The sequence below is a fragment of the Erpetoichthys calabaricus genome, chromosome 12 (assembly GCF_900747795.2).
Source record: "Erpetoichthys calabaricus chromosome 12, fErpCal1.3, whole genome shotgun sequence".
Lineage (NCBI taxonomy): Eukaryota > Metazoa > Chordata > Cladistia > Polypteriformes > Polypteridae > Erpetoichthys > Erpetoichthys calabaricus.
The window spans coordinates 78,584,423-78,656,511 of record NC_041405.2 but is presented as its reverse complement, the minus strand read 5'-3'; the positions used below and the strand labels follow the sequence as shown (position 1 = coordinate 78,656,511).

Here is a 72,089-nt window from a genome sequence, read left to right as displayed (position 1 = left end):
AGTTAAAACATAAGGAAAATGACTGAAGGTAACTAAAGGATTAACTAAATGTTGTTTCAAGACCGGACACGTGAGGCTTTTGCCTCATCTTAGAGGAGCTGCTAAGGTAGCTGTTAATGTTAAAATGAAGAAAATGAGTAATGAGCCCCCCTTTAAACAATCAAAGACAAACTAGTGAGAAAGTCCAAACACCCCTATTGTGAAGCAGTGATGAGATCAATGGGAAAACCCCTAGGACAGCCCAATAAATGTAGCGATGTTTAGAATAATGAAAGAATCAACATATATACAAAGCTTCTGGTGGTTGTAGTTGATTGGCTAAGATGACAGAATTCTGCATATTAAGAGTCAGATGACATGATGTGTTTGATAAGGTAATGGTAACAAAAAAGTATAAAAGGGAATGAATTGTTTTATTGATTGCTCACTCCATGGACTGAGACATTTGTGCATATCTATGTGCAAATAAAGAAATTTCCTGCATTTTTAACTGGTTTCTGAGAATGACATCTTTGAAAACAGAGGAAAGTTTTTTCACAACATGGCCTACCGTATATTGTGTGCTATTCTTGTCCCTGAGAATGTTTTAAAATATGATGTTAGGAAACAAAAATGTAAAATATAATATTTATTGTAGAATACTAGCAATACTTTTTGAAGATAGATGCTATTAATATGTACAGTTTCACATTTGGGAAGAAAATATATTCATACAAATTTAAAACTGTATTTAAATGAATGGAAATAAATTCAAAGAGAATGCATTCAAATATATTCAAATAACCAAAGGAGATGTTTTAGATTTCTGCAAAGGCTTTACAAAGATCATCTGCATTCTAATTTTACCTTTCCTAATCCAATTTGCCCCACAGTTCTTCAATGATAATTGAGATTTAGGTTTTTGGATATCATTTCATACTTTAATCATTTATGTTTAACACTCATTTAATTATTCCAGATGCATTTATTAGATTAGAATGGCACAGTTAAGTAGTTATTAGCACTGTTATCTTACAGCTCCAGAGACCTGATACAAATGCAAGACTGGTCACTGTCTATACAGAGTTTAAACATTTTCCCAATATGTGTACGTTTCCTTCCACATCCCAGATTCATAAAGGTTACCTTAAGTAGCAGCTCTAATTTGTTGATTGTTTTTGCTTTGTACCAGGTGATGGCAGGATAGCCTCCACCTATTTATCATCACAAACTGAAATAAGCATATTCAGAAACTGGATTGTTGAATTGATGTCTGGGATCATTAACTTAAGATGCAATTAAACTTTAATAAAGATATATTATCAAAATGCATATTTAAAGTTTAAGTGGATCTGCATTCAGTGCCATCAACTTTCAGCAGTTTTCTAATGTGTGCACTTGAATTGAAGCATAACTAAAATAATCTTTCAAGAATCTATGTAGAATTCACTTGTTAGTTGTATCAGGACTCTCGTCAATAAAAAATCAAACATCAGTATACAGTTCATGTTCACAGCATGTTTGAGCATTATTCAGTAGACTAATTTATCAGGTTTTGCATATGCTTCGTTTTTTTATTCTTGTGTACTCTTCTTGATGTCTGCACCTCCTCTAAATATTGAATTTAAACTAACCAAAGTAATTTAAAAACTTGTCTTTGAGTTGGTCTCGTCCGTTATAGGAGATGGGCGTCTGAAGCAGAGCTCCACTAGCAGCGGCTTTATTTTCCCATGTATTTCATATTATTTAGAGGTATCCTGTATTTAACCCGACCAAGGAACTTCCACTACAATATACAAGCATGAGTAACAAGAAGAAAAGTCAAAAAGAACCGGAAAAGAAACTTAAAGCTGCATCAAAGTCTGGACAGACATCTGGCCTGAGTGCAAGGTATGGTCTCTCGGAGACTGACCTGGAACAGGCAGACGAATGCGCAGATATCCTGGGACCCCGCTCCATTGTATCATCTCCAGTCGAGAGTGAAAATTGGAGTGAAGGTGCAAGTGATACAAGTCGCGCTGGATCGCCGATTTCTGAGGATCATTCGAGACTAGAAAAGGCCCTGCTGGATGTGCTCTCATCGACTCATTGTGAGCCCGCAGCACCTGCTGTAACAGGAGCTGCATTTCCACTCGCGGAGCATGAAATCCGAAACGAACTGTCCAAACTGAAAACTGAACTGAAAGAGATGATCGCTACACTGGCCACTGCCAGGGCTATGGCCATAAATGAGCTTAAAAAGGATAACAAGAATGAGCTTAAGAAATCTAACATTGAGCTTAAGAAGGATAACAAAGACCGGGAATCACGTCTATTTCAACGTTTTGACGTGAACTTTAAAGGCATGTTGGAGAAATTAGAGGAACACATCAAAGAAAATAGATCCAAACTGAAAATGCTTGCCGACCAAATTAATAACATTACAGATCAGCTGGAGGACGTTAAGCAGGCATTCACGGCTCGAGTTGAAACAGCAGAACAATTGGCGTCTAACGCTGATGAAAAAGCTACAGCTGCGAATTCCGAATGCAAAAAACTTGGAGATAGACTTGTGCCCCTGGAAGATGGGTACAGAAGAAACAATATAAGAATTGAGGGTATACCTGAGAAACGAGTAAGCTCAAACCCAGTGAAATTTGCAGTAGAATTACTCTCTAAAATAATTGGAGATGATTTTAAACTCGACATTGAGATAGCAGCTGCTTATCGCACATACAGATCAAGCACCTTTAAACCTGGGTCTTTTATTGTCCGCTTCGAGCGATTACGATGTAATCTTGATGTGATGGCACTTCTCAGACACAAGCAAGAGATTATATTTGAAAATAATCTTATTCGTATTTTCCCCGACTTCTCACCATTAACAGCTGCAAAACGCGCAGCCTACTTTAACATTAAAAAACTGCTACAGAAAGCCGATATCAAATACAGCCTCTTGTATCCCGCCAAACATAAAGTGGAAGTTCAAGACCAATATTATGTATTTCCAAGCAAGGAAGAAGCTGAAAAGGAACTAAAGAAGCTGTTTCTGACACTTTTTTGAAAGTTAATAAGGAGCCGTATTCTGTCAAGACATGGGAAGGACCTATCATCTGCTTTTGGATCCACTTTTAAAGAGACTGGTATTATAATTATACATCCTTTTCTTTACTTGGACATTATATGTTTATGTCTTAATTGCAGTTATAGACGATGAGTGTGTGGAAGTGTGGAAGAAATGAAAGTAGGGTTTTTTGTTTTTTTTTTTTACTACCTTAAAGTAGACTGTTTAACATCATACCCTTGGTTTATTGGTATTTCTACTATTTCTACTATTGCATTATACTATCACATTAGGATTTACTATGTTTATCCTAGACTACGTTTTAAAATCATTCCCAGGGTTCTTTCTTTTATTATCTTAATCTATATATATAAAGGAGAGTTGGGATCCGAGAGACTGTGTTTGTGTATTTGTGGAGGGATGGAGAGTTAAGGCGGGTGTTGGAGTCATGTGCTCATCTCCCCTCCCATTCACCTCATTTCATTCACTTCATTTCGCTCCGAGCTGAGCTCTGCAGCTGATGCGGTCTTGCCGTTCTTTTCCCATAGTGTTTAGTCCTTTCTCCTTTATTGATTTACTGTTTAGTAGACGCAGTTCTTACTGAATAGTATTTTTTCCTTTAGTGTTTCTACTTAGTGTTTCTTAGTGTTTAGTAGACACGGTGTGCGAAAGGAGAGTTGGGATCCGAGAGACTGTGTTTGTGGAGGGATGGAGAGTTAAGGCAGGTGGGGGAGTCACGTGATCATCTACCCTTCCATTCACCTGATTTCATTCACTTCATTTCGCTCCGAGCTGAGCTTCGCAGCTGACACAGTCTTGCCATTCTTTTTCCATAGTGTTTAGTCGTTTCTCCTTTACTGATTTACTGTTTAGTAGACGTGCTACTTACTGAATAGTATTTTTTCCTTTAGTGTTTTTACTTAGTGTTTCTTAGTGTTTAGTAGACGCGGTGTGCCGGTGTTCCCGGCGGTGTTGCGGTTAACTGTTACTTTCTACTTCGTTTTTGTACTTTAGTGTTTAGTAGACTTTTACTTTATCTCATTTATTGTTGTTCCTAGTGGTGTTGCCGTTTTTTACTGTTAGTGACTACTTAGTGTTTGTGTTTAGTGTTATGGAAGGAGTGATCTTACCACTGTCAGATTTTGCAATGAATGAGTTGGTAAATAATGATTATTTATCAACAGATCACATGAGCAAATTCAACAAAATTTTAGCTGCGCATACAATTTTCCAACCTCAAGAGGTTTTGCTAATGTGGACTCCTGACATACCTATAATGCCCATTCCACAAAATGCAAAACAAATTCAAATATTACCTTCTGCAGCTACTGAACGAGTGACTCACTGGGTGTGTACCTATTATGATGGTGCTGTAATTCATGGCTATGACAGTTTAAACGCTGATAAAAAATTCAACCTCACCGAAGAGCAGCTTCGTTTCCTTCATGCTTTGTTTCCTTACAAACCTCCCATAGTTTATGAAGACGCACAGCAACAATTAAATCATACAGATTCTGGTGTATTCTCAATTGCATTTGCTGTGTGTATTTCTTTAGGTATTGACCCAAGTTATCAAGTTTTTACTATTTCTTCAATGCAAAATCACTCACAAATAATTTTTGTTACTCGACAATTGCTTCCATTCCCTGTCAAACGTAGCCGATGGGCAACACCAGTTACAAGTATTCAGTGCGTTCAAAGACCTGTACGAAGTACGGCCACTCACACAGTCACTCATAAAAGGGGAGATGACTTGGTGCAGGAAATTGATATTGAAACTACCTTGGAAGACATGCAATCAACGAGGCGATTAAACGGATCTCAAGAGAGGTCTTCTAGGTTGGAAAAAAAGCGCTTGGCTGCCAAAACCATATATATATATATATATATATATATATATATATATATATATATATATAATATACATACACACACACACACACACACACACACACACACACACACACACACACACACATATATATATATATATACACACATACACACACATATACATACACATATACATCTACTAGCAAAATACCCACGCTTCGCAGCGGAGAAGTAGTGTGTTAAAGAGGTTATGTAAACATATATATACATATACATATATACATATATATACATATCTAACATATACACATATCTACATATACATATATATACATATATACATCCACATATATACATATCTACATATACATATATATACATATATACATATATATATACATATACACATCCACATATACAGTATATATATATATTATATATATATATATATATATATATACACACACATATCAACATATATATACACATACATATACACATATACATACACACACACATACACATATATACATATACACATACATACATAATGCATTGTAACACGGGCTGTGATTGTTACATGGGAGGGAGACGACAAATCACAGCTTCCCGGTTTCTAATCGGGCCTGTGATTGGTGCTTTGACTGATGCCCAGATCCCACAGTATCTCCCCTTAGGAGAGGCGTTAGGCAAGTGTAATTGAATAGCGGTGCTGCAAGTTTAGCTTTACACCTGTTTTTAAGGCTTATTGACTGAAAGGGGCTTTCATGAAAAAAGTTAGGGCTTTGCTACAGGATACACCCTCCACAAGTTAAGGAAGTAAAAACAAAGGTATATATTTCTGTTTGGGCGGCACGGTGGCGCAGTGGGTAGCGCTGCTGCCTCGCAGTTGGGAGATCTGGGGACCTGGGTTCGATTCCCGGGTTCTCCCTGCGTGGAGTTTGCATGTTCTCCCCGTGTCTGCGTGGGTTTCCTCCGGGCGCTCTGGTTTCCTCCCGCATTCCAAAGACATGCAGGTTAGGTGGATTGGCGATTCTAAATTGGCCCTAGTGTGTGCTTGGTTGGTGGGTGTTTTTGTGTGTGTCCTGCGGTGGGTTGGCACCCTGCCCAGGATTGTTTCCTGCCTTGTGCCCTGTGTTGGCTGGGATTGGCTCCAGCAGACCCCCATGACCCTGTGTTCGGATTCAGCGGGTTGGCAAATGGATGGATGGATGGATGGATATTTCTGTTTTACTTAAACCTTTTAAGTTTGTATGCGGGCGGTATGGTGGCGCAGTGAAAGGTGCCTGTTAGGAGACCCGGTTTCGCTTCGCTGTGTGGAGTTTGAATGTTCTCCCCGTGTCTGTCTGGGTTTCCTCCGGGTACTCCGGTTTCCTCCCACAGTCCAAAGACATGCAGGTTAGGTGCATTGGCGATTCTAAATTGTCCGTGGTGTGTGGGTGTGTGCGCCCTGCGGTGGGCTGGCACCTTGCCCGGGGTTTGTCTCCTTCCTTGTGCCCTGTGTTGGCAGGGATTGGCTCCTGTATTTAGGATATAGCGGGTTGGATAATGGATGGATGGACATTTGTATGCATAGCCCCATTTGCCCATTGTTGTTTTTTTTTCTTTCTTCAGTAATATTTCAGCAAACCCGGAGCTTGTCAGTTCAAATCCTGGTACTGACACCACTGTGTGACCCTGAGGAAGTCACTTCACCTGCCTGTGCTGCAAAAAACAAAAGTAATGTAACAAATTGTACCTCAGATGTTGCAAGTTGCTGGAATAAAGGCATAAGTCAAATAGATAAATATGTATTATACACATAGGAACCATTCATTTATTTTCAGTTAAGCCATCTGCAGCAAACCTTTATAAATGAGGGTTTCTCCTTTTTAGATAGTGCAAACTGTTTCTTCTTCATTGAGGTTTTCTCTTGGAGAGCTTTTTTCATTTCATTGAAAATTAAAGCAGCAGCTGCCAAAATATGTAGCTTTCTTAATAATTTTTCAACATTGTGTAAAATAACTTTATAAAGTAACATAAAAGGTTTAAATACTGGTTATCCTTTTACACTAAAATATTACTAAAGAGATACAAAAAAAGTAAAATGCATATGTTGTTTTTCTTTAAGGAGATTAAATATTACTGAAGAAAGGAGAAAAAAAAAACTAAAACAGCCAAATGGGGCTATGCATACGAACTTAAAAGGTTTAAATAAAACAGAAATATATACCTTTATTTTTACTTCCTTAACTTGTGGAGGGTGTATCCTGTAACAAAGCCCTAACTTTTTCCGTGAAAGCCCGTTTCAGTCAATAAGTCTTAAAAAGAGGTGTAAAGATATTGACAATAAGCTACGCAAACCCACCAAGACATGCAATCGTTTAAATCAAGGCGCGAGATCGAAAAACACCATCCCATACTATTAGAAAACGACTAAAACATTTCTATATGTATTGTAAGCATACAATACAACTGATAATATGTTGCGTTTATTTATCTGGTGTACCGACATTTTTGTGCGTTTAACGGCTGAAATCCAACGTGGTTTGTGCCCTTCAGAATGAAAACAGTTTGCATTTACCTTTTTAATAAAAGGCGAGCTTTTAAGCCTGAGAAATCACCCCGTAAATGCACACGTTTAATTGCACATGTGTTAATATGTATGCTTACACTCATCACTAACTCTCCAACTTCCTGTGTAGGTAGAAGGCTGAAATTTGCCAGGCTCATTCCTTACAGCTTACTTACAAAAGTTAAGCAGGTTTCATTTCGAAATTCTACACGGAACGGTCATAACGGTCGACAACGTCTGCCATGTTAAACTTTCTTATTTATGGCCCCATCTTCACGAAATTTGGTAGGTGGCTTCCCTGCGTTAACCGAAACTGATGTACGTACTTATTTCGGTGGTATGACACCACCGTCAGCCATCATATTGAACTTTCCAACGGTCTTTGTTACTTAATGGACCCATCTTCAAGAAATTTGGTACTCGGGTTCCCAACGCTAACTGAATCCTACTTACGTACATATATACGTCCATAGCCTGCAGCTCAGTCCACACTCTGAATCCTCCAGGCACTCCTGAGTATAATCTAATTTTGAAGGTTGAGGCACCAATAATGTTACTGAGAAACTTACAGCCACCGAAACTTTGCAACGGCACGAGACTTCGGGTCACATGACTGCAACAGAACCTAATTGAGGCAACTATTTTTACTGGCGGTGGCTCAGGGGAGAGAGTTTTTATTCCTCACATCCCCGTTATACCCTCTGATCTCCCATTTCAATTCAAATGCCTACAATTTCCAGTAAGGCTCTGCTTTGCAATGACAATTAATAAGTCTCAGAGACAGACCCTACAAAAGGTTGGCATTGATTTGAGGCAAGATTGCTTTTCACATGGCCAACTATACGTTGCATGCTCAAGAGTAAGCTCAGCGCACAGCTTGGTCATATTACAACCAGAGGGGTGAACTGACAACATGGTATACAAAGAGATCCTTAACAAATAATTATTGGTATATTTTCCCTCAGTTTATTATTTAAAATTTTAAAGCAGTACTTTGCCGCTGCAAAGCACGGGTATTTTGCTAGTATCTTAATATCTTAAAATTGCTGAAGATTATTTTAGGCTTAAAGACTGTTAATGATTATATTTTCCGCAGATAGTATTTAGAATTCAGCTGCAATAGATATCTCTTTGTTTTAATTCTCTAATGCCACTGCGGGGTGGGGTTTGTTTTGTTTTGGACGTGCTCCGTCTCTTTGTATGTCAGAGGACCAGGACATCGCGAAGTGGGATCAAGCCTCAAGTGGTGAGGCAAAATGGGGGGGGTGGGGGGATAAAGGGGGGGAGAGAAGGAGAGCAGGCTATATCTAATCTATTCTTTTAATCCTTATAACTATAAATATCAATGCAACAATAGGCTAAAATGCAGTAACTCATGAGGAATTTTGAAATTAAGATTAAAACTGCCTCACTACCAGTTAGGACTATAAAGTGACATTAAAAACTCAGAATCAATGTCTCCATGATGGGATAGTTAACTTTGTGAGCTGGAATGTTAAAGGCCTGAATCACGGATTAAAGAGAAAGAAAATATACTCTCTTCTAACAGGCTTAAACGCTAAAATAGTATTTTTACAGGAGACCCGCTTACTAAGCAAGGATCAGTTCAGATTACAAAAAGACTGGACTGGCCAAATGTTCTATTCTAGCTTTACAAAGAAAACTAGAGGTGTGGGAATTCTCATACACAGAACAGTCCCAGTTGTAGCATCAGATGTAGTTTTGGATCCTCAAGGGAGATATGTGATGGTCATGGGCAACTTATTTAACAGTAAAATGATTTTGATAAATGTTTATGCACCCAATGTCGATGATAAGGAATTCATGCAAAATCTATTTGCATCCATTCCCAATGTGAACAATCATAAAATTATAATGGCTGGGGACTTTAATTGTGTTTTAAATCCACTTTTAGATAGGACTCCTGTGACAGGAGGGACGACATCTAACACTGCAAAGACAATTACACAATTTTAAAATGACCACAACTTATCAGACCCCTGGAGGTTTCTTAACCCAAACTCAAGAACATATTTGTTCTACTCACCAGTGCATTATAGCTACTCAAGAATTGATTATTTTTTTATAGATACTAATTTCCTGCCTACGATTAAATCGTGCAAATACGACACAATTGTTATCTCCGACCATGCCCCTATTGTCTTGGAGCTAAAATCATTAATCCCCTCACACTCACCTCGCAGATGGCATCTTAACCCTCTTCTATTGGCAGACGAGAACTGCACAGAATTTATATCCAAACAAATCGGATTCTTCCTAGAGACAAACACGCCCAGAGAGGTTTCTGCAGGAACACTCTGGGAAACTCTAAAGGCCTTCTTAAGAGGATAGATTATTTCATATCTTTCCCACAGAAATAAATTAGAAACCAAGAAAGTGTCAGAGCTAAGAAGCGAAATTACTAGAATAAATGAAGAACAAGCCAGGCATCCAAGTGAAGCTCTTCATAGGAAAAGACAGGCCCTGCATACAGAACTTAACATCTTAACAACTAAAGAAACTGAACAACTTTTTATAAGTCAAGACATAATTACTATGAACACGGAGAAAAAGCTAATAAGCTTTTAGCACAACAAATTCACAAACAAGAAGTTCGCAATGCAATTCCAGTAATCACCAATACGAACGGAGAAGAAATCATTGACCATAAAAATATAATGCACACATTTAGAGATTATTATAAATCCTTGTATTCTACTGAGTTCAAAGAAGACAACACACAATCTAATGCATTTCTGGATACATTACAGACACCACAAATAGATGCTTTAAGTGCTGAGGAACTGGATAAACCTCTGACGCTATCAGAATTACTAGATGCTATAAAGTCACTTCAAAGCGGGAAATCAGCAGGCCCTGATGGTTACCCCATAGAATTTTATAAGAAATTCTCCACTCAGCTAGCTCCCCTCTTATTGGCAACATTTACAGAAGCTAGAGACAACCAAATACTACCTCAAACATTTCGTCAAGCATTAATCACTGTCTTTCCTAATCAAAATAAGGACTTGTTACAATGTGCATCATACAGACCAATTTCACTCCTGAATAATGATGTTAAGATACTCTCAAAAATTCTAGCTAGAAGGATGGAGAAAGTGCTGCCCTTGGTAATATCACAGGATCAAACTGGATTTATTAAAGGCCGACATCTATCTTCCAATCTCCGACACTTGTTTAATGTTATATATTCACCAGCAAAATCAAACACCCCAGAGATATTACTATCATTAGATGCAGAAAAAGCATTTGATATGATTGAATGGAACTACCTTTTCACTGCATTGGAGAAATTTGGGTTTGGCCTGAATATTTGTGCATGGATCAAACTACTGTATACCAATCCAGAAGCTTCAGTTTGTATTAACAACATTTGTTCAGACTACTTTAAGCTAGAATGAAGGATGCCCCTTGTCACCACTGCTGTTTGCAATCGCCATTGAACCACTGGCAGTTCACTGTCGAAATTCTTATCAGATAAAGGGGATTATCAGAGAAGGACTGGAACAGAAAATTTCTCTATATGCAGATGATATGGTTTTATATATATCAGACCCAGAAAGCACTGTGCCTGCAGTTCTAACAGCACTAACAGAATTTCAAAAGATATCCGGTCTCAGAATTAATCTGAATAAAAGTATACTCTTTCCAGTGAGTTCACAAGCATATAATATTAGATTGGACACCCTACCTTTTACCATAGCAGGTCAGTTTAAATACCTAGGGGTAAATATCACAAGTACACATAAAGCTCTTTATCAACAAAATTTTGCCGTCTGTATGGAAAAAATTAAGCAAGACTTGCATAGATGGTCAACCCTTCATCTCGCTCTAGCCGGAAGAATTAACGTTGTTAAGATGAATATCCTTCCTAAACTTCTTTTTTTATTTCAAAACATTCCAATATATATCAAAAAATCATTTTTTAAGCAATTAGATTCAACAATAACCTTATTCATTTTATTCATTTGGAACTCAAAACACCCACATATCCGAAGAGCGACCCTACAAAGACCTCAAGCAGAAGGTGCATGGCTTTACCTAATTTTCAGTTTTATTACTGGGCAGCAAACATACAAGCCATAAAAACCTGGACACAAAAAAACAAACATACACAGGCTTGGCTTGCAATAGAAGTAAAATCCTGTAGTACTTCTTTATATTACCTGCTCTGCTCTCCAATAAATGCAAGTTATCGCAAATATACTAATAACCCAATTGTGCTTTACTCACTTAGAACATGGAACCAACTTAGAAAGCATTTTAAGATGGAAAATCTTTTATCCATGGCACCTCTGCAAGAGAACCACCTCTTTCAACTCTCGCAAACATATCCAGTTTTTAATACCTGGAAAAGTTTTGGGATTAAAATGCTCAGAGATCTATATATAGACAACATATTTGCACCTTTTGAACAATTACATTCCAAATTCAACCTCCCAGCTACACATTTCTTTCACTATCTTCAAATTAGAAATTTTGTTAAACAGAAACTGCCAGATTTTCCTCACCTCATACCCTCCACCATGCTGGAAAAAATACTGCTCAATTTCGAGGAATTAAACACCATTTCCTCATTATATAAAATCTTATTAGAGTCCCTACCTTTCAAAGACCCAAGAGGACATTGGGAAGAAGATCTCTTAATTAATATTTCAGAAAAGGAGTGGAAGGTAGCAAAGCAGAGAATTCACTCGAGCTCCATATGTGCAAAGCATAGAATTATTCATCTAAAAATTATATATCATTGCTCATCTGGCTCACTTAAAACTGTCAAAAATGTTTCCAGGGCAAGATCCAACCTGCGAACGCTGCAACCAAGCTCCTGCCTCACTGGGTCATATGTTTTGGGCCTGCACCAAACTCACATCATTTTGGACCAAAATCTTTAAGTGCCTTTCAGACAGCCTTGGGGTCACAATCCCTCCTAACCCGTTAACAGCTGTGTTTGGTGTTCTTCCAGACGGACTTGAAGTGGAGAAGGACAAGCAAACGGTGATTGCATTCACTACACTTTTGGCATGCAGACTTATTTTGTTAAATTGGAAGAATCCTAACTCTCCTCTGATAAGTCAGTGGGAAACCGATATCTTATATTATTTGAAATTGGAAAAAATCAAATTCTCAGTTAGAGGATCTGTACAGAATTTTTTCAAAACCTGGCAGGATCTAATCAATATTATTTTAGAATAAGAGAAATAACTATTACCACATTTATTTTCCTTCTCCATTTTTTTTTATTTACCTATATATATTTCTTCCTTTCTTTTGTTTATTGTTGCCTTATTAAAAAGCCCTAAGCAATTCTCCTTTGGCTAAGCTCTCCTTCTCATGGGTGGGGTTTGATTTGTCTTCAATTTTTTTTTTCTTTTTGTTATAAATTGATCTATTTGTATGGAATGATTACAATAAAATTAATAAATAAAATAAAAAAAAGAAACTTGTCTTCATTCTCTTCTACAAAATATTATCTTAAATATTTTCTAAATGGTATTAGACAGGGCTTTGGCTAATCAATCCTTGTTAATTTATGTGATGTTAAAATAAGAAAATAAAGAATCAATATTTATTAAGACCCCCTGTATTTTCCAGAGTTCATGACTACTGCTGTTTTGATGAATACTAACTTTTTTGATTTTTTTTTTCAACTCAGTCACGTAAAACCAACTATAGATAAATGAAGACTGAACATGATGAAGAATTAATGATAAATGTATTATGTGTCCTCCTGGAGGGTTATTGTTGGTGTCAGCAATGACAATGAAGAAAGTTACTTGACATTAGAAAAAATTAGTAGAAAGATACACCTTAATAAAACATTTTTCTAGCTTTACATAAGGTTATTACAATGTCTTATAGGTAGTGCACAGATATTCTGAAGAAACCAAATATTGTAGGAGGTATTTTTTCAGTTTAATTGGTAACCAGGAAGACAATCTGAACATACATTTTACCCAATTGAGCCTGTTTCATGCTGATTTGTGCTTCTTATCTATTTCTGTTCTGTTTGCATTATTTGACAAAACTATCTTACTGCATGTTGTTTATGGATTCAAGATAGCCATTCACAGGTCTACGTGAGTCTGTATGTGATCCACATTACTAACCGAGAATGCTAAACCGGATGGACGCAGGGACATCCGGCAATGGGCCGTGGACGCAAAAGACGTACTGCGTAGGCGCCCCACAAATCCCCCCCCCCCCCCTGCAAGCAACGGGAACCGGATGGAATGCAACGTAAAATAAGAAATGAGGCGTTGCGCACAGAAAAAAGGAGTCAGACCACAGAAAAAAGGAGCACGAAACCCATTGCACACGAAACCGGACACACACAAAGAGGAGGATTCAACAAGCCCCTAGCATACAAAAAAAAAGAAGCCGCGAGCACCACACAAAGCCCATTGGACACGAAACGGGACAGACTACGGACATAACACAAGAAACGTACACAAAAACGACAATTCAGACCCACGACCACTGTAACATAAATAACAAATGACACACAAAGCCCCATTTCTAAATGAACCGTCCGTATTAAACATACGTCATCTCAACACGTTCACACTATGCAGCATAGGTAGATCTCATTACAATGAGGCACTATTAACCGTTCAACCGCAGAAAAGGCTCCATGTTAACAGTGAGTGCGATCCTCCTTATTACTTATCCATATTTCTCACGCTCAAGAACAAACAAGTCATGAATTCACGATCACGGGTACAAAACGATACCGCTCGGATAACGGGACCAAACATAATTCACACTATGCAGCATAGGTGGATCTCATTACAATCAGGCACTATTAACCATTCAACCGCAGAAAAGGCTCCATATTAACAGTGAGTGCGATCCTCCTTATTACTTATCCATATTTCTAGAAGAAAAAATGTCTCGGCTCCAAAAATGCAAAGCTCAACTAACACAGTTACAGAAACGAAACCAAATGGACAGACACACTGAACGTAGACGCATGCAGGGCGCGTCTCACAGTGCTGCATCGAAACAGGCACGGCTTCAAAACGAAACACCTCCCGTCTCAGACATACAGAAACGGCAGCGAGGGGACAAAATAAATAAACGCAGACGTCTACACCGCGCATCTCAAATGCCGGAAAACAAGCAGGCTAGGCTCCAAAAAGAGAAAGCTCAACTGACCGACATACAAAAACGGGCAAGGCTCAATACAAACAATGCACGCCGTAAACTACAACGGGCTTCTCACACAACACAGGCAAATCGATTACAGCTCCAAAACAACACATCCCAAATACTGGACATACAACGATGCGCCTCTCAAACGGCACAAGCAAAACATACACGTCACGGACATCAACGACAGACACCTGCTAAACGCTTGCGTTAGCTGACAACGCGTTCAATAATGAGTCCACTATTCAGGAAAATTCATTGGGATTAATGAATGTCATTTGCAATCATTGTCATTCACTTAACTTCCCTGAAGAAACAACTAGCAATACAAGTAATGAATTTACACGTTGTTCTCAAATGGGTCAAATTAGACTGCCTCCATTACATTCATATCCTGAATATCCACAGAACCTTCTAACTAACGATGTACCTGAAAGTAAAAACTTTATGAACTGCATTAGATCCTACAAATCGCTATCCACTATGAACATAAACAGTAGCACTGCACGTGACATCCGTCTTGCAAAACTGTTAATTATTGATGAATGTACAATGTCATCCAGTCACTTACTCAACACCATTCATAAATTTCTACAAACGTTGATGAATAATAATATTCCCTTTGGAGGAAAGGTACTTTTATTAGGAGGAGATTTTAGACAGTGCTTAGCTATTGTTCCACATGCCATGCGCTCAGCTATTGTTCAGTGCACCTTAAAATACGCAGACAATTGGCATTGCTTTCAAAAGATACAGTTAGTACAAAACATGCGATGTCCAGATCCAGATCATAACAATTGGTTATTACAACTGGGAGATGGTACACTAACCAATACAGATAGACTTCACCCAGATATTATTACAATTCCTCAAGCCTTTATCTGCGACGACTTAGTTACAGAGAAGCAATCTCATTAGACCAAATGCCCCTTTTAACACAACGCACTATATTATGTCCAAAAAATATTAATGTGGAAAACATAAATACCCAAGTCATTGCATTACTTCCTGGAGAGACACAACTCTTTCTAAGCTCTAACAAAGTTGACTCTGATCACGACAATGACCATCTTCATTGACCTTACAAGTTCTGACCTGGAATTACCTTTTACACTTAAACAGCGTGTACAAAGAAATTTTCCAATAAACCTTTACACTATGCCACACACTTTATTGTTTGCTTTCTATATGCATCATCTACACCTTCACACTATTCTATATCTCATTCATACATCACGCTCTTTGTCATTTCCCAACACCAGGGGTTGGCGAGCGAAGCGAGCAGGGGGCGGAGCCCCCTAGTATCACAGAATCCATTTTTCTCCATTATAAAGGCAGGCCTACAAAATGGTAACTACTATCTCCTCTTATATCCTTGGAATGACCAGACTTACTTTTAAGCACTTTATTCAACAGAAGCAGTGCATTTTGCATTTCAAAATATGGTATGGATGACCATTCTTGGGTCACTACTAGAGATCTACATACTTCATTTTGTTAATCAAATTTCATCTACATTATCTTGATAAGCCCAATTAATGTGTTCAAAGGTAACAGGAAGATCTGATAGCATCTTAATCAATTTCATGGTTTATTTGAAATGTATTTATTTATATTATGTAATGCTGATTATTTTAAATATTTGCTTAAAATGAAGATACTTGTGAGTCACACCACTTCTGTGTAGACAGGTGCAGTTGCCAATATACTATATATATATATATATATATATATATATATATATATATATATATATATATATATATATATATATATATATATATAAATATATATATATATATACTAATAAAAGGCAAAGCCCTCACTCACTCACTCACTCATCACTAATTCTCCAACTTCCCGTGTAGGCATCATCACGCCGCCTACGTAATCACGTGAACTGAAAACAAGGAGGAGCCCCAAAGAGCGCTGAAGAAAACATTCTCCGTCAACCCCCACACTCCCCCCGCCCTTCCGCACATCACGGCATTTTCGTTAATGAAGTGAGGTAATACTCCAGCTCCACCTTCTTCACAAGTTCGTTCACTAAATTATTTGTCAATTATATTTCACAGTAAGAATTTACAGCACGACTCAAACGCGGGGACGAAGGTAAATGACATTAATTGTTGAGTGTCTTTTAATACTGTGTAAGCATACATATTAACACATGTGCAATTAAACCTGTGCATTTCCGGGGTGATTTCTCAGGCTTAAAAGCTCGCCTTTTATTAAAAAGGTAAATGCAAACTGTTTTCATTCTGAAGGGCACAAACCACGTTGGATTTCAGCCGTTAAACGCGCAAAAATGTCGGTACACCAGATAAATAAGCGCAACATATTATCAGTTGTATTGTATGCTTACAATACATATAGAAATGTGTTAATCGTTAACTAATAGTATGGGATGGTGTTTTTCGACTCAGCTACAGATGCCGATGGAGACCAAAGCTGCTTTGGAAAAATATGAACGCCTTGGGGCCGATCTGGAAGAAGGTAGCGCAGCTCCTTGATTTAAACGATTCCATGTCTTGGTGGGTTTGCGTAGCTTATTGTCAATATCTTTACACCTGTTTTTAAGACTTATTGACTGAAATGGGTTTTCATGAAAAAAGTTAGGGGTTTGCTACAGGATACACCCTCCACAAGTTAAGGAAGTAAAAATAAAAGGTATATATTTCTGTTTTATTTAAACCTTTTAAGTTCGTATGCATAGCCCCATTTGGCTGTTTTAGTTTTTTTTTTTTTTCCTTTCTTCAGTAATATTTAATCTCCTTAAAGAAAAACAACATATGCATTTTACTTTTTTTGTATCTCTTTAGTAATATTTTAGTGTAAAAGGATAACCAGTATTTAAACCTTTTATGTTACTTTATAAAGTTATTTTACACGATGTTGAAAAATTAATAAGAAAGCTACATATTTTGGCAGCTGCTGCTTTAATTTTCAATGAAATGAAAAAAGCTCTCCAAGAGAAAACCTCAATGAAGAAGAAACAGTTTGCACTATCTAAAAAGGAGAAACCCTCATTTATAAAGGTTTGCTGCAGATGACTTAACTGAAAATAAATGAATGGTTCCTATGTGTATAATACATATTTATCTATGTGACTTATGCCTTTATTCCAGCAACTTGCAACATCTGAGGTACAATTTGTTACATTACTTTTGTTTTTTGCAGCACAGGCAGGTGAAGTGACTTCCTCAGGGTCACACAGTGGTGTCAGTACCAGGATTTGAACTGACAAGCTCCGGGTTTGCTGAAATATTACTGAAAAAAGAAAAAAAACGAAAACGGGCAAATCGGGCTATGTATACAAATGTCCATTCATCCATTATCCATCCCGCTATATCCTAAATACAGGAGCCAATCCCTGCCAACACAAGGCACAAGGCAGGAAACAAACCCTGGGCAAGGTGCCAGCCCACCGCAGGGCGCACACACCCACACACCAGGGACAATTTAGAATCGCCAATGCACCTAACCTGCATGTCTTTGGACTGTGGAAGGAAACCGGAGTACCCGGAGGAAACCCAGACAGACACGAGGAGAACATTCAAACTCCACGCAGGGAAGCGAACCCGGGTCTCCTAACTGGCACCTTTCACTGCGCCACCATACCGCCCGCATACAAACTTAAAAGGTTTAAATAAAATAGAAATATATACCTTTATTTTTACTTCCTTAACTTGTGGAGGGTGTATCCTGTAGCAAAGCCCTAACTTTTTTCATGAAAGCCCCTTTCAGTCAGTAAGCCTTAAAAACAGGTGTAAAGCTAAACTTGCAGCACCGCTATTCAATTACACTTGCCTAACGCCTCTCCTAAGGGGAGATACTGTGGGATCTGGGCATCAGTCAAAGCACCAATCACAGGCCCGATTAGAAAGCGGGAAGCTGTGATTTGTCGTCTCCCTCCCATGTAACAATCACAGCCCGTGTTACAACGCACTATGTATGTATGTGTATATGTATATATGTATATGTGTGTGTGTGTATGTATGTGTGTATATGTATGTGTATATATATGTTGATATGTATATATATGTATATGTGTATATATATATATATATGAATATATGTATATATATATATATATATATATATATATATATGTGTATATGTAGATATGTATATATATGTATATATGTATATGTATATATATGTTTAAATAACCTCTTTAACACACTACTTCTCCGCTGCAAAGCGCGGGTATTTTGCTAGTATATATTGTGAAAGATTGAGGTCTCCGTGACCCCTTGAACCCTCAGACTAGATGTCAGACACCAGGTAAAAGTCCAAATAATGGTTTATTAATAATAATAATAATAATAATTGTGCACAAAGTCTCCACAATACTCAATAATAAATCAATAATAATAACCAATACACATTCCTCCTCACTCCCAGACGCGTTGCCCTCCTTCCACCCAGCTCAGCTCAACGTCTGGGATTTCCCATCGTCCTTTTATATTCCCTGACCCGGAAGTGTTTCCCATCCTACAGTCCATGTGATTTCTTATCACTTCCGGGTCAGATAAAAAGTCCTTTTCTTCAACCCGGAACTTGCCTACGACGAACTTCCGGGTTATAGGGCACAAACAACTGTCTGGGCCTCCCTGCAGCGTCATCTGTTGGCCCCTGTGATATCCAGCAGGGCTGTAAAGGAAAACTCCATCGTCCATGATTCCCTGCTGGTATTCGGGGCACTTCCATGCAGCAGGGACAGCTCCATCTGGCGGCCTGGGGGTGTTAGCCAGGGTGACAGGCCAGCCATATCCCACAATATATATATTGTGAGCTGCGAAGCTAATCCTACCCCCAAAAAGATACAGACGCCCCTGGAAAAAGCCCTAGGAAACCCCTAGGAAACTTAAACAGACTACCTTCACATTTCTCCTTTTCCTTCTGGCCGGCTCTGTCGCGTAATCTGCCTCCCGCGCGCTACTCCTCCTTGTCAAAAAGCCTGTGCCGACTTCTCTCTGTGGTTATAAAATTGATTTTTCTGCTTCTTTCTCTCTCTGACTTCTGGTGCTCCTGGCATGTATTCCTCCGAAGAAGACGAAATCCTTGGTTGCTTTTAAATGACAAGCGGAGGTATAAACTCTTTCAAGGAGCATGTTTGAAACAGTTTTAAAAGATAAATGTTTGTTTGCAGTGTTTGAATAAAAATTCGAGTTTCTTCAACTTCCATTGGTCTTCTGTGCAATCTTGTAACCCAAGCGTGACAATATATATATATATATATATATCAGTCAAAGTAAAAAGTATGTGAACACTTTGGAATTATCTGGTTTACTGAATGAATTGGTCATAAAAAGTGGTCTGATCTTCATCTAAGTCACAGGTACTGATATACACAATGAGCTTAAGCCAATTACACACAAAAAATTCCTTTCTTTCATGTCTTTATTTTACAAACGCATTCAATGTTCACAGTGGTAGTGGAAAAAGTAAGTGAACCTTGGAATTTAATAACTGGTTGACCCTCCTTTGGCAGCAATGGCCTCAACCAGGCACTTCCTGTAACTTCAGATCAGACCTGCACATCGTGCGGGGGGAATTTTAGCCCATTCTTCCCGGCAGAACTGCCTTAACTCTTCCATATTCTTTGGTTGTCTTCTGTGTATGGCTCTCTTCAAGTCATTCCACAGCATCTCAATAGGATTGAGATATGGACTCTGACTGGGCCACTCCAAAAGGCAGAGTTTGTTCTTCTGAAGCCATTGTGCTGTGATTTGCTGTGATGTTTGGGGTCATTGTTCTGTTGCACCACCCAATCTCTTCTGACCTTAAGTTGACAGACAGACACCCTCACATTATCCTGTAGAATTTGTTGATAAACTTGCAAATTAATGTTCCCCTCTGTGGTGATGTGGGTCCACAACTCTCCCAGCAAAGGCCAGTTGTTTTAAATAAATAATCACCACACTCGCGGCATTGTGAGGGGGCGTGGTAGTGTGGCTGAAGTGGTTTCCGGGTGGATTCGTGCTGTGGGCCTTTCTCACCTAAGTGCACAGGTGAGGGACAGTCCGCAGCGTAATTGTACCCGGGAACTGTTGATTGCCACAGCTGCCACGTCCGTTATATAGAGAAGCCCGAGACGGTTAGGGAGGAATGAAAAAAGGACAAAAGAACGAAAGACGGAGGTTGCTGGAGTGCACGGGGCAGGAGAAAGCCAGTGAGAGAGAGAGAGAGAGGGAGCGCATAGGCGAACAAGCATGAGCAAGAGCAGGCTTGATTGCAGCTGGACTGTGGGCCCTAGTGAGGTGTGTAGTTAACACCTAGGGAAGTTGATGGTAGTCGCTCCCACTGCACATTTGGAGAAGAGCGGGAGTGACTAGTGAGGACGGAGACTTGCCGTAGAAGACGGCGGGAGTCGGGAGACTTAGGTTTTTAATCTCCAGCGTGGGAGTCCTGGCCGCTGGAGCGAAGCTAAGTCCTGGTCTGGGATGAGAGCGAGACCGAAGCTAGGATCGGGAAACCTCCAGACCAGAGTGAATGAGAGAAGGTCAGCTGCAGAGAAAGCGTCTTGCTTGCTGCAGGGCCCTAACGGGAGAAGTACGTGAGATGCTAATGGAAAAGAAGCACTGGGCTTTTACTTGTTTTAAAAGACTGTTTCCAGCAACGTTTTAACCTCAGCTTTTATAGGATTATTTGTTTTGTTTTAAATCTCCAAGTTCTGTTTTTATGGATTATTTATTTATTGAATGAAGATTTTGGACACTGCACTGTTACACTTATTTGAACATTGTTTTGATTTTTATTGTTTAATAAAAGCACTTTTTGCACTTTGTACCATCCTCTTTGCTGTGTTGTTGCCTCACTGTCTAGCTCATCTCGATTATATCTATCAGTGGTGTTGGGTTCAAGGGCTCCCGAACAGAAGATGGGAGCATGGAGCAGAACCCGCATCGTCACACCCTCAATGATGACAAGCTTTGCAGGTCCTGATGCAGCAAAGCAGGCCCAAATCATGATGTTCCCTCCACCATACTTTAACCGTAGGGATGATGTTTTGATGCTGATATGCAGTGCCCTTTTTATGCCAAATGAAGTTCTGCTTGTTCCTCCCAAATAGTTCAATTTTGGTTTCATTACTCCACAAAACATTTTCCCAGTACCGTTGTGGAGTGTCCAAGTGCTCTTTCGCAAACTTCAGGCATTCAGAATTTTTCTTTTTTGATAGCAGTGGCTTCCTTCTTGGTGTCCTGCCATGGACTCCTTTCTTGTTCAATGTTTTGCATATAGTTGACTCATGAACAGAGATGTTAGCCACTTCTAATGGCTTCTTCAAGTCCTTTGCTGTCACTCTAGGGTTCTTCTTTACCTCATTGCTGACTTTGCATTGTGCTCTTGGGGTCAACTTGGCAGGGCGCCCACTTCTAGGCAGAGTAGCCACAATACCAAATTGTCTCCATTTATAGACAACTTGCCTAACAGTAGACTGATGAATATCTAAAATCTTTGAGATGATTTTGTAATCCTTTCCAGCCTTATGTAGATTAACAATTCCAGATCGTAGCTCTTCAGACAGCTCTTTTGTGCAAGTCATGATTCTCATCTGGATATGCTTCTTGTCAAAAGCTCAAACTCAAACTTTATAGTGTTTGTTATTAATCAAAGTAATTCTAGGCCACACCTCTGAACTTGTTTCATTAAATGGACTCCAGGTGTGCTAAATTCTGACTGCAATGAACTTTTTAAAAAGTTATTAGCTAAGAGTTCACTTACTTTTTCCAACATTCAGTTTCACAGTTTGAATGATTTATTCAATATGGTGAAAAATCCTCTGAAAATCTGTGTATCTTTAGTTTTAGGAGACTGTGTTTGTTCATTATTGTGACTGACATGAAGATACAACTATGTTTTATATGGGAATTAGACAAAAATATAGATAATTCCTAGGGGTTCACATACTTTTTACTTTGACTATATATATATATACTAGCCATGTACGCCCAACTACGTTGCGCGTGTTAAAGTTGTCTGTGAACGGCTCCCTGTTTAAACGCGGCTGCTAGTTGTGAACTGGGCCCTTTGTCGCACAGCATTATGATTTTTTATAAGGGAAACAAAATTACAAAAGAAAACCAATCGATAGGAACGGCCTACTCGGAATCACTGTCCGAATAGTAATTATGTGGTGGTGTAGGAGCATTTCTGCTTCTCTCCGTTCACACTCCGTGTCGTTTTCACAACGCTGTCATTTCCTCTCACGATCTGTTCTCAACCTTTCTCCAATCTCGCAGGTTGCTTTGTGGCAATCCAAAAAGTAAGGCAATATACACGGAGCAATGGTTATAAAGGGGGGACACATAGGTATCCAGGTTCTTTAAAGCATAAATAGGGATCACTTCACTGACATGTGAGCAAGCCAAGATACAACTGTGAGACGCGCAGCACTCGCCGGCTACAATGTAACAATAATAATTTCCGGAACGTGCTGTTACGTTGTCATTCATTTTACCCACTGTCTTTCTTTCATTCATATGTTATGTAGGCACGTACCTTTTATCTTCGGCAATCTCATTCTCTAACCTCTCTCATTCTCAGGCCTCAGGAGCTAACCAGCGTAACACTGTCTACCACCCCTTTCATTATTCCGGCACATTGTTGACATCCGTGAGTAATAACAACGTACTAAACTGGAAGGTGGTCTATGAATGCGTGGAATTCGCGGACAAACAAAGATCAAGATCCAAATGAAGATTATATATAAAGATTAGTTAATTTAAAGCACAACAATTTGTTTAGTTTGAATGTCTGTGTTTTGAGGTGTGACTGGAGTACTACAGTCTTCAGTAGTATAAGCCTGGAGGAGATTCTTAATGCAATGCCTATGTTTTAGCTGTCTCTCTACTGCCATCTAGTGCTTCTTCTTCTAATTCATTCGCGGACAAACAAAGATCAAGATCCAAATGAAGATTTTATATATATATTATATATATATATATATATATATATATATATATATATATATATATATATATATATATATATATACAGTCAAATATATATGACACATATATATATATGTGTCAAACACGTGCGCTTAGGAGGCAGAAAACAAGCCCTAAGATAAGTGATATTACAAGGGATGAAGGGTTGCTTGTATGTACTAATGCCTCTCTCTCTCCATCTACAGAATCAAAGAAGACAAATCATAACTCACCCGCAATACTTCTGATCACCCAAAATGGCTTCCATCCAACAATCCCATCACTGAAATCAATCGATGACATCAGTTCCAGCTCTCCTGAGACAATGTCACTGCTGGCTTCTTTTTATGATGTCAGTTCCCGAGATAACGTCACTTCTGGCCCTCCATAATGACGTCATTTCCGGCCCTCAATGATGACATCATTTGTGTCTCTCTGCATTTGATGTCATTTCCTGTATAGATCATTTCCTGCCACCATTTTCTATAAAAATTCCCTGTATTCATTACTCCATTGTCAAATGTTCTTGTTTTCGATCACTTTTTTTGCTGTTTTTTCATTGTATCTGATGGACATTATACGGGGTCATTCCCCAACTCTTTACAGAGGTTTCCTGAGTTTTTATTTCATTACATATATAAATAAATAAATAAATTACATATTTCATTCATTATATATATAAAGAGAGAGAGAGAGTAAAGGTGCTATCAGGCCTGTGATATCAGATGTGTGCAATGTATGATGACACAAACTTCAAAATAAGAACAAAACAAACAACAGAAATTAAATGTAAGAACAAAACAAAGAGAATATGCAGCAGAAATGTGTGAAAGCATGTCTGTAATACCCAGAACCATTACCTACACATAAAAGCCTGGCAGCCCAGTCTGAAAAATGGCCTACGTGTAATATATATTAGCTTTCTCTCAATTACGTGTTTCTTTTTAATATAGGCAACAGTAAAACAAAATTGTTTGAAGAATGAAATATGAATAAAATAATGATGGCAGTTTGCTAATCAGTCTTTCATGGCAACATTTGTAAAGTAACAAAAAATACATTATTTTTCCTTTTTCAATGTTTAAACATTTCTAATATTACTTTTTAAAAACATTGATTTATTTATTTTAGTGCAATTATATGTTTAATAGCTTTATGTCATGTTATGGGCACATTTTTACTTGAACTGTTTTGAGTGGGCGTTGATCTTGCGTTGGATGTGTCATTACAATTAAATGAATTCTCACATTTGTGTTGGCTGTAGGATGGGGACAATGTAGTTATATATAGGATAGATAAACCATCCCACTCCATGAGGTGACTGCAAAATGTAACCCTTACATTTAAAGAGAAAACAGAAGTGCTACTCTATGTAATAGTAGCACTCTGAATCAGGGAGGTGGCACTGACTAAATGTTATGACAACAAGTTGCCAAGCTATTTCTGTTCAAGCTGCATAGCAGAAACCATTAGACAAAAGCGGACAGCCTTTTGATTCATTTAACCAATGGAAAAAATAAACTGTTAAACTGCGGGAAAGGAAGGAATTTTATGTGGGTTTATTTGTTGTCTATGCAGCATGCAGCCTTGATATTCACAGAGAAACAAAAAATAAATAAATACAGCACAAATACCTTTTTAACATTTCACTACTCTTTTCAGGTTATGAAACAGAAATAGCTTCCCTGATATGGAGGGACATGATGCACTGCCCCTGGCTTCATCACTCTCTAACCAGAATGAATACGTCACAGTGTGTAAAGAGATGTACTGACATTTAGGTTTGTTCTTACTTTGCACTAATAAGCTATTAATAAACAGAATTGAAGGATGGATGGACATTTAATGTGGGGAATGAATCTTTAAATCTTAGAGAGTTTCCTTTTAGATTATACATTATTCTAATGAAAGGAGTTATGTGTGTAAGTTGTGCGATCGGATATGCTGTAAGAAACACTGCTCAGAGGATAAAAATAACAGTTTTAGGATAGTCTTTAGATCAGCTTGTCACATATATCACAACTACCCTGAGCAGATAAAGGAAAAAATATATTCATAATGCATAGCTGCCGTAAGACCTATAGAATAATCAGTAAAGGAGATTGCCTGGGCATTGACCATAAGTACCTGAGCTGATTGATAAGTACATCCTTGAGACAGGCATGCAAGGCATGTCACAATAGAAACTCCCTAACCTCTCATCCCTAGATATACACCACTTAGGCACAACATTAAAACCACTGACAGGTGAAGTGAATAACATTGATTATTTAATTACAATAGCACCTATTAAGGGCTGGAATATATTATGGCAGCAGGTAAATAGTCAGTTCTTAAAGGGATGTGTTGGATGCAAGAAAATATGGGAAAGAATAAAAATGACCCAAGTGTGATGGCTAGGTGACTGGTTCATAGCATCTACAAAACAGCAGGTCTTGGTATGCCGAGGTTAGTTTCCACCAAAAGTGGTGCAAGGAAGGACAACTGGTGAGCTAGCAATATGTTCATGGGTGCCTAAGGCTCATTGATGCATGTGGTGATCCCATCTGATTCAATCCCACAGGGGAGGCACTGCAGCACAAATTGCTGGAGAAAGTAATGCTGGCTATGAGAGAAAGGTGTCAGAACACTCAGTGCATCTCAACTTGCTGTGTATGGGACTGTGTAGCAGCAGAACAGCCAGAACACACCAATTATGACTCCTTTCCACTGCCAAAAGTGCCTATAATAGGAATATGAGTGTCAGAAATGGACTACTGAGAAAAGGAAGAACATGCCCTGGTCTGATGAATCACATTTTATTTTAGATCATGTGGATGAATAGTACCTATGTAAAAATTTTTCCAGACCAGGTACACCCCTTATGGCAACAGTATTCCCTAATGGCAGTGGCCTCTTTCAGCAGGATACTGTACCCTGCCACACTGCAAAATTGTTCAGGAATGGTTTGAGAAACATGATAAAGTGATCAAGGTGTTGAATTGGCCCCCAAATTCTCCAGATTTCAATTTGATTGAGCATCTGTGGGATCTGCTGGAAAAACAAGTCCAATCCATGGAGGCCCAACCTCGAAACTTACAGGAATTAAAAGATCTGCTGTTAAAGTCTTCGTGTCAGATAGCACAGGACACCTTCAGAGGTCTTGTGCAGTTCATGTCTCAGTGGGTCAGAGCTGTTTCGGTGACACAATGGGGACCTACACAATATTACGCAGGTGGTTTTAACATTGTAGGTGATCAGTGTAAAGTCACATATCAATGATTAGGCTTATCTTACTGAAAGAATGTAGTATGGCTGTGACATATTGCAGTGTCTTCTGCTCCATATTGCTGGCAATTAAGATCTTTTATTATTAGATGGTGCTAGTAGTGAATTTCATCCATAAAAACTAAGTACGATAAAGGTAGATAAGGAAGAAACAAAAGGAACAAGTATGTTTCTACTATAATAAGAACTGCCATTTTCGATTTATAGCCACCACCTAGGTGTAGATGGAAAAGACACTAATATTACTTGGTAAGCTTTCACCAACTGTTTCTTCTAAAACTACACCTTAATTATATCAACTTCCATATCATCCTTGCTTTTGTTATCCCAATTAAATATCATTTAAATGAAAGGCTCTAGTTTCACTATTCTGCGGTGGGTTGGCACCCTGCCCGGGATTGGTTCCTGCCTTGTGCCCTGTGTTGGCTGGGATTAGCTCCAGCAGACCCCCGTGACCCTGTGTTTCGGATTCAGCGGGTTGGAAAATGGATGGATGGATAGTTTCACTATTACATATTTTTAGTGATATTATTGCTTAAAATAAAGGAGCAAAAACAGAGATCTGTAGTATACATCAAAAACACTATATACACATCTCCATACTTATAAGAAATATCAAGAATCTTTGTCCAAAAACAGCCAAAAAAAAAAAAAACACATACACTCTGTATTTTGTTATAAAGAGTGCCAGCTACCACTTCTGAGAGTTTGCAAAAAGCCCAACATATGTAAAAATGTTAATTTATGCAACACCTCAAAGAATAAATTATTACAGGTAAAAAATAAAATACAAAACTCAAAAAAGGAGCACCTAACCTATTTATTTTACATAGGCTTTTCTGCTCCACCAATCAGGTTAAATGACTCCCATAATTTATGTACTTTACAGTGCCTAAAAGCGCCCTCTGGCTTATTTTCTCTCTATCTTCCTGTCTCTCACTTAATAATCTTTACTCACATCACCATCTGAAACTAGAATCTCTAAATAAATTGATAAGAAAGGCACTAGAAACAGTTGTCGCTTTAAGAGCAGGAGGATAGCTAATGCTCGCCCTGCAGAAGGGACCTGTTCGATATCTGTTTGGAGTTTGCACATTCTCCCCTATTAACAAAGATTTTACTTTAGATTCTCTGGTTTTACATCCCAAACCCAAAGGTACAATACAAAATATGTGTTAGTTTTATTGTCAACTTAAACTTACCCTGGTTGAATGTGGAAATATGTCCAGGTTTGTTTTCTGTCTTCTGCCCAATGCTGTTCAGATAGGCTATGGACCCCATGACCCTCAATTTCATTAAAAGGGCTTAAGATTATTATTTAAATTGTTTTATGTTGCTATTGCCTAATTATTTGTGTTAAATAAAACAAAAAAACACTAATTTAATTAAAACCTATACCATTGATCATTGTTATGCTGCAGACAAAGAGCTGAGAAAGTCATCTGGTTAAGTAAAATCTCAGTGGTAAGGATATAGTAAAAATGAAGACAATTGTTCAGACAGAAACCATGAAGTGTTTGTGGTTCCTCAGGTCTTGTGAGGCCTAGCCATGGTTTAAATGATTCATTTAAGATCTCCAATGAAAAGTGTCTCTCAATATAGAGAAAATGCTTCTGAAACGTTCTCTTCATTTTTGACATAAACATTCTAAAACAAATTATCATACTTTTTTGAACACCCTTTTCTAGGATGTCACCATCCAATTTAAAACATACACTCTCCTACTGAAGCATCAGTTTTAACTATTAGAAATGAGAATGTTTTCATAGAGCAGCATAGTAACCCAGTGGTGACACTGATGTCTTGCAGTAAGGAGATCAGGATTCACATTGTGTTCCTCCCTGCGTCGAGTTTGCATGTTCGTTTCCTTCCGAGTCCCAATCTTTGGTTCTAATTCTGTTCTTACAAGTAAGCCCGCGATTCACTAGCAAATCGGAAATCCAAGAATGGCAATCAGTTTCTGTTCCGTCCGATATTGGGATGGATGACATATCATGGAGGGTGGGTGCGTCTGGGGAAATGTCATTTAATTAAATAAGCATATCTGTACTAAAGCGGTTTCGTCTTGTGGAGATGTGATTCCGTTGCCTTTGCTGACACCGACTGCTGGCAGAGTGGAGCACAGCAAGTTTAGTTTACAGGTTGTGGTGTTCGTGTGCCAGCCACTGAGTCTGGGAAGCCGCTGGGCTAGAGTCTGTGACCGTTATGTGATCTATATTACTGGCACAGTGGATTAGAGCAAGTGTAGCTCAAAGGTTGTGTTGTTTGGGCGCCACCTACTGACTCTGGGAAGCTGCTGCGGTTTGGGAAGTCGCTGCGTTTGACTCTGGGGCAGGCGTAACGGCGCATTACGTTGTGTTATTTGGGCGCCACCTACTGACTCTGGGAAGCCGCCGCGTTTTGGGAAGCTGCTGCGTTTGACTCTGGGGCGGGCGCCACGGTGCAGTACATTGTGTTATTTGGGCGCCGCCTACTGACTCTGGGAAGCTACCGCGTTTTGGAAAGCCGCTGCGTTTGACTCTGGACTCTGGAGTGGGCGCCAAGGCCGCAGTGCGCATGCGCCTCGGTGCGTCTGCCGTGCATATATTAACTGTGGTTTAGTAATATAGATTTTGTTCTATTTTCTCAGGTGATTGACAAGCAGCCCTGTGCAGCGATTGGCTCGCCCCGGAAACGCCTATGTTCTAATTGGTCGAGGTGTTCTTATTCTGATAGTTTTGTAAATTTTGACTGGCTAAACAAAATGCGTTCTATTTTCTCTTCATCTATTTTCATGTTCTAAGTTTTATCTTAAAGTGGGCCTGCTGGTACTATTAATATGATACTGTTGCTGTTACTATTAGTACACAAGAATTATAGTGAAGTGAAATATAACTTGTAGTTTAATGTAATTAATTTTATTTTCTTATGTGCATATTAATGAAAGTGTTCTTTTTTTCTTTTTAGCGACTACATAACGATACTTTGACAAGTAGTATAAGTAGTAATATAACTATAAAATAGTGCTACTACTATACAAGGATTATAGTGAAATGAAATAAAACAGATGTAGTTTAATCTAATGAGAATTTATTTGTTTTGTACATATTAATGAAAGTATTCTTTTTTTCTTTTTAGCACACTGGTTTCAGTAATATAAATATCTGTAAATAGTCTGGACAGAATTGCATTATAATTATGTTTGTTAATAATAAATAATAATAATAATAATAATAATAATAATGCTAACAATAGGAAATTGCAGTGTAACAAGGTAGTTGTAATATTATTAAAGGCCTTAAAACAAGTCAGTACTAGTACAGTGGAACCTTGAGTCATGACCGTAATTCGTTCCAAAACTCTGGTCGTAACCCGATTTGGTCGTGACCCGAAGTAATTTCCCCCATAGAATTGTATGTAAATACAATTAATCCGTTCCAGACCATACAAACTGTATGTAAATATATTTTTAATATATTTATAAGATTATAATAAGATTTTAAGCACAAATATAGTTAATTATACCATAGAATGCACAGCGTAATAGTAAACTAAATTGAAAAACATTGAATAACACTGAGAGAACCTTGAACAACAGAGAAAACTAACATTGCAAGAGTTCGCACTATCACGCTATGAACCGCTCGCTAAAAACACTTTTTTTTAATGAGTTTTAAGCACAGGGAAAAAAATGAACATTTGAAAAATCCGTAATTTAATAAACAACCAAGAAAAGTAACATTGCAACAATGCACGCTACGAACCGATCGCTGTAAACAGAAATGAAGTGGAGGTTAAAATCCAATAGAAAAAAGTCTTCATTAAATACAACGAGGTTAAAACAATGCTCAAATCCGTCTCTTTAAAAACAAGCCTGATGCATTCTTTAACTGCCTTCTCGGCCTTATGCCAGTCCTCTCTCTTGTGTGTGTGTGTCTCTCTCTCTCGCGCGCGCGTGCGTGCGTGTGTGTGTGTGTGTGTGTGTCTCTCTCGCGCTCTCTCTCTCTCACTCGCTGCACAGAGAATGCACAGGGAGAGACTGAACACATGCGGAAATCATTGGTGCGCACAAACCGAAAGGGAAACTGGCTTGTTTGTATACCGAGTTTGTGGTCGTGAACAGATGCAAAAGTTTGGCAAACTTTTTGGTCGTAACCCGATTTGTACGTGTACAGAGATGTTCGTGAACCGAGGTTCTACTGTATTACTAACCATTATATTTATTTATTTTTTTGTGTGTCCCTTCACTCTTTCAGAATTCAGAATTAACTGTTTCTGGTATCTCTTACCATGGCTGCCACTAGTGTTCCTACGTGAGTCTTTTTTTGTAGTAGCAATGTTCCTCTCAAAACAAAGGTTTCTTTCTTTAATTGATGTACTGGTTGATTGCATTGTTTTAATAGACCCAACATCACCTGCGGTGTTGACATGTAAGTATTCATAGGTTAAATATCACAAAGGTTAATTTGAAAAAAAAACAAACTTTTTGGAATATTGGTCTTGGTTCCTATAGAATTTGTTCAAAGGTGGCAGTTTATCATCCTGTTGTTCCCTTGTTCGTTTTTTTCCTTTTTCTTTTTGCATGCTTAGTTACTCTTTATTTTATCTCTGTTGGAGGCAACGTCGCTTGGTGCAGACTATATGTAGGTTGTAACCTATTAGTTGTTCCCTGAAGGCCAATTTGTAATATTCTGAAATTTCTTTTAATTTCAGTTTTTGGTAACCTAAACTTTAAATGTAAATGTCTGCCAGTTTCCTGCGGATCTGTTTCAGGTCACTCGTTGCATTCCAGCTGGTTAAATTTGAAGAAAAACAGAGGTGTTGTAAAATTTTGGAATGGAACTGTAACTTTCTCTTGGTTTATCTAATTTATCCAGCTTGAACCCTGTGCCACAGTTCTGCCACAAGACCTCCGGCGAACTGACCCTCAAGGCCTCCATCGAGGCAATCCAGGTCGTCAAGGCATACGACCTGAGCAGCGCCATGCCATCCAGGGTCAAGTCGGCTGAGATGGTCAGGAAGCAGGCCAGGAGACATGTGTGGGCAGCAGATGGTGACCCCGGAGACTCCAAGCTGGTGCGCAGTGCCAGCAAGCTCCAGTTTGGACAGTACTGGGGTCAAACTTTTAAATGGTTGCTGACCCATGACCTCGACTATGCCATCATGGTGTTGGCAACCCACCAGAGAGAGCGCGAAGATGGCCAGGTCACCTGACACCTGACGTTTCAGGTCCTTTACGATGCAGAAGATCGGGAGGCCAACAGGTGAGAGACTTTTGGGTGGGGTCTGAGGGGAAGGGCTCAGCAAGGTAGTGGGACCCTGCTTCCATTTGTTTACCAGTTACCGTTCCCGGTTTTGTACCCCAACGCAGTTACATCAAATGGCTCCAGCGCCAGACCACCAAAGTCGGAACCAGGATGCATGCGCTCCAGCTGTATGTGCGGCGGAGAGACGAGGCGAAGGCGGCAGCAACCTCCTCCCTTTCCAAAACTACTACTGTTGCCCCCTACTGCCTCTCTCTCTGCAGCAGCCTCTGTTGTCGAGATTCCCGATGACGTGCTGCTGTCTGCCAGAATGGAGTTGGATGCTGGTAAGTGACAGCCACCCATGGAAACTGGTGGTGGCTCCTTCACTTTTTCTGTTTAACCTGTTATTTGTTTGAATTTGTAAATAACCTTCCCCAGTATCTACCTCCCAGTCTGAAACCAGTGGAGGGCCTGTGCCATCTCAGCGCTCCCAACCGACGGCTGATCAGGGAAAGCAGCCTTCGCAAACGCTGTCTGTAGCCAGGAGAGAGGTGAGTTAAAAGAATGTGTTTCTTTGAATGCCATTGCCGGGAAAGGAACAGGGCCTGTCTGATTGTTTTTGTTTGTTTTTCTCTTCCTCATGCTGTCTCTCTTTCTTTCTCTCTCTCTCTCTCACACACACACACAGCTACTTTTGCCCGAGGGCTGGAGGACCTCACTTCCTAAAGAACAGCACATGTGGGTAAGCCGGGTCCTTTTCACCACGGGCAAGTGCGGAAAGCCTTTGGTGGCATCCTCCCAGCCCCCGCAACATGCACCTTCAGCCCCCAACATCGCCTGACACCTTTTTTCAATGCCCGTTCTTCCTGTGGATGCCGTACCGCATGTGGGGCTACAAGCTCTCCTGCACGGTATGCAGCCACAGGTTGTTGGGAGCCAGACTCTACAGGACTGTCCGGAGGGTCCTGGACGCAGACGGATGGTACTTTATGGCCACAGAGTACCTGGAGTGCTGGCGCTGCAGGAAGAAGGTGGCAGGCTGGTCGCAGGATGTCCTGGATCATCTGCACCATACCCACCGGGATAAGTTTCCAGCTATCCTGACTTACAGGTCAGACAAGGAGTCTTCGATGGCTGGGTCAACTCTCCACAGGTAGACGGGCACACGCGGGCAGTAATAACATCTGTTCTCTCTAACACAGGTTATCCTGCGACAAAAAAGCTCATTGGGCAGATGCGTGAGCGCACGCTGGGCAACGGGGCCAACCGGCTGCGCAGATATCTGCTCGAGGAGCACACCAGGTCCTGGATGTTGCAGTCCAAAATGTACATGTTTGCGTTGTCCAAGTTCATCGCATCGGGTGCCGAGCCATCTGCAAGTCTCATTCAACCACCACGGATGACCCCGGTACCCGGTGCAAAGTGGTTGCTGTCCGTCTACGCCAGGGAGGTGGCTTCGAGGCTAGAAGAGACCAAGACCCGGATCACCTCCATCTTCAGCTCGATCTTGAAGATGGACTCGACCAAGAAGGTGAGCAATATTGCCATTCCCTCCTTCCTTCTTTTCTCCTTTCCTTCCAGCTCACTGTCACTCTCCCTTTCATCGTTCAGGTGGCCAAGAAACTCGCTGGTGCCGCGGCAGGTATGGCAGCCTGGGTGACCAACGTAGGGAATGAGCACGGCCAGATCTTGATCAACGTCCTCACTGCAGCCGAGGGCGCTGGCCTGCACCCCATGGCCACCGGGCTGATGCAGCGATACCGTGATGCCAGTGTGTCCCCGCCTCTGGTCCTGTATGTGGACTGAGACTGCTGTTCCCACGGGGGGCCATCAAAGGTGTCCCTGTTATTCCACCAGTGGGATCAGCTAGTGGTGCGGCTCGACTTGTGGCACCTGATGCGACGCTTCACAGCGGGTGTCACCACGGAGTGCCACCCACTATACAGCCTATTCATGGCGCGTCTCTCGTTCTGTATTTTTGAGTGGGACCAGGGAGACATCGCCCGGCTGAGACAGGCCAAGGCTGGTGATGCGGGGAAGGGTCCCCGAGGCTCTGGCTTTGGAAACATCCCGTTAAAGGAGCTGGCCCGCCACTGCTGCTGCCGCACGCATGAGGTGGAGGAGACCGGCCGGCTCATTGACGAGATGCTGGAGGCCTTCTGGGACACCACTGACATCATGGGTATCCCGCTTTTGGACCGTGACAAGATCCAGGACATTTGCAAGACTCTGAGGTGCCACCTCCACTGCATCCTGGACCCACCCAGCGTGCGCAAGGTTCAACTTCATTGGAGTCGTTCCACCTGCATTTGAACTGCTTCATACCTGGTAAGGGTGCCCAGAAACCTGTTCTTTGTGACTTGTGTTGTGCGAGGGAGTGGTTGGCATTGTATATTTCTCTCTGTCTCTCTCACCGTGTCTTTCAGGCACTTCAGCCAGTGCAGCCCACTTTCAGGCCTATCTCCTGGAAGGCCTGGCGCAGTGGAACAAGGACCGCGCGGCACAGGCAGTGGAGGCAGCAGACCGTGATATTGTCTGCTACAGTGGCCAACTCCAGCACTCCTTCAATCAGCTGAGCAAACTTGTGTTTCACAAGAAGCTGGTTGAGGATTACTCCCGGCCTGCGAAGTACACTGGTGAGGTGGGTGTCCAGCCCTTGTCTTGTTTTGTCTTGTCTTGTCTTGTCTTGTCTGTCATTTCCTCATTTTCATTTTAAACCAGTTCCCTCTTTTTCACAGGTGAGCTCATTGGCGTCCAGTACCTGTTTTCACAGACCGGTCAAGTGCTGGAGAAAGTAATTGGCAGGGATCCCAATGCTCTGGATAGGATGGACACAGATGATGATGACGATAGTGTTGACGAGGGCTTCCAAGAGGACAAGGGGTCGGTAGAGGAGCATCTCTGCCACACCCTCTTCGGCCTAGAGGAGGACTTTGCCCGGCCTACTTCGAAACCGCTGACGTCTGACACATCTCAGTCGCGCCTTGCCATCGGCGCCTCACAGTCTGGGCCAGCCGACCAGGAGACCTCCCCTGGAGACGAGGCCATTCAAAGGGTGTCCCATGAGTTGGTAAGTCTCTCCCGACGAGTCGTGATATAACTGTGGAATATCTGATGAGTACTCCCCTTTCTCACTTTAGCTCTCTTCCCCCAACAGAATAGCCTTGGACCTGACAGTGGCCCAGGTTACCAGAACATGGTCAACCTGACCTGTAGTCTCTTGAAACTGCGTCACCATGCTTATGTGACGCAGCAGCAAGTGGTGGAGATCGTCGCCCTCTGGAAACGATTGCCAGAGGGCGACAAGGCCCCAGTCCACTTCCCGCCATGCCACCAGGAAAGACAGGTGAAGGGGAGGTTCCGACGCAAGCACTCACAGACCAGTGTCATACCGGGAGTGGAGAGCTTGTGACGGTAGGTGCTCAATCTCTTTGGTGTGGCCTCTTTCCTTTTGTTCAGATATCGATGGCAGGACTGACTGACTGACTGACTGACTGACTGACTCTCTCTCTCTCTCTCTCTCTCTCTCTCTCCCTCCCAAACCCACCCCCCGAATTTTCTAAGTGCATGGTCGGCCAAGGCGGCCAAGCCGCACTGATGCCAAACATCAGCCGCCTTGTGGAGACTGTTTGTATAGAGCTGTCCAGGATTCACACTGAAGGAACCACCATCTGCGGCGTGAGGGTGAACCGCTGGGCAGCTGTAATACGCGATTACATCTGCATTCAGGAGAATGTCCTTACAAACTTACTTACTCGTGTCCCAAACACACATTCAGCTATTCCCCCTCAATCAGCGCACCTTGGCAGAATGGTAAGCACACACTAGACAAATGGGGTCCACCATGCCCCTCTCCTCCCTCCCACCCTGACTTCCTTTCCTTTGCTTTGTGTCCCTGTAGGCACTATTCTCGCACCAGGGAGCTGGTAAGGCGGGCTCTGGAGATGACCGTCCCATTGCCAAGCAGGTCGGCTCTTGCTTCAAAGCCTGCCCCTGCCGTACGCCCACGACCCACAGGCCCCGAGCAGACCACTGCACAAGATTTTGAATACCATGACCCACCTGACCCATCTGGTCAGGCGACACAGCGAGCTAGGGGCCCCATGGAGGTGACACCACGACCAATCGTCGGGCACCCCCCCGTGCCACATGAACCACCCGCCACCCAGCCACTCCCCCCGCCGACAGACACTGCCGTCCCTCCGCTTCCACCGCCACCAGCCGAAACTTCAGTACCCCGCACCACTGCCTGGCGGCAGAGGAAGAAGCAGGAGGTGGAGGAGCTGGCACGACAGCAAGGTATCCCTCTCAAACAAAGGAAAAAGGTGGAGGCCTTTGTTTGCCAGCGCTGTGGCCGTCCAAAAACGAAAGAGTTCGGCCACAGCCACTTTGGGAGGGAAACCTTTTGCTCCACCTCAGCCGGCAAAACTGTACTGGAGTGGCTGGAGGAAAAGAGAAGTGAAAAGCAAAATCGTGCCAGGGGGGATTGCCATTTAAAAAAAATTCTTTCTTTCTTTAATTAATTAATTGATTAATTGATTGATTGATTGATTAATTAATTATTCAATTTGTAGATGGGCCCATACATTGCTTCTTCTTCTTCTTTTTTTTTTTTTGTTCACGAGGAGGCCTGCTTAAGATTTTTGTTAATCTGTATAACTGCCTGGCACTTTGTATGTTGTCAGAAAGGAAGGCCTTCTTCCTTTTTTAAGCTGTTTTTACTTTTTTTTGGCAATCTTTGCAAATGACTGGCACTTTATATGTTGTCAAGGATGCCTCCTTCCTTTTTCAAGCTGTTTTTACTTTTTTTTTGGCAATCTTTGCAAATAACTGGCACTTTATATGTTGTCAAGGAGACCTCCTTCCTTTTTCAAGCTGTTTTAACTTTTTTTGTTTTCAATTTTTGCAAATGACTGGCACTTTATATGTTGGCAGGCCTCCTCCTCTCAATTTTCTTTTTTAATTTTGGGCTTCATCTGCAGGTTATGGCACTGACAGTTATTTTTTTATTGCAAAAATTGTTGTTTGATATTTATTTGTTTAGTTATTGTATGTATATAGTTATTTCATGTTATTTTTTTATAAACCTTGGATTGTTGTTTGATTTTTATTTATTGTATGTATATAGTTATTTCATGTTATATTTATTGTATGTATATAGTTATTTCATGTTATTTTTTCTTGGATTGTTGTTTGATTTCTATTTATTGTATGTATATAGTTCTTTCATTTAATTTTTTCATAAACCTTGTTGATTGAATCATTGTGTTTGCCTGCCTTCCTGTTTCTGTCCTGCTGCCACTTTAAGGGCTGTCTGTTTACCTTCCCGCTACCATGTGGCTAATTGGCTATGCGTCCGCCCCTTTCACCTTCTACAAACCCTGCTCTGCTCCGGTGGTGGCCATCTTCCGCCCCGAAGATCGGCTCATATTTTTTGCGCTGTGTCTGTTTGGGTCTCCTCTGGGTGCTGTAGGTTTCCCCCACAGTCTAAGGACATGCAAGTTAGTTGGATTGGCAATGCTAAATTTGTCCTAGAGCAGGGGTGTCGAACTCCGGGCCTGGAGGGCCGCAGTGGCTACAGGTTTTCATTCTAACCCTTTTCCTAATCAGTGAGTAGTTTTCACTGCTAATTAACTCCTTTTCCCTTCATTTCAATAGCCCTGTTTTTAAGGATTCAGTCCTCTGAATTGATTTGTTTCTTCATTAAATGGCAGCCAAACAGAAATGAGACGTGAAACGAGCCAACAGATGACCAGCTAAACTGGGATTTCAAACTCCAACCAGTTTCACTCCAACCAGTCTCTTAATGAGAAGCTGATTCTTGCTGTTAAGTAAGCCCATTATTTAATTCAATGGCTTGTTGCTGCTCCCATTCTGCCACAGCAGACATTTCCAAATCTGTTGATTTTTCTGTTTTTTCTGTCATATGGTGGCTTGTTTGATGTCTCATTATTGTTTGGCTACTAATTAAGGAAAAAGAGACGATTAAGGGGCCTGAGTCAAGTTAATTAAAACTAAAGCAAAAGAAGTTAATTAGCAGTAAAAACGGCTCACTAATGAAGAAGATGGTTAGAATAAAAACATGCAGCCACTGCGGCCCTCGAGGACCAGAGTTTGACACCTGTGCCCTAGAGCAGGGGTGCCCAACTCCAGTCCTGGAGGGCCGCAGTGGACGCAGGTTTTCATTCTAACCCTTTTCTTAATGAGTGACCGGTTTTTGCTGCTAATTAACTTCTTTTGAATTCATTTTCTTTGACTTGCTCTTGGAGACTCAGACCCCTTAATTGTTTCTTTTTCCTTAATTAGCAGCCAAACAATAACAAGACATAAAATGAGCCAAAACAGGCCCAGCAAACTGTGACCATCATACAATATCTGAAAATAAAGAAAGGTGAAGGTCTCAAGAATGCTGATCTGCTCTTAGAAAAGAGAAAATCCTTAATTTTGGAAATGTCTGCTATTGCAAAATGAGAGTGGCAACAAGCCATGGAATTAAAGAACGGGTTTAATTAACGACAAGACTCAGCGCCTCATTAAGCAACTGGTTGGAGTGAAATTGGTTGGAGTTTCAGGCCCTGACTTAGCTGGCCTTCTGTTGGCTCACTCACTTCACATATCACTTCTGCATTGGTGCCATTTAAGGAAAGAAATGAAGCAATTCAGAGGAACGACGAAGAAATTCAGGGAAACATTTCTTAAAAAACCAAGTCAATTAAACTTAATTCAAAAGAAGTTAATTAGCAGCAAAAACAGGTCACTAATTAAGAAAAGGGCTAGAATGAAAACCTGCAGCCACTGTGGCCCTCCAGGACTGGAGTTGGGCACCCCTGCCCTAGAGTATATGTGGTGTGTAAGTGTGTTGCCTTGTAATAGACTGGCACCCTGTCCAGGGTATTGTTCCTGATTTGAGCCCTGTGCATGCTGGGATTGGCTCCAGGGGGACCAGGGTCCTGCTCAGGAATTAAGTGGGCTTTGAAAATGATATGGTATAGTATTTTGTTTCACACTGACTCTTCCATTTGTTTTTTGTAAGATAACCAAGGAGTGATTTGTGTACTGTTGATTATCTTCCCTAAAGTATGTCACTGAAACAGAAAGAATCCCACTTGCTTTCTTTTGTTTTTGAACTGCTCTCCATCCTTTTGCAAGTTCTAATAGAATCTGACTATACTGTCACTTCCATATTGCATGATATTCTATTTTGGTCTGCTTGGCTTGACAGCATTACTCATAATATACCAATTATGTTGTACTATTAGTTTGTAGCCTGTTTAGTATTTATATACTATATGCATGGTTAATTTTAATAGCTCCTTTTGACACTTGCTGTTGCTTTGTCAGTCACTGCTGTGCTTTACACTACCTTGTAGTTTTATAATGTGGGATTGCTTTTTAAATAGCTTGCTTGTTAAAATGAGTTAGGCATTCTTGCTAGCACCTGTAGAGTTTCCAATGTTTGCCATTTTTACAGTAATTTTACTGTATTTTAATCTTGACTAATTGTTTTTCAAGATATTAAAAGATACCACATAAATGCAAAATATTAAGATGCATTAGATAGAGAGAGGTTGTGAGAATGCACTAATACCACGTGTTGCTGCACCCACCACACTACGAACTACCTCTGGGTCTCAAATTAGGACCTTGGCTATAACAAAAATAACAGTGCTTAAAGTGTGCATATCCTTCACCAGGTTAAGGAGGTTACTAGATACAGTAAGAGCAGTTTAGGAGTGACTTTCTGTGTAGTAAGTTAACCTGTGGAAAAACACAGTAATGTGCACAATACTGTGTTTTAATGTGTCTGTGTATGCAAAATATGCAACATGTCATATTTTTAAAAAACTTACTGCACACCTCCATGACGATGTGAACGACAGGCATAAATAGAATTGATTTTACCAGTATGCGATAAATTTCATGTGTTAAGCTGCATAAAAAAGACAGGGAAATGATGAAGTTTCATGTTTTGCAAGTTTGAATTTTAATGTTTAGTTTTAATTTTACTGATTCTGAATTTAAACTTACCTCATTAATATTCATATTTGGGTGTAGTTGTCAGTATATATTTGCATAATAGAAGGGGACATGAGAACCCTACAGATGCTAAAGGATGTTGTAGCAGGGTTAAAATGTAAATCCATGTAGTCCCTCTTCATGTGTATTCCTCATGTGTAAATGAAGAAAGCCTTTAGAGGACCACTGAGTCCTTACACTTGGTTTAATCCTGGATGGGCCAGTAAATCAGCACTTCCAAGAAGCTGGCCATTCACACTGCCTTGCAGCACATAGATCCGCCAACAGGCATCATGATTGGCAGCATGACACTGGGGAAAACACAATTCTTCTGATACCTTGGAAGCATAATCTCTAGTGATGCCTCTATGACTGAGGAAAATCTGAATCATCTTTGACAAGCCTTCACTGCTTTCAGCCACCTTAGAAAGTGTGTCTAAATGCTAAAATAGTATTTTTACAGGAGACCCACTTATTAAGCAAGGATCAGTTCCGGCTGCAAAAAGATTGGACTGGCCAAATGTTCCATTCCAGCTTTACAAAAAAAAAAACTAGAGGTGTGGGAATTCTTATCCATAGAACAGCCTCATTTGTAGTATCAGATGTTGTATCTGATCCTGAAGGAAGATACATTATTGTCATGGGTAATTTATTTAATTGTAAAGTGATTTTGATAAATGTTTATGCACCCAATGTGGATGATAGGGACTTCATCCAAAATGTATTTGCATCCATTCCCAATATGAACATATATAAAATTATAATGACTGGGGATTTTAATTGTGTTTTAAATCCTAATCTAGATAGGTCTCCTGTCACAGGGGGGATGAAATCTGACACTGCAAAGACAATTACACAGTTTGTAACTGACCACAACTTATCAGACCTCTGGAGATTTCTAAACCTAAACTCAAGGACATATTCCTTCTACTCACCAGTGCATCATTGCTACTCAAGAATTGATTATTTCTTTGTAGATAACAATTTCTTGCCTACTATTAAATCCTGCAAGTACGACGCTATTGTTATTTCCGACCATGCCCCTCTGATCTTGGAGCTAAAATCATTATGCTCCACATATTCGCAGATGGCATCTTAACCCGCTTTTATTAGCAGACGAGAACTTTACAGAATTTATATCAAAACAAATCAGATTTTTTTCTACAGACAAACACATCCTCAGACGTCTCTGCAGGAATACTCTGGGAAACCCTGAAGGCCTTCTTAAGAGGACAGATTATCTCATATTTTTCCCATAGAAATAAATTGGAAACCAAGCAGATATCAAAGCTAACCAGCGAAATTACTAGAATAGATCAAGAACATCCCAGGTGTCCAAGTGAGGCTCTTCATAGGAAAAGGCAGGCTCTGCATTCAGAACTCAACCACTTGACAACTAAAGAAACTGAACAACTTATTTATAAATCAAGACATCATGGTTTGAAGATGGCGCCGACTGTTGTGGCTGGCCATCTGCTCATCTCGCTAGTCTATGTTTTAACTTTGTTTTTATGTTTTAGTTTATCTCAACGGACACTGTCCTACGATCGTGAGTCTTTACTTAACATATTTTCTGGCTTGCTTTCCTCTCAATTTTCATCTCCTGATGAGATTTTTTGTGAACCTCCACCTTTGTTTTATTAATTTCCTGACTTCTTCACCTGGACACCGGTGTTCACCTGTATCAGTTTGTTGAATGCCCCCCGGAGACGCAAACGCACCTGCCGCCATCGTGTAAAAACAGCCGGAATTGCTGTTAGACAACACTGACTCAAGTCCCAGAGTTTTGATTCCCGATGCCTGCGAGTCGTCTATGACCCATCTTCTCCTGCACAGGACTCCATCCCTGGTTCATGGGCGCTGGACACCGGATTTAAGTTCTCCATTTCAAGGCGGCATCACTCCTCCTCGGAGAGCTCTCGGGCAGTAAATGCCACTAATCTTTGCACGCTCACCCGTGCTCATCCCGCAACAAGCTCTTCTACCTCTATCAAGACTACTCTCTTGAACGTGAGATCAGTGTCTAATAAAACCTTTATTCTGCAAGACTTTATTACCTCAAATAATCTGGATTTCTTTTTCATCACTGAAACCTGAATTTTAAATAGTGACTCTTCATGTTTTACTGACTTGGTACCATCAGGTTATTCATTTTTAAACTCACTGCAGCTGACCTCGTAATGGTGGGGGCATTGCCACTGTTTTTAAAAGTATGTTCTTGTGTCAGAGCCTTACAAAGGGTCCGTTTAGCAGCTTTGAACTGGATGCCATCATCTAAATGCTACACCGATCACTCTCCCACTTGGATAGAGGCAGTGGTGCTGTAAGAATTATGTTTCTAGACTTATCTAGAGCCTTCAACACCATCCAACCTCTGTTACTTAGGGACAAGCTGACAGAGATGGGAGTAGATTCATACCTGGTGGCATGGATCGTGGACTATCTTACAAACAGACCTCAGTATGTGCATCTCGGGAACTGCAGGTCTGACATTGTGATCAGCAACACAGGAGCGCCGCAGGGGACTGTACTTTTCTCCAGTCCTTTTCAGCCTATATACATCGGACTTCCAATACAACTCGGAGTCCTGCCACGTGCAAAAGTTCACTGACGACACTGCTATTGTGGGCTGCATCAGGAGTGAGCAGGAGGTGGAGTATAGGAACCTCATCAAGGAGTTTGTTAAATGGTGCAACTGAAACCACCTACACCTGAACACCAGCAAAACCAAGGAGCTGGTGGTGGATTTTAGGAGGCCCAGGCCCCTCCTGGACCCCATGATCATCTGGACTGCCAATACTGATGCTCTGTGCAAGAGAGGACAGAGCCGACTATACTTCCTTAGAAGATGTTCCTTCAACATCTGCAATAAGATGCTGCAGATGTTCTATCAGACGGTTGTGGTGAGTGCCCTCTTCTACGCAGTGGTGTGCTGGGGTGGCAGCATAAAGAAGAAGGACGCCTCACGCCTGGACAAACTGGTGAGGAAGGCAGGCTCTATTGTAGGCATGGAGCTAGACAGTTTGACATCCGTGGCACAGCAATGGACGCTCAGCAGGCTCCTATCAATTATGGAGAATCCACTGCATCCACTAAACAGTGTCATGTCCAGACAGAGGAGCAGCTTCAGCAACAGACTGCTGTCACTGTCCTGCTCCACTGACAGACTGAGGAGATCGTTCCAATACCAAACTATGTGACTCTTCAGTTCCACCCGGGGGGTAAACGTTAACATTATTCAAAGTTATTGTCTGTTTTTACCTACATTTTTATTACTCTTTAATATTGTTTTTTTGTATCAGTATGCTGCTGCTGGAGTATGTGAATTTCACCTTGGGATTAATAAAGTATCTATCTATCTATCTATCTATCTATCTATCTATCTATCTATCTATCTATCTATCTATCTATCTATCTATCTATCTATCTATCTATCTATCTATCTATCTATCTATCTATCTATCTATCTATCTTTTCGAAGTGTGCAGCTCCCCTTCTTTGTTGTTTGTCGTGGTTTATAGACCTGCTGTATTTAATGATACCTTCATTTCTGAATTCTCTGATCTCCTGGCTGATATTACCCTCTCCTATGACAAAGTATTTATTGTTGGTGATTTTAACATTCACGTTTGTTGTCAAACCTTTGGTCAATGACTTTTTATCACTATTGGACTCATTTGATTTTATCCAGCATATTAATATGCCAACTCACTCTCTCGGTCACACCCTTGATCTCATTCTTACTCGTGATATTTCAGTTAATAATATTGATTTATGCAATGTTTCTTTCACTGATCATTTTTCTATAATGATGGATATGAATATTACTGTTGATGTCTTGACTACTAGCTGTCCCCAACACTGCTCGCGCTTTTTACATTCTTCTATTATATCCGATTTTAAAACCATATTCTCTAGTCTTGATGTGCATGTCCAAAATAATGATATCGATGATTCTGTCTTAAAATTTCATTCTTCTTGTAAAACAGTTTTAGACTCAATTGCTCTGCCCAAGATACACTGTAATAAGGGTAGACCTGCTCCCTGGCTAAATGAAACTATGCGATCGCTGCACTGTGCCTGTCGAGCTGCTGAACGACGTTGGAAAATAGATGGACTGATTGTTTCTAAACAAATTTTTAGGACTTCTCTATTCAACTTCCAGGCAGCCGTTAAGAAATCTAAACATGATTTCTTTGCTGATTTAGTATCCCATCATTCTAAGAATCCTACAGTCTTATTTAATTCAATTAATGCGGTCATTCACCCTCATTCTGTGATAGGATTAAATAGCACTGTTCATTCATGTGAGCAGTTTCTATCATTCTTTGTCAGCAAAATTGATACTATCCGCTGTGGCATTGTTCAAACTGGCTATGAACTTCCTACTGTTAAACAGTCTTAGAATCCTTTGATCTAGTCTCACTTTCACAGTTAAAAAGAACTATTGACACCCTTAAACCAGCTCCCAGCCCTCTCGATATTGTACCACCACGCCTCTTAGTGGAAACCTTTGATGTTTTGGGCCCATCTTTACTAGCCATTATCAATGATTCTATAAGTGTGGGGGTTGTACTTTCATTTTTTAAACATGCTGCGGTCCATCCCTATCTAAAAAAGGCAGAATTAGATCCTGGAGTTTTAGCCAATTTTTGCCCAATTTCTCAACTGTCATTTCTGGCTAAAATTCTAGAAAGAATTATTTATAATCAATTGGTCGATCACCTTAACTCCAATAATTTATTTGAGATCTACCAATCTGGCTTTAGGCGTTTTCATCGTGTTGAGATGGCCCTCCTGAAAGTATTCAATGACATCTCTATTATTACTGACTCAGGTGACGCGGCAGTCCTTCTCCTCCTTGACCTGTCCACTGCCTTTGACACTATTGACCATGAGATATTGCTGATGCGGGTTGAACATCTTGTTGGGCTTAAAGGGGCTGCTCTTAACTGGTTCAGGTCATATTTAACTGGTAGACACTTTTCAGTGACTTTAAATTCCTCTTTTTCGTCTACTGCTCCTCTTAAATATGGTGTTCCTCAGGGATCCATTTTGGGTCCTATTTTATTCTCTATATACCTGCATCCTATTGGAACTATTTTTAGGAAATTTAACATTTCTTTTCACTGCTATGTGGATGATACACAGGTTTATATTCCTGTCTGCAACTCTGCAATAAATCAGCTCCACAACTGTCTTTCTAAACTTAGATCCTGGATGGCTAATAATAATAATAAATCTGAATCAAAATAAAACGGAGGTGCTTATAGTGGGTCCATCAGCTAAAGCCCAAATTGGTCTTGGACTTCTCGGCTCTTTCTCTGTCTTTTGCAAACCTCAAGTCCGCAATCTTGGTGTAATCTTTGACAGTAACCTCTCTTTTGAGAAACAAGTAAATTCTGTAGTCAAGAGTTGCTTTTTCCAGCTTCATCTATTAGGTAAGATCAAGCCTTTTTTATCTTCTAGAGGTCTTGAGAAAGCTACTCATGCTTTTATCTTTTCTTGCCTTGATTACTGCAACTCGCTGTATTCTGGGATTAGCAAATCCCTGATACACACGTTACAGTTGGTCCAGAATGCTGCCGCTCGCTTTCTGGTTGGGGCAAGAAAGTATGACTCTGTTTCTCCTATTTTAGCTTCTTTACACTGGCTGTCTGTCAGTTTTCGAATTGATTTTCAAATCTTGTTGTTAGTTTTTAAAACTTTACATGGGCTTGCTCCTGCCTATTTATCTGAATTGTGTGTTTTACACCAGCCATCCAGAGTGTTTAGATCTTCTGGTCAGTTGTCTCTTGTTGTCCCTCGTACCAAGTGTAAAACCAAGGGGGACAGGGCCTTTGCAGCTGCTGCTCCTCACCTGTGGAACTCTTTACCTCATTACATAAAGGAGTTGTCTACAATTGAACTGTTTAAAACAAGATTAAGGACTCATTTCTATTCACTTGCATTCCGTGACCTTCAGTAATATTGATGATTTCCTCATTGTGATTATATAACTTTACTTCTATTTATTATTTATTTTATTTATTTATATTTTATTATTATTTATTTTATTTTTATTATTTATGTTCATATATTTTTATTTCTATTTATGTTATTTGTTTGTTTTTCTTTTATTCTATTATTGTAAAGCACTTTCACCACAGCATTCCTATGTTGTTTTAAACGTGCTATATAAATAAATTGACATTGACATTGACATTACTATGAACATGGAGAGAAAGCTAATAAGCTTTTAGCTCAACAAATCCAGAAGCAAGAAGTTCGCAATGCAATCCCAGCAATCACCAACACAAACTGAGACAAAATCATTGACCATAAAAATATAATGCACACATTTAGAGACTACTATAAATCCTAATATTCTACTGAGTTTAAAGAAGATAAGACACAATCTAATGCATTTCTGGATTCATTAGAGATACCACAAATAGATACTCTAAGTGCAGAGGAATTGGATAAACTGTTGGCACTATCAGAATTATTAGATGCTATAAAGTCACTTCAGAGTGGGAAAGCAGCAGGACCCGATGGCTACCCTGCTGAGTTTTATAAGAAGTTCACCACTTCTATTAGCAACATTCACAGAAGCTAGAGACAATAAAATTCTACCTCAAACTTTTCACCAAGCATTAATCACCATCATTCCTAAACAAAATAAGGACGTATTACAATGTGCATCATACAGACCAATTTCACTTCTGAATGATGATGTTAAGATACTCTCCAAAGTCCTAGCTAGAAGGATGGAGAAAGTGCTGCCTTCGGTAATATCACAAGATCAAACTGGATTTATTAAAGGCCAACACTTAGCATCCAATCTTCGACGCCTGTTTAATGTAATATATTCACCCGCAAAGTCAAACATCCCAGAGATTTTATTATCCTTGGATGCAGAAAAAGCATTTCATATGATTGAATGGAACTACCTTTTCACTGAATTGGAGAACATGGCCCTAACATCTGTGCATGGATCAAACTGGCTGTATACCAATTCAGAAGCTTTAGTTTGTATTAACATTAATTCAGACTACTTTAAACTAGAATGTGGTAACAGACAAGGATGCCCCTTGTCACCACTACTTTTTGCAATCGGCATTGAGCCACTGGCAGTTCACTGTCGAAACGCTCATGAGATAAAGGGGATTATCAGAGAAGGACTTGAACAGAAAATTTCTCTATATGCAGATGATATGGTACTGTATATATCAGACCCACAAAATACTGTGCCTGCAGTCCTAACAGCACTAACAGAATTTGAAAAGATTTCTGGTCTCAGAATTAATTTGACTAAAAGTGTGCTCTTTCCAGTGAATTCTCAAGCATACAATATTAGATTGGACACCTTCCCTTTTATCATTGCAGATCAGTTTAAATATCTAGGGGTAAACATCACAAGTAAACATAAAGCTCTTTATCAACAAAATTTTGCTGTCTGTATGGAAAAAATTAAGCAAGATTTGCATAGATGGTCAACCCTTCATCTCACTTTAGCTGGAAGAATTAACATTATTAAGATGAATATCCTCCTTAAGCTTCTCTTTTTGTTTCAAAGCATCCCAATATACATCAATAAATCGCTTTTTAAGAAATTAGATTCAACTATAACCACATTTATTTGGAGTTCTAAACTATCCACTGTAGCAGATACGCCCTTGATCCACCTCTCGGACCCTCAGGTACCACTCCAAACACGATATAAAAGCACAAGACTTCTTTATTTTGCTCTTGTACAGTGCACCAATAACCCACCACTTCACACTACTCATAAATTCACAATACTAATCACAATTCTCTCCTCCTCGCCCAGACACTTGCCACCCTACCTCCCAGCTCAGCTCAGTGTCTGGGCTTTCCCCTGAGTCCTTTATACTCCCTGACCCGGAAGTGGTTCCTGTTCAAACCCCACAAGTCCTTATTCGTTCCGGGTCAGGGTAATCAGTCCTTTTTTTCACCCCGGGAGCACGTTGTTTCTTCCCGTCATGTGACCATGACGTACTCCCGGGTTATAGGGCACATACGAGCCTCCGAGTCCCCCTACAGCGACTCCTGGTGGCCCCCAAGGTATCCAGCAGGGCTGGAACTTGGGGCACGTCCACGCTGTTGGGAGAGCTCCTCCTGGCGGCCTGGGGGTGAGGGCCGGAATATGTAGCCGGCCATTCATCACACCACGTATCCAAAGAGTGACCCTACAAAGACCTAAGGCGGAAGGTGGCATGGCTCTACCTAACTTTCAGTTCTACTACTGGCAGCAAACATACAAACTATAAAAACCTGGACATGGACACAAATAGATGAACATATGCAGACTTGGTCTGCAATAGAAATAAAATCCTGCAGTACTTCTTTATATTCCTTGCTTTGTGCACCAATAAATGCAAGTTATCACCAATATAATAACAACCCAATTCTGCTTCACTCACTCAGAATATGGAACCAATGTAGGAAGAATTTTAAGACAGAGAATCTTTTATTGGTGGCGCCTCTGCATGAGAACCACCCTTTTCAACCCTCGCAAACCTACGCAGTTTTTAATGTCTGGAAAACATTTGAATTAAATCACTTAGAGATCTGTACATAGACAACATCTTTGCATCCTACAAATAATTACTTTCTAAATGTAACTTTCCAGAAACACATTTCTTTCACTATCTTCAAATTAGAATCTTTGTTAAACAGAACCTGCCCAATTTTTCTCACCTCCCACCTCCCTCTATGTTGGAAAAAATATTGCTCAGTTTCGAGGACCTAGACAGCATTTCTGCAATATATAAAACCATTTTACAGTCCCTCCCTTTCAAAGATCCAAGAGGATAGTGGGAAAAGGATCTCTCACTCAACATATCAGAAAAGGAGTGGAAGGTAGCAATGCAGAGAATTCACTTGAGCTCCATATGTGCAAAGCATACAATTATTCAACTCAAAATTATATATCAAGCACATCTGTCTTGTTTAAAATTGTCCAACATGTTTCCAGGGCAAGATCCAACCTGTGAACGCTGCAATCAAGTTCCAGCCTCACTGGTCACATGTTTTGGGCCTGCACCAAATTAACATCATTCTGGACAAAAATTTTTAAATGCCTTTCAGACTGCCTTGGTGTCACAATCCCTTCTAACACATTAACAGCTGTGTTTAAGTGTACTCCCAGATGGGCTTAAAGTGGAGAAAGACAAACAAAATGTGATTGGCATGGATACTTATTTTGCTAAACTGGAAGAATCCTAACTCTCCTCTTTTAAGTCAGTGGGTAACTGATGTTATACAGTATATTATTTGAAATTGGAAAAAAATCAAATTCTCACTTAGAGGATCTGTGCAGAAATTTTTCAAAACCTGGCAGGATCTAATCAATAACATTTTAGAATAAGCTTTTAAAGCATTGAGGAAGCAGATTCTCTCACCATTTCTTTTTCTTCTCCATTTATCTATATTCACTTATTAATTTATCTATTTACCTATTTTTACTAGGTTAAAGTTTTATTCTGCTGCGCATACTCTCTTTCGCAGGGGTGGGGGTTGATTTGTTTTCAATCCTATTCTTGTAAAATTGATCTATTTGTATGTAACGTTGTGTGATTTCAATAAAATCAATAAAATTATATAGAAAAAAAATAAAGTGTGTCTTCTCTGACCAGAATCATTGTATGGCAACCAAGGTTGTGGTCTATCACATGATATGTATATCAACTCTCCTGTATGGCTGTGAGTCTTGGACTCCCTACCACAAGCAAATAAACATCCTAGAAACGTTCCATATTTGCTGCATCCAGAAGACCCTGGGCATCACTTAGGAGGACAGGATTATACAGATTACATTTAAGAAACGCTGCTCATCAAACAGCTTTGAAGCAATGCTGCTCAGCCATGTCTTTCACTGGACCAGGCATGTTATCCACATGAATGAGTCTAGGCCTCACTGGATGGTCCTGTATGCTGAGCTTGCTTGCTGAAAAATCCCAACCTTGGGGTGGCTCAAAGAAGTTCTGGAAGGACCACTCCAAGCATTCCTTCCAGGCCTGTTCCATTCCACATAGGCAGCTCAAGACACTTGCTGGTGTTTGTGCACTTTGGAGACGGACCATCATCGAAGGACTCCATCTCTTCCATAAAAACTTAACCCATCAACAAGGGTAGAAGAGAACAACAAGTTATTTCTAATAATGCCAACCTACTGTACCTGGGTAGCAATTCTCCTGCCTATCGTGCCCCAGGGAATGCCTTTCCCGAACTGGACTGCTCTCCCACTAGTATACAGTCAGGAGAGGAAGTGTCAGAGACGGATAAATGGATGAACAGCGTATCATTGAATTAACGGACAGCCATGACTTACTCACTGAATTACTGTGTGTCTCATGTGTGAATGTTATCTAATCTATATGTGTAAAAAGGTGATCACTATCAGGTTCTAAATAAGACCTATTAACAATTATTTAATAATAAATAAATTAGGCAGCTTCTCAATGAGAGAGACAGCTATTAAAATAGAACTCTTTTTTGTACTTTATTTTGTATAAAGTACTGTCTACCTATCTATCTGTGCTTCACCTGCATAGCTCTTTGTGTTTGTTTGTCTTTAACTAGTAGTTACAAGTACTGTGTTTTGAAATTTTAGACAATGGCTACCCCAGATTTCTTTAGCTCTTTTTGACTCTTGCTGTGTTAAATGAGGTAGGCATGCATTCAAATGCTCCCAAGATCCTCCTATTGTCTACCAGAGGTCCATTTATTATATCTGCTATGTGTGCGTTTATTCAAAGCATATTTGACTTGTTTTAGTTATATTTGAAATTTTCATCTTGTGATCCCTATGAAATATCATATCATAGTGCATGCTGTTAATTGTGTTATATAAAATAAAATTGATTGATTGGTGTGGAAGAGACTATGGCTTAAAGAACAGATTTGTGTGTGTGTGAATATAATTAGGGACACATGATGACTGTCAATATTCACGGTAATGACTGATGTTAGCAGCTGAAACAGCTGAACATTGGGGGGGACTACTGCATGAACCTTAACGTTAACTTTATTGAATCCTTGGCTCAAGCTCATCTGCAGTACAATATCTATTGTTCAGAAAACATTTTCTATTTCATATGAGATTTAGAAGGTTTAATGATGATTGTTACCATTAAACTGCAGTCTACACATCTATTTTCCATAATAATAATTGCTTGATTTTAAGAGAAGGAATGTGTATGTTGGTCATAATTATTGCTGCTTAATCACTATGTGGAAAGTGAAACGTGTACTGTGCATTCATTAAGTGTTTCACTGCTAATAAAAAATAAGCTATTCACAGGTCCATAAACAATACTGACACATACATTTGCTTGTTTCAGACTGAAATGAGAAACTTTATCACGCATGAATCCCCTACACAGCAACGAGTGCTTGTGAATCATGCAGCAGTTTTCAACATTCCCTAATTACTGTGATGAAACATGGTGTGAGACACTGAGAAGCTGATCAATAATTTTCATGATGGCAAAACAAGACAGTTGTACACTTTTCAGTTATAGCCAGAACATAATATATTTTATTGGCTTTTTTCAAAGAGGGATAACAGCAGGGTTACCCTTTAACAAGCCTTCAGCGCTGTCAGAAAATGGCTGTTTGATGCTTAGAAAGCTAAACAAGTAAATCTGAATCTGAGAAAGGAATCCAGGCTATAACCACAGCTCATTTACTATAAAGTCACTGAGTCTGGCCAGGTAGCATCTTAATCGTTTTAATGTAATTCAGACTGCCTATATTTTATATTAAAAATCAAAAAATATCCTACTGTTACAATTTTAATTGCTACAGTCATCTATTGTTGTGCTGCCACTTTGAAGCATGGTGAGAATGCTTGATTTGCCACACTTATTTGTGCATTGTCAGACAATAGCTCAGCAGATAATAACAGAACAAAGGTTATTCTCTCATATGAACTGAGGCACAGAATGTTGAATTAACTGCGGCACCTACTAATCTTAAAAAGTGTTGCGGCAAACAGTAGGAGATAATAAAAGTCCACCAGGAGTGCTTTCAATTTATCCTCTAAACTGGCGCATGCATAATATACATACTGGTCCTGTGGTTCATGCTGTGAAGTTGACTAAGCCAGGTGAGCTCTTTAGAACAGAAAACATTGTGCCCTGTGATAAGAAACAATCAGTAGCTATAAAATTTATAAGATAAAAAATAATGACTGACTCTGTTCAGGAGCATGCCAATATGTGCCAAATTAAATCTTAGGAGGTACTCTTGTCAAATGTTCCTAACTAGGGGATCCCTAATGTGTCCATTGCCCACCCTCTGCACTTTTATCAATTTTTTTCACTCAGATGACTATGGTTCCATTCTGCCTTCATGGGTATACATGGTTGAAGGACAGTTCTTCTAATACAGACTGCAACTTGAATAAAAACTTTAGATTAATAACTAAACATTTGTAGAACAAAGTCAATTTGCAATTACATTAAGCAAGCTGTAGTGGTTCAGAATATATGCATTTGATTTTATGTGACAATTGCCCAATCTTCAATATGAACTTTTTTAAACTTTAATTTTTAGTTGCTAAATATAATTCTTAAAAATTCTAAATACCTATTTTTATAAAGTTACTTGAACTTTATTCATACTATATGTTAAAGAATATTTTTGCTATAGTATTCTTAATACATTGGATAAAGTTAATATCTTTGGTATAAGGACAATCTTGTTAACATACAGGAATAGAAAATAAGTCCTTTACAGAACAATAAAAAACAAGATACCAACATGTTAGAGAAAATATTAAATATTATTAAAGATACATACATGAAAATGAATAATAAAGATGAGAAATACTCTTATAGCACAATCTATAGGATTTCCACAAAGCACAAATCTAAAGGACATGTTTGAACTTTATATTTTATTATACAGAATGTAAAATATAAATGTTACTGGTCAGGGTTTTTTGAGCCTGCTTCAGCAGTAGAAAGAAATTAACCTGCTGTGGCTGGAATGCCACAACAGGCATTCATTCATTTTCCAAGTGTGCTTTTTCCATGGATGGCAGCAGCTTTTCCTTGTATTCTTAGGCATAAATCAAGACCTGACACTGGACATGGCCCCAAGTCTGTTGTAATTTTTTTTTTTATTTGTATACTTTAAATGTTAGTATTTCAAATATCCAGTATACTGTAAATAGCTGTATTTAAAATATCTACAATATTCCAGATGGTTTCCACAGATACAGGCAAACAATCAATTAATATTTTCCCTAGTCTGGCGCATGTTGATGTAGATCTAGGGGGCACTACCCACTTCAGCCAAGATGGAAGATCAAGGGATCACGATTATAAAGCTCCTTCAGAGCCACCTCAGCCCAAGCACACTGACAGTTCCTAACAACAAAATCTAAGAAGCAGAAGCAGTTTTTTTCAGGTATATTTGAGGTCTCATTGTATTTCCCAATTTATTTCTTAGATCCTGTTGCTGAACACGCCAAGTAATATAATTTAAACCCTGCTGTTGTAACTTGTCATTATGCTACACTAAGCATTACTGTAGATAATGTACAGTCGTTGGTATAAGATGTTAAAGGCCCCATTTTATATGTACTCACCATTTTGAAAATTTGTTTCTTTTTTATTTAGTTTTGAAAAAAAGAATCTAATAAAGAAAAATCGGGAGTATGCTCCCCTATACTTTCTCATATACTGAGATATAGCAAAAAGTCATCAGAACCACTTCTAGTAGCACAATATTTCTCAAATATCATATCTCTTTGTTTCTCTTCATAACTAATTGATAATATCGATACACAATCATTTATCTCCATTTATAATCAAACTTTATATAAAAATATTTTCGCAATTAGGAAGGTTGGTAATGTAATTTTTTCATGAATACCTATGCATTAACTAGATTACGTGCAAAGTAAAAAGAGTTATAGTCACCTAAAAACCTTTGGATGGTTATTTAAATAAAATACTATTTCTGATTGAATAATTTTTCTCAAATTTCATATCTGTTTGGTTTTTATCATGATAAATAACTATACACAATCTGAATCATCTATCTGTAATGATAACCATAGTTTACTTGAAAATTCGCAAACATATTCAGTTAAAGTACCACTTACCCAAAAGTTTACAAGATTCTTTATTTTTGATATAAAGCAGACAAGCAAAATCTCACTGACCTAGGTCAAAATGTCTTCGAGTTATCGTGTTTACATACAGACACACAGAGATAGTTTCAAAAATGGTATTTTTGGACTCAGGAAGGTTTAAAACGTCAAGACACATCAAAATCTTGAGGTCACATTTTTTCATGATTCCTATTCTTTCTCTATACTATGTATACGAGAAAGTGAAAAAGTAAAAGAACTGCTGCTCCAGACTTAGTTGGAGTACCAGACAAAATCTAGTGCAGGACTGTTTTGTTCTTCTTAACTTGTTTTATTTTTCATCTTTGACAGCATATGTTAAACCATAATGCAAGTGTTTTGGACATTTAGAGAAACAATTTTGATGTTATAGGACTGGACTCTTTGCCTGGAAGAGTGACAAAATGTGCATAAAGTAAATGAAAAGAAGTTCTAACACTTATGAATACCTCATCAGAAAAACAAGTATTTTTAGGTACTACTTAACATCCTACATTTATCAGTAATTACAGTGGTCATCCAAAACACCTGAAATTTGTGGTGTTTTGTTATGCAATTATTCCTAATTATTCTGAAGTAAAATCATGTCAATATCAAATTGAGTTTTAGAGATATTAAAGTTAAAATGTGACAAGGTCCAGCAAATATAGCAACTTTTAATGAGGTTGCATCAGTTTTTAATTTTTCCTAGATAGTTAAACATTGAAAGTCTAAATTTTTATTAGCTTATATTCACAATTAGACTATACCAAAAATATCAGCATTTTGTGTATAGCTCTTTACTTGTGGTAGATAGATAGATAGATAGATAGATAGATAGATAGATAGATAGATAGATAGATAGATAGATAGATAGATAGATAGATAGATAGATAGATAGATAGATAGATACTTTATTAATCCCAAGGGGAAATTCACATACTCCAGCAGCAGCATACTGATACAAAAAAACAATATTAAATTAAAGAGTAATAAAAATGCAGGTAAAAACAGACAAAAACTTTGAATAATGTTAACGTTTTACCCCCCCGGGTGGAACTGAAGAGTCGCATAGTTTGGGGGAGGAACGATCTTCTCAGTCTGTCAGTGGAGCAGGACAGTGACAGCAGTCTGTCGCTGAAGCTGCTCTTCTGTCTGGAGATGACACTGTTTAGTGGATGCAGTGGATTCTCCATAATTGATAGGAGCCTGCTGAGCGCCCATCGCTCTCCCACAGATGTCAAACTGTCCAGCTCCATGCCAACAATAGAGCCTACCTTCCTCACCAGTTTGTCCAGGCGTCCTTCTTCTTAATGCTGCCTCCCCAGCACACCAGAAGAGGGTGCTCACCACAACCGTCTGATTGAACATCTGCAGCAACTTATTGCAGATGTTGAAGGACGCCAGCCTTCTAAGGAAGTATAGTCGGCTCTGTCCTTTCTTACACAGAGCATCAGTATTGGCAATCCAGTCTAATTTATCATCCAGCTGCACTCCCAGGTATTTATAGGTCTGCACCATCTGCACACAGTCACCTCTGATGATCACGGGGTCCATGAGGGGTCTGGGCCTCCTAAAATCCACCACCAGCTCCTTTGTTTTGCTGGTGTTCAGGTGTAGGTGGTTTGAGTCGCACCATTTAACAAAGTCCTTGATTAGGTCCCTATACTCCTCCTCCTGCCCACTCCTGATGCAGCCCATGATAGCAGTGTCGTCAGCGAACTTTTGCACGTGGCAGGACTCCGAGTTGTATTGGAAGTCCGATGTATATAGGCTGAACAGGACCGGAGAAAGTACAGTCCCCTGTGGCACTCCTGTGTTGCTGACCACAATGTCAGACGTGCAGTTCCCGAGACGCACATACAGAGGTCTGTCTTTAAGATAGTCCACGATCCATGCCACCAGGTATGAATCTACTCTCATCTCTGTCAGCTTGTCCCTAAGGAGCAGAGATTGGATTGTGTTGAAGGTGTTAGAGAAGTCTAGAAACATAATTCTTACACCACTGCCTCTGCCCAAGTGGGAGAGGGATCGGTGTAGGATATAGATGATGGCATCCTCTGCTCCCACCTTCTCCTGATATGCGAACTGCAGAGGGTCGAGGGCGGTTGGACCTGTGGCCTCAGGTGGTGAAGCAGCAGCCTCTCCATGGTCTTCATCACATATGACGTCAGAGCAACAGGCCACAAGTCATTCAGCTCACTAGGACGTGATACCTTTGGGACTGGGGTGATGCAAGATGTTTTCCAAAGCCTCGGGACTCTCCCCTGTTCCAGGTTGAAGATGCGCTGTAGAGGACCCCCCAGCTCCGATGCACAGACCTTCAGCAGTCGTGGCGATACTCCATCTGGACCCGCTGCTTTGCTGGCACAAAGTCTCCTCAGCTCTCTGCTCACCTGCGCTGTTGCAATTGTGGGTGGGGATGTCTCTCCTACGCTGGTATCAGCAGAAGGATGTGTGGAGGGTGCAGTACTCCGAGGTGAGAGTGAGAGTGGGTTAGGGTGGTCAAACCTGTTAAAGAAGTTGTTCATTTGGTTTGCTCTCTTCACGTCTCTCTCGATGGTGGCACCCCGCTTCGAGCTGCAGCCAGTGATGATCTTCATCCCATCCCACACCTCCTTCATGCTGTTATTCTGCAACTTCTGCTCCAGCTTTCTCCTGTACTGCTCCTTTGCCGCCCTGAGCTGGACTCTCAAGTTCCTTCTGCACGCGCTTGAGCTCATGCTGATCACCGCCTTTAAAAGCCCTTTTCTTCTGGTTCAAAAGGCCGTTGATGTCACTTGTAATCCATGGCTTGTTGTTAGTATAGCAGCGTACAGTTCTTACTGGAACTACAATGTCCATACAGAAGTTGATGTAGTCAGTAGTGCAGTCAACAACCTCCTCAATGTTCTCACTATGTGATCCCTGCAGGATATCCCAGTCTGTAGTTCCAAAGCATTCTCTCAGAGCCTTCTCTGCCTTAGGGGGCCACTTCCTCAATGAGCGTGTGGTTGTAGGTAGGACCCTCACTTTTGGTTTGTAGTGAGGCTGAAGCAGAACCAACTTATGATCTGCTCTCCAAGTGCAGGCAGCGGGGTGGCGCTGTATGCATCTTTAACGTTTGCATGCAGTAAGTCAATAGTCTTATTTCCCCGGGTGTTACAGTCCACATACTGGGAGAAGGCAGGTAATGTTTTGTCCAGCGTCACATGGTTAAAATCTCCAGCGATTAGCACAAGCGCCTCAGGGTACTGCGTTTGTAACTTAGCAACAGCAGAATGGATGATGTCACTCGCTGTCTCTACGTCCGCCCAAGGAGGGATGTAAACAATAACAACAATGACGTGTCCAAACTCTCTGGGCAAGTAATAGGGACGCAAACTTACGGCCAACAGTTCGATGTCCCTGCAGCAAGTGGAGACTTTGACGTTAACATGATGATCAACATGGTGATCAACTTTTGTAACCTGTCCTGCTACATTTGTTCAAAGACAGTCCTTCAATGGATGTTACTAGATTATGTTGACCTCCTTTGTAAGACACTTTTGGATTAAAAGGTCTGCTAAGCAAATAAATGTAAATAAGAATGTAAATATACAATGTGACATTGCTTCTAAGCTACTGTACCTCAGTAAGGCACACTCTTTACCTGTTGCTACCATCTAGTGGATATGTAATGCTATTAATTTAGCATTATTTCAGCAGATAATGAAAACTTTTAATGAGTCTGGCTGAGGTTTTATTTTGTATTAGATATTTATACATAGGCTAATACAATTTTAGATTTTCTATGTCCTAAGTTAGGTTCTACTGGAAATAACTGCAATGTCTTGTAGAAACAGGTGCGCTGGTTTTCGAATCATGCTCTAACAGACTGACATAAATTCAGTTTTATTGTCATTATTAGTATATTTTATACATTTTTTGTAGCGTTCCTGGGGTGCTTTGCAGTTTTCTAAGAGGCAAATCTAGGATTTCAGACCTAAGATCATTTTAATTTTGATGTTTATTTTACATTACTGGTGTAATTTTTTTTTTTCTGGGAAACAATCTGATGCACACCACTTACTATCTCGTGATCATCATATCTCATGATTTCTACTTATTATCTCATGCCCGCCATTTATTATCTTATGCCAACCACTTACTATAGCCTGTGCACCAGATACTTTAAGAACACACCAGCTAATACTGCATGTGCGCTGCATATATTCAGATGAGCACCAAATGCCACAGCACGTGACTATATATCATTTTCTGTGTGCAGGATATGTTGATTAACGGTTTAATGTTATGCACACAATTACATTCCACAGGAATGGATATTGGCAAGTTGATAAAAGTAGATTATACGTTCATATCCAGGTCATTGGAGGTCCAAATAAGGTCCTCAATTTGTGTCTCAATTTTGGAAATTCTTCTGTGAATGTATGGGCTGTGTGGTGAATCTTACCTGAGGGTATCATCCGAAGTGAAATGGGCAAATTGAATTGGCGAATAAGGATTTGGAAAAATTCTTTCAATATATGATTAATTCTTCATATTCTTGTTGGAGTAGCACTCAGCCCTGACGGTGTCACCTTTTGAGTGTTCTTATGGATTTTAGTCCAGACTATTGGATTTCCCTTCAATTTCCTCATTTGTGCTGCGTGTCTGAGTACCTTACTGACTTAATAGTTAAGTGGCAGAAAGTTTGGTGTAATCTAAAGAAGGCAAGTAAATCTGCTAAACAATTCACAGATTATAAACAGAATTCTGTGCCTGTAATCAAGGTTGGGCAGAGGGAATGGTTTGCCACTTGCAAAATTTCACTGAAGGTTCCATCTCATAAAATGGCACCATGATATATTGACCCTTATGTGGTCCATAAAAGAATTAGTCTTTGACTCACAGAAATCAACTATCCAAAAGCACTAAGTTCTTAAATATTGGACAAGAATTTAAAGGAGACATCAGAAGAGACACAAATGTCTTCTGTAAGTGCAACCAGGAACTATGCTTTTCCTGATTTTTCAAGGATAGCCCATAGAGTATTAAAAACATTTGATTTTGTTTTGGCTACATATTTAAGACAAACATTAAGACTATGAGCTTATTTAATGTTTTGATATCCATTTGGGATTTCACAAATGATAGAAAGATATGAGTATATACAAAGGTTCTAAACATCAGAAAAGGTTGAGATTTAGGATTACATTTACAATTTACAATTCATATTTACTTGTATTTGCTTAGTGGACGCTTTTATCTATAGCCACTTTCAAAAGAGACCAACATAAGTGAGTAAACAACAGTCTGGAGGACTGTTTTGATACAAGTGTTACAGGGCAGATTTGTAAATTTGATCATCACAAGTAAAGAGCTCAGAACAAAATACCCTAACAGGTAGTTAGAAATTTACTAAACAAGGGGATCTTCAAATGCTTCTTAAACACATTAAGAAATTCAGAATTTCAGAGGGAGATGGACAGCGTGTCCATTAGCTGGGAGCTACACAGAAAATAGTCTGGATTGAGATTCGATGCTACGCAAATGTGGCATAACCAGACACCTTTCATCAGTAGACTTGAGTGGTCTAGAAGAATCACATTGCATAACAACTGTCTCCATATACTGTATATAGCTGAATACTCACTGATTACTCTCTAGGCAAGCATCAAGGATTTGAACTGAATATGTGGTGCTGCAATGACCTAATGCAGTGATAAGGGTAATAAGAAAGTTGGTCTTTGCCTGGTTGAGCTGAAAATTGAGTTCCTTCATTCAGGATGCAATATTAGTGAGACATTTAGAGATTCTAGCCAATACCATGTGGCTCCCTGGAAGGAACGAGAGGTACAGATATGAATCATTTTCATGTCACTGATTAGAGAAATCAGTGGCAGGACACACAGCATGATCTGTCTAAGATGTAGGACTCAAACCACCTTAGCACAGTCCCAGTGCAGCCAAGGTCAGAGAGAGTGGCCAGGAGAATCTGGTGGTTGACCATGTCAAAGGAAGAGTAGAGACCTAGCAGAACAAGGACAAATGACATATAAGTAGCTGTCTACAATCATCTCAGTGTAATGGCCTTCTTGAAGCCTGTTTGATTAGGGCCATGCAGGCTATTCTGTAGAAGAAAAAAGAGTGACCTGGTTAGAAACAGCATGTTCCAGTGTTTTGGATATAAAGGAGAGGAAGAAGACTAGCCTGTAATTACCTACTTGAGATGGGTCAAGTGTTGTCTTCTTGAGAAGGAAAATTACTACGGCTTGTTCGAACAATGTAGGAAAAGTGCCTGTGCTGAGTGAAGTGCTGATGGCTTGTGTAATTGCAGTAATGAGTAGGGAGAAATAGCCTGGAGGAGATGTGAGGGGATTAAGTCAAGTGGACAGGTATTTGGACAATCATTAAGGTGGTAGGAAATGTCAGAGGTGGAGAGAAGAGAGAAAGAGAAGAATGTTATGATGTTTATAGGAGGGAGAAGACTGGCCAGAAATGGTGATGATAACATTGCATCTCTGAGGATGAAGGTGGAGGTGGTGGAGGGTTGAGGAGAGTGGTGACAGATGAGAACAAGCTATGGATATAGTTGATTATTTAATTAGTGCCAGCTAGCCATTGCAAGAGGATGGCCTGTGTTTCTAAACCCTTTCTAATGTAACCCATTCCAAGGGTAATATGATGGGGAATCTGTTACACATTTGAAGTTTCCTTTAACAGTTCAGGTTCATTTTTGACTTGCAGCCAAGCTATTTTAGTGCACACAAAATTGGAATGGGAAACCAAAATGCTTTGCTGTATTTTAATGCAAGCTGCAAACTTTTACCTAAAAGAGGCCACAATTATGATGAGTACAGGCCATAAAAAATCTGTACGCTCTGTCATACGCTCTGTAATACTAGTTGCTAATTTATTTTTTTTTCCAAAGTGCGGCGTTGACAGCTGACATTCAGCTCCAGTGTTTTGATAGTAGATGAGTGCCTGAAGCTTAAAATTCTGCAACAATTTTCACAAAGTAAAAAAGCTTTTAAGTTGTGTGGAAGCACATCTTCATTATAAAAGCTGTGAAAAATGTACATCATAGAGGTGGTCCTTGTGTTTTCTTTTTGGCTAGTTAACTTTCTTCAGCCTCCATGCAAGTCTTTCTCATCATATTCTACAGCTAGATGAACACCTTTCTATGCTTTGTTTCTGTATTTTCACATCTATTATTATTATCTATTTTTTTCTGTTTAGAGGTATTTCTGTTGTCTTTGGCACAGGGCACAGGTATGATGATGTCACACATGCCTATTGATGGTCATCGTAGACATGGCTGTAATTTTTCCCCATAGAAGGAGATTGCAATCATGGGAAAGAAGCACCATCTTCCCTGATATAGGCACATGTTCTCTTTTGTAATGAACTTGTTTATCTTCAATCTTGTTGAGCCAACTCTCCCTTCATTTAGAAGCTTATAGGGTCCATATTGTCACATGTGCAAGGTACAGTGAAATTCTTAATTGCATGTGTTAATTAACATGCAATCACTCTCTGACACCATGATTTGTGAGTATAACTATCATACTTTGAACTTTCTGTCTTCCTTGGGTGTTTTGTCCCCTCCTCCTTTTTTATTCTTGTTTTATCCCTTTTCATTTACTCAAAGGCCTATTGCATATTTAAACTCATTGGGAATAATTATGGGAAAATGTGCTGAAGTCTGATTATTTGGTGTCAACTGAGTGATGCAAATACTTATGGACTCCATAGGCAAGCGTTAGAACTTGTTAGATACTTGTTCCAAGCGACATTTGCTGCTTTCTTTGAGGGTGTTTAAAATCTAGTGCTCTAGTGTTTAGTGCTTTCTAGAAACTATTTATTTACAGTAGTTTTAGAAAGGTTTCAGATCCCTTCACTGTTTTCTCATTTTGTTAGGTTGCAGCCTTGTGCTAAAGTCATTTACATTCATTCTTCCCCCCATCATTAAACACTTAATACCCAAGAATGACTAACTGAAAACAGGATTTTAGAAGTTTATTGAACATAAAAACTAACATATCATATTGACACAAGTATTAAAAACCTTTACTCGCTGCTTAGTTGAAGCACCTTTCCTGGATATGATACAACAAGGTTCACAAACCTGGATTTCAGGATTTTCTGCCATTCTTCTCTGCATATCCTGCTCTGTCAAGATGAATTAAGACTTTCAGTGGACAGCTGTTTTCAAGTCACTACAGAGATGTTTGGTTGGGTTCAAGTCTGGGCTCTGTGTCTGGACATTCCCAGTGTTGTCCTTAAGCCACTCTTATGTTGTCTTTGCTTCATCCTTGAAAGCTGAACCTCCAACCAAGTCTGAGGTCCAGAACAGGATTTCATTACCGATACTTTGCTTCATTCAGTTTTACAACACCCCTGATTAGTTTCCCAATGCCTGCTGCTGAAAAACAGTCGCACAGGATGCTGCACTAACACACTTCACCATTGGAATTATATTGTATACTTGATGAGCAATGCCAGATTTCCTACAGACATGACACTAATCTTGATATCATCAGACCAGAGAATCTTATTTCTCACAATCTGAGAGTCTTTTAGGTGTCTTTTTGCAAACTCCATTCAGGCTTCCAGGTGTTTTTTACTCAGGACATACTTCTTTCTGATAATTCTGTCACAAAGCCCAAACCGGTGGAGTGTTGCAGTGACTGTTATACTACTGGAAGTTTCTCCCATCTTCACTCAGGCTTTCCCAGGGCCCTTCTTCTTCGGGGTAGAATGGCCCTCAATTTGGCCAGGTGACCAGCTCTAGGAAGAGTTTTGGTTATCCAAAAGAATTTAAGAATTATGAAACCTTCAGTGCTACAGGAATTATTGAAGGCTTCCCCAGATCTGTGCCTTGACACAATCCTGTCTCTAAGATCTGAAGGCAAATCCTTTGACTAATAGCTTGGTTTTTGCTCTGATACACATTGTCACCTGTGGGACCTTATAACGATGGTTGATTGCCTTTTCTAATCATGCCCAGTCAATTGAAATGACCATGCGGACTCCAAAGAAAGTGTAGGAACATCTCAATGATGATCAATAGAAAGGAATATACCTGAGGAAATTTCAAGTGTCATAGTAAAATGTCTGAATACTGCAGTTGTGTCAATGTGATATTTCAGTTTGTTTTATCTATAATAATAAAAGGCAAAGCCCTCACTGACTGACTCACTCACTGACTGACTGACTCATCACTAATTCTCCAACTTCCCGTGTAGGTGGAAGGCTGAAATTTGGCAGGCTCATTCCTTACAGCTTACTTACAAAAGTTAGGCTGGTTTCATTTCGAAATTCAAAGCGTAATGGTCATAACTGGAACATATTTTTTGTCCATACACTGTAATGGAGGAGGCGGAGTCATGTATCGCGTCATCACGCCTCCTACGTAATCACGTGAACTAAAAACAAGGAAGAGATTTACAGCACGAGTCACACGCGGGAACGAAGGTAAATGACGTTAATTTTTGACTGTCTTTTAATACTGTGTAAGCATACATATTAACACATGTGCAATTAAACGTGTGCATTTACGGGGTGATTTCTCAGGCTTAAAAGCTCGCCTTTTACTAAAAAGGTAAATGCAAAACTATTTTCAATCAGTTTATTGAAACGCTCCCGTTAAGGATTGCAATAACATATTCGCGAGATAAAAGAACGAAGTAGGGGGAAATGGAGGAAGAGCCGGAAACAGCGAAGAGCAAAAAATTAATTAAACAATTGAGAACAGAGCGAGTGAAGCATACAAGCATGTTCATAAGGGAAACAAAGCACGGTGTAAAACGTAAGTTTAAATTAAGTTTATAGAAACACTCCCGCTGCGGATTGCAATAACATATTCGCGAGATAAAAGTTTAATGAGAAGACACGAGGTATAAACGAACCACACGCCGTGGCGCAACGTTAAGGGCAACAGTTTCAACCATTCTATGATCTGCTTCTTGCAACTGAAAGACGGCACATGGCGGATGTTAGCCGACTTGCTGACCGCAACGTTAGGGGCTTCAACTATGGCGCTGACGCCACATCTCAGTGCCAACACTTTGCAGACTCTACTTAAAAGACACGCCCTCCTCACTGGACAGTTAAAAAGACCAATCAAACTAACGATGACATCAAGTATTACCCAATCAAAAGTAGGAAAGGAGGCATCTTCATAAAATGCGTGTGGGATGATTTGCATGACACGCTGCTTTAAAAAAAAAATGATAAAAAAAATACGGGATAAATCCCGTCCAGTATTGATTCAAAACGGGACGCGCAATTTCATTCTCAAACGCGGCACGATTCCGTATTTTAAAGGACGGGTGGCAACCCTACAGTGCCAGGTAACCACCCATACAATCAGATTGTGATTCAGACTAGGAATGCAATGAATGTAATTACCCCGATCTACATACAAGGCGAAAGTCTTGCAACATTCAAAGATGATGGTTTGGGATAATTAGTACTTATTAAGTACACCATGGCACATAAAAGAGCTTATGAAGCCTTGAACCGAAAAAAGCAAGATCTCAGAGATCGTAAAAAAAAAAAAAGGAGGTAATGTCGTTTTACTCGCTGTACATTTTAGTCAAACATTACCAGTTATTCCACGAGGGAGACCAGCAGATGAAGTCAACGCGTGTTTAAAATCCATGCTTCTCCCACGCTCGGTTATATGTCGCGTGTTCTCGGGTAGGTACACCAAAAAATGTATACATTTAAGCATGTAATGGGCAAACAAAAAATGAGGTATACCCGAAGGCACTGCAGTAGTACTCAATGTAACTTTACTTCTTAAATGTTAATGTTTTACTGTTTAATAATTTATACGTTTCTTATATATTGTTCAAATTCTTTTATCAAAATACCAGTGACAGCGCAATGCACGATAACATGGAGTGAATACACCATACGCATCTGCCCACGGCCGCCCTGGTGTGCGCAGATAGGAGTTGATTCTAAAATAAAATAAACATAAAAAGAGTAATACAATCATCACCCATAAAGCGGATAGCAGACGTGACGTATTATATGTGTACCAGATTTCAAGTCAATAGGTGAAACGGTTTGCAAGCTACAGGTGATTTAAAATCCTGGACAGACCAACGAAAAGCCACGGTAGCAAATTATAGAAGAAGATTTTACTGTTTAATAATTTATATTTATATGAAATGTGCTTCTTATATATTACTTCATATTCTCATATGATAATGATGTTAATGTTGTTTATTTTGATTTCTATGTTATTGTAAGTGCATCTATGTGTGTATATGTATGTATGTATGTATGTATGTGTATATATATATATATATATATATATATATATATATATATATATATATATAAAAAATATATATATAAAAAATATATGTGTATATGTATATATAATATATCTGTATATGTGTGTATATGTGTGTGTATATGTGTATATGTATATATATATGACAGCAACACTCATAACAATGACAACACAATTACATTGACAATCATGTTACGTTATTTTTAAAATGTTTCCTTTACTTTTTCATAACCTCTTTAACACACTACTTCTCCGCTGCGAAACGCGGGTATTTTGCTAGTTTTTAATAAATTTACAAACACGTCTGCCTGTTTTCACCTTGTGATCCTGGGATGTTGTGTATTGCTTGATGTTTGGAAAAGATTAATTTAAATGATTTTATCACAAGGCTGCAACAGAGCAAAAATGTAAAACAGTGAAGGGGTCTGAATAGTTTCTGAATCCACTGTACTTACTTACTGCGTTGTGTACTGTTATTTCACCATTTGTTGAATACTGCAAAAATAGGATATTGGTATTATATACTGAGTTTCTGTTAGTGTTTCTGTACCTATCAGTTTTTTCTTTTCCATCACTACCATTTTATAAAAGTTCCATAAGCCTTTAATACATTGTATTCTATCAACTGATGCCAGTTGTTACATAGAAATGTGTTTGTTCTTTATAGCGACTTACTGGGTAACAAAGCATAGCCAAGCATTTGCACCATTGTCACATGCATTCACACTAGGCTATCCATTATTTAAGCAAAATTGCTCCCTGTGTTGTTACTTGTACCTAAAGCTTCTGGGATAGCCTCCTTCCACCTATGAACATGTAATAAGTTCAGAAAATGATGTGATTTATGAATGAGTAGATAATCATATTTTTGTTAAAAAATAATCTTTTTCTGTGAGTGATCACACATTACATAAAGCAGAATGATGAACAAAATACAGGCTTACTCGGAATTCTAATAATATACAGCACCCACACATATCTGTACAAATGTCAACCCAGGAATGTGCTAGATCTGATTACTAGATGGACAAAGATGATGTGCAGTCCTGTTTGAAAAAATAAAAAAATTAAGCTTTTTTAACACACATCCCCTTTCTGTTCATTACCTTTTTCTTGTTGTCAGAACAACAAATTATCTTTTTTTACTTATTATTAATCTGGCTTCCAACCTCTGCTTCTACTATAGCTCCCATTTCTGCTTCTGCTCGGATAATTAACCTCAATATGTCTAATGGTGCTTTGTTCAGCACCATTGTCTGAACACAGAGGTGCCTTTTAGCCCAGCAGAAAGTAGTTCTGCAGGGGCATGCTGAGGGGCTGGCATGCTGTAGTGGTAGTGCAGCTTTCAAAGGTAGATATGTTTTTTTGATAATGAGGTTGTCATATTTATACATATTTATCATTGACTCCAGTTCAGGTATTCTGTTACTAAAACCTGAAGCGTTACATCATATAGTGGTTATAAGCTATTACTTTTCTAACCTTGCTTCTCCTCTTTAGTTAATAATGTTATTGCTTTTATATCTTGTTTTATCATCAGGTTCCTTTTCCTTAAACATTCATAAAAAAATTACTTTGTAATACGTAATTTGAACTGATACATCTGGGGCCTCATGTATAACTCCCTGCGTAGAATTCGCACTATAACATGACGTAAGCACAAAAGCGGAAATGTACTTACGCACAAAAAAATCCAGGTGCATAAATCTGTGCGTTCGCCAACTTCCACGTTCTTCCGCTACATAAATCCCGGTCAGCATGGAAATTAACGCACGTGCACGCGCATGAATTACGCCTCTTTGAATATGAAAATCAATATAAATAGGCCTTAAGCTAAGTGTTCTGTGAAAAGGCAATGGAAAAAGTACGAGGAAAAATAGAAGAATTTCAGCGAATAATAAGTGTAGGCAAAAAAAAAGGTACTATTTGTTGGTTTAAACAGTGATATAAACAACAAAAGGAAGTTGATTGAGTGACATAGCGTGTCGGAGAAACTCGAAAGCTCAAGTTCACAAAGTCTCACAGTGCCCGAAATAAAAAAGAAGTTATCACATATCAAAGTCGGCATGAAAAGGCAACTCGTAGCCCATCGTCTGAGTGTCATATGAAAGCTTATTAGGGTACAGTGAAAAAGAAAGGCACACAGTGTGAAAAAAGCATGAAATGTCAACTTTAATCTTGAAATTTCCACTTTAATCATGTAGTTTATTTTGTCATTAAAGTAGAATATCATAAACTTTCATCTTAAAATCGTTTAATTTACTAGTTTCTCAAATCCCATCGTAACTACAGTAGCACGTTAAATGCTTTGTTTTGTATTTGATCTTCTATGTGCTCTATGTGCCTGAATCACTACGTGCTCTTCCTCCGACACGACACAGAATCCATTACATTCGTAATATTACAGCTCTGTGAATAATTAAAATACTGAGAAGTATACGTGATATCATTTTCATGATGATATGAGTTAAAACATGTTATTAAACTTGGGAACACGGTGGGGCAGTAATTGTTCATGTCTTACACAAGATGCTTGCTGTGCCATGCGCAACCTTCGATGAAATGCTTTATTACAGAAGTACTGTCTTTATCAAACGTACTAACCTCCAATTCCTGTCTTTACTTTTCTTTCTCAAAATACCCAATCGCCATACAATCAGCGCTGTGATAGACGTTGATAGGCGTGTGCTTGATGCTGTATATCGATAATTCTCTTTCTGATCAGCTGCTGTAGATCTGTGATTCACACTCAGATACAGTGATATAAATGCATCGAGTGGTGCAGTGAGAGTAATATGGAAAAAGATGATATGCTATGGCAACCCCTAACGGAAGCAGCTGAAAGAAGAAGAAGAAGGTGCAGTGAGAGTAACAACGCTAAAGCAGCTATTGTATTTAGAATAGTTTGACCATTCCGTGGACCATTATATTGTTACAGGTTAATTACAATCAAATGCATTAAACTAATAAGCAATATGCGGTTAATTTCAGTGTATTTATAAATCTGCGTCAAGGATGTGGATTTGAAAAAGAAAGGGAAACCACACAGAAACAGTAGCACTGCTTTGACGCTGGGTGCCACCAGTCTGCAAAACCAAGCAGAGAACTTGCGTATGACAGGGTATGAGCTACCGTGGAAATGTGCGTGGCTTTACACCAAGCTTAGGTTTTATACATTGCGATTTGAATGTGGAAATGTTCTTACGCAACATTTCTGTGCATACGCACTATTTATACATGAGGCCTCTGGTCACTACTAAGTTTCCATGTCTGTCATTCCGCAGTTTAAAATGTCATTAACTATCCAGTAAGTATATCTTTTTAGTGTCAATCTGGTGCAAATGCTGTTTGTGCCAAGTTTAAATTACATTTCCTCCAAATATCATTCCAATTCACCATAATTATATACCTTTCTGTGTTGCAGCAACATATGTGCTTCTCATTAGACTATCTGTGCATCTCAGTAGTACCTCAGCTGGCATATGGAACATGTAGAAGTTCTGGTTTCTTAATTCATTTCAGTTTTCACCCATTGTGGTTTACATTTAACTTGCTTAATGGGATACCCAGTTTAATTATTTAATTTACACTAGAATAGCTACAATGAAAACTGTATTAACCACACATTTGACAAAGAGCGTAACTATTTGATAAGTGAGGTCTCTAGCCTGTTCACTGAGCTGACAGCACAGCATACAAGAATCTATCACAAACTTACATATTTAATAAACTAGTCCTCTTCAAACCCAGCTTTATATATTTATTTTGTTTGTTTCTTCCTTTTATTAAAGATGACCAGCTGGAGTGCCTCAGTCCTGTCTCCCATTACAGAGGTAACAGAGTTGCACTGTAAAGTGTAGACACCTCTGACTCTGGGAATAATTCCTAAAACAAAGTGAACCAGCTGCACCACCACTCATATTCTCTAAGGTGGAATCTTCTCTCTTGCAATTTTTAGGGACGGTTTATACTTCACTCTCAGGACATGTAAGAATTGCAGAACCAGCAAAAAATTGGGGGGCGCAGTGTGATCAAGTCAGGACGTGATGTTAGAGTCTCTGTTTACTATCTACATGTGCCAGAAAGCTGCTTTGCATGCTTCCATGTTTGATCAATGGTTCGATGTGGTGAAGCAAAATGCCGATGTACAAATGCATGCGTGGTGCTTTTATATTCAAGCATCACATATTCCCCAATGTAATGACACAATATATTTGTTTCACAAACCATCTTCTGTGCTATCTTTTTTTTTTGCACCTTCACGACAGCATCAGGTTGTACGGCAGCTTATTTGAGCCAAAGAGAAAAAAAAGTGAAAAGGTCTATTTTGTGATTAAAATGGAAATTTTGTCTTAAATCTCGAAATGTCCACTTTAATCCCTTAGTTTATCATGAAAGTAGACCGCCGTAAACGTCATCTTAAAACCAACCCAGTTGTTAATCACTACGTGCTTCTGGGGCTCGCTCATGAATTGACAGCAGCGGCAAGCAGCAATCGCCACAGAGAACACATTAAATTTATGATATTCCAGCTCTCTGCACATTTAGAATCCTTAGATTTATATTTGACTAGCAAAATACCCGCGCTTCGCAGCGGCGAAGTACTGCTTTAAAATTTTAAATAATAAACTGAGGGAAAATATACCAATAATTATTTGTTAAGGATCTCTTTGTATACCATGTTGTCAGTTCACCCCTCCAGTTGTAATATGACTAAGCTGTGCACTGAGCTTACTCTTGAGCATGCAACGTATAGTTGACCATGTGAAAAGCAAATCAAGAATGGCAAGACCACGTCAGCTGCGGAGCTCAGCTCGGAGTGAAATGAAGTGAATGAAATGAGGTGAATGGGAGGGGAGATGATCACGTGACTCCCCCATCCCCCCTTAACTCTCCATCCCTCCACAAACACACAAAGACAGTCTCTCGGATCCCAACTCTCCTTTCGCACACCGTGTCTACTAAACACTAAGATACACTAAGTAGAAACACTAAAGGAAAAAATACTATTCAGTAAGTAGCTCGTCTACTAAACATTAAATCAGTAAAGGAGAAAGGACTAAACACTAAGGGAAAAGAACAGCAAGACTGTGCCAGCTGCAGAGCTCAGCTCAGAGCGAAATGAAGTGAATGAAATGAGGTGAATGGGAGGGGAGATGATCACGTGACTCCAACACCCGCCTTAACTCTCCATCCCTCCACAAACACACAAACACAGTCTCTCGGATCCCAACTCCCCTTTATATATATATAGATATCACTTTCATAATGAAATGCATTAAAATATGTATGTTACATTTTACAGATAAATCGTTAACTTAATTTAAATAATGAATACTGTTAATACTGCGGTGGACTAGCACCCTGCCCGGGGTTTGTTTTCTGCCTTGCGCCCTGTGTTGGCTGGGATTGGCTCCAGCGGACCTCCGTGACCCTGTAGTTAGGATATAGCAGGTTGGATAATGGATGGATGGATGGATACTGTAATTACATATGTGGGGACAGCACAATGGCGGAGAGGTAGCACTGCCTCCTCACAGTACAGAGTCATGTCCATGGTGTTCCCTGCCTGATGTTTGCACGTTTTCCTGGTGGGTTTCCATAGTGTGCTCCATTTTCCTTCCAAAGACATTAAGGTTTGGAGATTTGGTGATACTAAAATGATGCTATTATGAGTGCTTGTATTCACCTTGCGATGATCTGATACCCTGTCCAGGGATTGTTTTTGCCTCATGCCCAGTGCTAGCTGTACTGGGTGCACTCTTGGAATGTTTTCTCACCGTGATGATATCTCGCACTGCCACCTGGTGGAATCTTCCAGATTTACGTAAAGTACATGTGCAAGTATAAACTGTTCAATGCTTGCATAGCAGTAGCGTCCACAGATGCATACGTTGTGTCTCATGAAGTATAAACCCGGCCTGAGGATGTGCTCAGAGGATGCGCCAAATGAATGCTGGCTGGCAGCCATGATGCATGTGCATGCGCATTCTGAGCATGAAGTATAAATCAGTATGGAGTAATGTGAAACCATTTGGTCTAAAGCAACAAAACAGACTGAAAGGCGCATCATTCAGTCACACTCATATGCACTCACTAATGTTGGGCCAGTTAATAGCAAGTAGTCTATATATCATGCACCTCTTCGAAAGTGCAAAGAAAGCAGATTTTAAGGACAAGCCCATAGACACAAAGACAGAACATGCTAACCCAAAACAGAAAGTGGACCTGGGATCGTTGAAGATGTAAAGCAACAACACTAACATCAGCAATATGCTACCCAACACAAACATTGCATTTAAAACCATTGGCTGAATGAATTATTAATTGAAATACTATTTGATACAAAAACTACCAACGTTATTGGGTGGTTTTGATATAATAAAAAACAAAAACTGCAGCAGAAGACTAGCAAGTGAAAACCTAGGGAATTGGAAATACTTTATTCTGTCAACACACTCTCTTCATCATTTTGGCATAATTTAAGGAGTGGTTCTACATTCCAGTTTTCAAGACACACCTGACTTTCCTTTCTGTTGAAGTCTTACAAAGTTAATAAAACATAGGCAAGCATGAATAAACATACTAATAACAAAGAAACACATGCAAAGCCTTATCTTCATTTCATAAGTAAATTGGAAGGGATTTAGCGAAAGGAAA

At 39.6% G+C, this 72,089-nt stretch overlaps 1 long non-coding RNA gene across 1 annotated transcript; it reads right to left on the bottom strand.

Moving 5' to 3' along the window:
* Positions 1–36,725: 36,725 nt before the first annotated feature.
* Positions 36,726–37,281, bottom strand: LOC127529740 (uncharacterized). Its single transcript, XR_007936330.1, has 2 exons — positions 36,869–37,281; positions 36,726–36,786 (listed from the first exon to the last, which is right to left on the bottom strand). It is a non-coding gene; the product is annotated as an uncharacterized LOC127529740 (long non-coding RNA).
* Positions 37,282–72,089: the final 34,808 nt, after the last annotated feature.